Raw genomic sequence first — 71728 nt, forward strand, 5'->3', positions numbered from 1 at the left:
TTATGCGCATCAGGCCTTTTTTTCCAAGTGTTAAAAGATTAGGAGGTCATTTTAGGAGTTGTTGGAGAGGAGATGTGTTTTTTTTCATTCTTCCTAAAAAACAAAGATTTGAAAGGATTATCAGGTACTCTTGGAGATGCTCTAAGGCAACATATCAAACAATCCCCATATACGGGCGACGGTTAGTATCCATGTGCTTTCAGGTATATATTTACTATATATGCAGGCACATTCATTTTTGGTAAGACCATAATTCACAAGAAATGTTAGTATTAACTATTACTAAAGATATACCCGAAATACCATGATATAGTCAGTTTCCTTTTATAAGACGTATTAGGATTCCGGGGTATCTTTACAAGCACACTTCTACCCACCAGTTCACACGCATCAAATTGTTACTTTGAAATCAGTCTGTACTAAGATATACTCCTACGTGGAATGTGTAATCTATTGATATTACAATGATGTACTAATAACTATACATATGTATAATTCTAGTAATTATCGTTTAAAATTTACGGAGTTTGACCTTTCCAAATCATAATACGCTATGATTTTGAAAGAGATGGAGTATTAGGCATGTCTAGAAGTACGTAAGGCAACAGTTCAAACAATAACCCTCGAAATGGGAAGCCAATATCTTGAGCATATATCTCTCCAGACCATTTACAATTTTTTGCTGCCGGGTGATTTATTGCATCCCTTAATTATACCATTGGCGATCCTCGATCACGTACATCTTCTAGTATAAATTGCTAGTAGGAGCTCACATCTGGAACGCAGCACAAGAACCTAAACTCATCTTCTTTCGCCGTCCCCTCCTGCCTAGACTCCACGATTGTCCGTACTTGTTAGTGTTAATGTGTTCATCAAGAAGACGAGATGCGGGGTGCCATCCTCCTCGTTTCCGTTGTCCTCCTGCTCAACTCCCCGGTGGGTTTGTGCGGCTGTTTCAAGCGCATCTTCAGCTTTGGCGACTCCATCATTGACACGGGCAACTTCATCAGCACAGTCGCTTCGACCCCGATAAAGGAGCTCCCCATATGGCATGACCTACTTCAACCGCCCCACCGGCCGTGTCATAATCGACTTCTACGGTGAGTGTAATGCATCATATCCGTACGTCCATTACGCATGAACCTACACTGTTGCATTGGCTAGCTGCATGTGCATTGTTGATCTCAATCGTTGTGTTCATTGTGTACACAAATGTGCATGCATGTGTCGTCGTCTCAGCGCAACCGCTGGGTCTGCCACTGGTCCCGCCGAGCATACCGGAGGAGCACTACATCAGATTTGTACATCACTACCGACATCATCACTGTCGGATTTGTGAGAATCGACGGTGATGTACCTTCACTGTCGGTTATGAGCTTGAAAATAAAAAAATGATTGGGGCTAGGCTAAAACCGACAGTGAAGGACCACATCACTGCCGGTTTGTGGCTTGAACCGATAGTGTTTTGGCGGGCACTCATCACTGCCGGTTTAAGCTAAGAGCCGACAGTGATTGAGCTCTATCACTGTTGGTTCTAGCCAAGAACCGACGGTGATAAGCCTACAACACAAAAAGGCTGCAGCCATCCTCTCCTTCCTCATCTCTTCCATCCCGAGAACAGAGGCGCGCGTTTGGACCCTTCCCTCTATTGTTGCGGCTGCTCTTCACCATGAAGCTAGTGCTTGGATTTTGAAGAATGGCTTGATCTTTTTCTTTAAGGTTAGTAACAAACATTCACTCATTTGATTTTGTTGCTTAATTAGCTTCGTTTTGATGGCTACATTGCTTGATTCTCATTCTAGTTCTTTCTCCATTCTAGGGAGCACTTTTTCAATTGGACATTTGTGCAAGGCTCAAATTATGGTGAATCCATCATTCAAAAGGTTGGTGTCTATGAACATATTTAAATTCCTAGCTAATTATTCCATGGTGGTTAAGATCATCATTGTTAGTATGTGATGCTATAATTAGTTCTTAGAAGTATAGTAGAATAGTTATTCTTCAATATTGTGCAATAATTGTTTTTTACTACGATTTTTAATTTACAGGGCCAGGGCTAGCAATTTCAATTTTCTAATAATTAGTGTACAATAATGTTTTTCAAAAATGGTACTTTCGAGCTACAATTGTTGTTCATGAAGCTCGATTTCTTATTAATTCTTTGTAATTACTGTCTCAGTATTTTTTGTGCAGAGATGGATTGAGAGTGGATGCATCTGTCCCGAACGGACAAGCGATACATGCATGGCGTCAGCCAGTTTATCACCGATGCCAAAGCCCATGCTGAAAATAGGAACCCTGTGTTCTGTTCATGCAAAGATTGCAAGAATCAAAGGAACTTTCGTCAAATTGAGTCTATACGATCGCACTTGATTACCAGGGGGTTCATGCCATACTATACGATATGGACTATGCATGGCGAGGTTGGTGTGAATGTTCTGCAGGAAAACGATGATGAAGCCGACATGCCTGACGTAGTCATCCACGATGCTGACGAGGAACCCGGTGTCAACACGGAACCTATGGCCACAGTTAATAATGTGTTTAGGAACACGCTAGCTGACGACACCGAGGATAACGATGACATTTCTCAGCTGCTACGTAATGTTGAGACCGGATGTTTTAGTGAAAGACAGCTGAGAAAGCTAGAGAAAATGAGACAAGATGACAAAACACCATTGTATAGGAATTGTTCAATGAGCAATCTGGAAGCCGACATCATGCTGTTAGAATTCAAATCGACAAACGGATTGAGCGATAAAGGCTTCGATCAGTTGTTAGGTATAATAAGGAAAATGCTCCCAGAAAAAAAAACAAGTTGCCAGAAAAGACATACTTGGCCAAGCAAATGATCTGCCCCATCGGCCTCGAGGTTGAAAAAATCCATGCGTGTTTCAATAATTGTATATTGTACCGTGAAGAAAAATACAAAGACTTGGATAAGTACCCCAAGTGTGAAGCTCCACGGTACAAGGAAGGGCTATCAGATAAAGGTACCAAGACCAAAGGAGGTCCCGTAAAGGTCGTTTGGTATTTCCCTATAGCTCCCTTGGTGCATAGGTTGTTTACATGTGCAAAATCAGCCAAGCTGTTGCGCTAGCATGGCGAAGAGCGTAAGAAAGATACAATGATGAGGCACCCCGCCGATGAGCATAACTGGAGGACTGTCAATACTATGTTCTATAAGGACATCGGTGGAGAGGTAAGGCATCTTTGGTTTGCTTTGAGCATAGATGGGATGAATCCTTTCGACCAGGTTAGAAGCAATCATAGCACCTAGCCAGTGACGCTCTATATATACAACCTTCCACCTTGGGTCTGTATGAAGCGGTCGTACATCCAGATGCCACTACTGATCCAAGGGCCAAGACATCCTGGGAATGACATCGATGTGTTTCTAGAACCAGTGATCGATGAACTAGTGGAGATGTTTGAAAAGGGTGTGCCGGATGTTTGGGACGAGTACAAAAAGGAACATGTCACGATCAAGAGAGTACTTATCGCTAAAATCACCAACCTGCCAGGTCGAGGTTCATTGTCCGGAGAGAAGACAAAAGGCTATACTGGATGTGTCAAGTGCTTGGACGACATCGATGTGGTAAATCTGCCAAATAACTCAAAGATAGTTTATATGGGATACCGTAGGTTCCTACCTAAGGATCACCCTTACCGTAGGAACAGAAAAGATTTCAATAGTACTATTGAGAAACGCTTAGCTCCAAAATATCGAGACGGGCCTGAGATACTTCGATAACTAACAAACTAGAGGTTGTCCTTGGGAAGGGGCACAATGCAGTAGTAGCGCCTGATGGGAGCGTTTGGAAGAAAAAATTGGTTTTCTAGAAACTACCTTACTGGCCATTTCTGAGTGTACGCCACTGTCTTGATCCCATGCACATCACTAAAAATGTGTGCGCTAACACTCTTAACACCTTGATGGACACCGGGGGGACATCGAAGGATTTACTAGCCACACGCCTGGACATGCAACACTTGGGAATCAGGAAGGAGCTGCATCCCGTGGAGCTAGAGAATGGCCAGTTTGACCTTCTGGTTGCGTCATGGACATTGAAGAAGGAAGAAAAGCGTGCCCTTATTTCTTTCTTCAATAAACTCAAAGTCCTGACAGGCTACTGTGCGAACCCGAAGAGGCTAGTGAACATGAGAGAACTCAAGTTCAACTATGACCCTATGAAGGCCCATGACTGTTATGTCATTATGACTTAGCTGCTCCCTGTTGCCTTGCGTGGTATCCTCCCCCAAAGGTCCGCGCCCCAATCATAAAGCTTTGCTCGTTCTTCAACGTGATCTCAAAAAAGGTCATTGATATGTCCATGCTAGAGCAGCTGCAGTGGGACATAGTTCAAACTCTCGTTAGGCTTGAGTTGCATTTCCCGCCAACTTACTTTGATATCTCATTGCATCTGCTCATTCATCTTATTGACCAAATTAGAGCCCTTGGCCCAATGTACCTACATCAGATGTTCCCTTTTGAAAGATTGATAAAAGTTTTCAGGAGGTATGTTAGGAACAGATTCAGGCCAGAAGGGGGCATGGTTGAAGAATGGTCAACGGAGGAGGCCATTGAGTTCTGCACATATTATCTAGACATCAAAAGGGTCGGAGTTCTAGAATCACATCACGAGGGAAGACTACGTGGTAAAGGAACGATCGGGGAGAAATCTGTTACAGTAGATGACCCTGTTTATTTTAGACAGGCATAGTTCGCTGTTCTCCAGCAAGCCGAGGGTGTGATGCCATACATTGATGAGCACAGACAATCGCTACAAACTATGTATCCGAGCAGGTCATAGGCTTGGCTAGATAAAAAAAAGGAGGAATTTGTCAGCTGGTTGCGACGTCGCTTGCGCTTGGAATAAAGTTGGGTAATCAAATGGATGCCTTAGCCAAGGGGCCTTCGAGTACATATCTTAAGTACTAAGGGTATGAGATCAATGGATTCACATTTTATACAAAAAAGCAAGATGGAAAGAGCACATACCAAAATTGTGGTGTTCGTTTTAATGCTCACGAACGTGTACGCGACATACTATGGTTTCATAGAGGAGATATGAGAGCTAGCCTATGGTCCATTGAAGGCGGCTCTTTTTCACTACTAGTGGGTCCGGCTCGAGGAAATCAACACTGACAGCGAAGGGTTCACTACCGTTGATATCACTAAGACCGCATACAGAGACGACCCATTCGTCCTTGCAAGAGATGTTATGCAAGTCTTCTATGCAAGGGACAATAAGACAAAATGAAAGCTAAAAGTAGTCCTAGAAGGAAAAAGGAAGATTGTCGGTGTCGATGGAGTGACGGACGAAGAAGACTATAGGGGCTATCAGGAAATGCATCCATTTGGGATGAACGTACCCCTACCTATCCTTCAAGAGGGCGATGAACCTGCTTACGTACGAATTGATCACAATGAGGCCCTCATTGTTGATGCACCTAAAGATAGTTAGATTATTGTTAACTATGTAATCATTATGCAGACGTTGTATCAGTAATTCGCACTGAATATTTAATTTATATTATGTGCGCATCTCTATAATTTAATTATTAACTATGTAATTAAATATTAAGATGATGTTCACAAACACTATTATTTGATAATTATAGACCATTAATTAATTATCACAGAATTAAATAATCAAGACACAAATTTTTCTGTTATTTTAGAATATAAACTAACTACATTATTTCTATTAATAAATAAATAAATAAATAAATAAAAGCAAACTAACCAAATTCCCTATCCTAGCTCAACGGTTAAGGTCGCGCACTCTGTCCTCTGAGACTTGCGCTCGAATCCCAGGCGGGCCAAACTTTTTGATTTTGCATTTATTATTTAGTAGTTCATTACAATGGGATAAAAGAAAAATAAATAAAACCATTCTAACCGAACTCCCTATCCTAACTCAGCGGTCAAGGCCGCGCACTCTCGACCCCGCGACCCGCGCTCGAATGTCAGGCGGGCCAAACTTTTTTATATTTTTTTACTAAAAGATGGCAGCAGGGCCCTTCACTGCTAGTTTTGGTTTTAAAACCAGCAGTGATAGCTTCTATCACAGTCGGTTGCTCAAACCGATTCACTATCGGTTTTTAAACTAAAACCGACAATGATGTGTAGATGCTCCTCACATGCCAACAGTGCTCCCATGACCACAATAGTTGGAACACTGCTCCCACCTACCCTGACAACTTTAGTTCAGAAATAAAAATATACCACGACTGCTAGCCCCTATAAAATGGCCCTCGGCCAAGAGCTAGCCTCTCCATACATGTTGGTTTCAGCCAGGGCTTATCAGCCATGATATAATGTTTTTCTCTTACAACAAACTGGAAGTGATGTCCATGCCCCCTATAAAAAACAAACTACCGGCCATATACATCTATCCCACCCACCCACGAACTCTCTCAGTCTCATTTCTCATGTTTCACTCTCACTTCTCAAGACATCCACCCTCTCTCTCTATGTGATTTGGTCATGGCTCCTACATTTTTCAATGGTATTGATATGTTGTCTTCTCCAATATTCTATCTATATTCATTTGATCTATATTTATATTCAAGTTTCTTTGCATTCTACATTTATATATATTCTTATTCCTTGCATTCGATCTATATTTAATTATGTAGCCACATTTTACTTGGAAGAATTTTTTGTGCATGTATTTTATGTTCATATTTTTTTGCATTTTATCGATCAGGTGGTATGAACAACGGACCTCCCCCACCATAAGAACCAGGTTTCCACCCTAGCGATGAGCCATTCGCTCCTAATGTGGCCATTCCATGGTTCCTTGTTCCAGCTATTGTATGAAATATTTTCCAACATCTTTTGTTTTTTATGCTAACAAATAAGTGTAATTAGTTTAATATCATTGTTGCATGCATATATGTCACAGACTAAATTCCAATAGATTGGCTGCGAACAGCACTTAGCTGGTTCTTTATCTCGGACATCATCGAGAACATGGCATCTAATGCAAGTGGTCGGCTATGGACATGTGAACTCAGTTTTTCCATCCCTGTGAGGGGTTCAAATCATCGAAACCATATTCACGGGATGGGAATACAGAGCCCGGACGTGATAAGCGCCCAATTAAGTACCGTGTGCATCTGTTTAGAGGCACTTCGACATATTTGCTATAATGTGCCTGATTTCTCGCACTTCAAGGCACTTGCTTTGAATGCTGGTGATATCTCCATCCCGCAAGCAAGCAGATGGTTTGCGAGCTACAACCATGCGGATGTGGTAAAATGATCACTTATACCTGAGTCGTGGTTATTTGTTGTTTATTATTGTAATAACATTCTCTAATTTTTTTTTCTTTTTCTCTGCATGTAGATTGCGCTCCAGGACATTACCTATGCTGCATGTGGCTTGTGGGTTGTTCTAGACCAAGCTACGGAGCAACTCGGGTATGATTGGGACTTCTGCAATGGAAACCTCGGCCAGCTCACTATAGAAGGATGCCAGTACTGCATAAGGATTACTAACAGGGGCAGTGGTCGTTTAGTAGGTTACATCTATGGTAGACCATTCTTTCGGTATTGAGGCACGAGAGAGTGCACTCATACGGGCATTGGACTTCATCGATACAAGCGGATACATAATCCATGACATCAATTACCATATATGGCTACAGAGGCATGTTAGTGTGCGTGGCCCGATCGATCCCGGCAGTGATTTCGATAGTAATTAATGTTTATTTAGCTATGTTTTTAAGGTCGTAGTTTAATTGGTTTCTAATTTTAATATGTACGGCTTTGTGTGTTTAATTATTGTCATGCATGTAATTCGTGTAACATTTGTTGGGCAACTAAAAATATACATTCTGGTGTCGTATTGGTCTCAAAATTATTCTCAAGCTTGCACATGCCACGTGTGAAGGAAACACCAAGTTTGGGATTTTCCGGAGATGGTTTGCTACTTTCTGAGGTTTAATTGAATTTTCGCGCGATGACACCATTTAATTATAGGTTGAACTAAGTCTACCCACGAAAAAATCCGGAATGGTGCCAAACTTTTACACAGGCTCTAATGTTCCCTAGGGATAAGAATTTTGTGGAGGTGGATGAAAAAATCTATTGGGTCCAAGATGAAATTCACCCTAGTTTGTCTCATTCGGCATAGAGAAAAATATAATAAATAAAAAAAGATCAGAAAAACCTCAGATCCTGTGTGGGGTCTTAATTTGGTTGTACATGCTTGTCAAAAAAATTCAAGCCATTTCGACATAGGCGGAGTATACATGCTTCATAGAGGTACACGTGCCCTTTTATCGAACCATGACTATACACATAGGTTATCAAGGTTTCTGTGGTTCATAGGTATTCTGGTGTCATATTGGTCCCAAACTTTTTCTTTGGCTTGCACATGTCACCTGTGAAGGAAACATCAAGTTTGGGATTTTCCAGAGATGGTTTGCTACTTTCTGAGGTTTAATTGAATTTCCACGCGACGACACTAATTAATTATAGGTTGAACTGAGTCTACCCACAAAAAGATCCGGAATGGTGCCAAACTTTTACACAGTCTCTAATGTGCCCTAGGGATAAGAATTTTGTGGAGGTGGATGAAAAAATCTATTGGGTCCAAGATAAAATTCACCCTCTTTTGTCTCATTCAGCACACTAAAAAATATAATAAATAAAAAAACTAATCAGAAAAACCTAAGATCCTGTGTAGGGTCTTAATTTGGGTGTACATGTTTGCCAAAAAAATTTCAAGCCATTTCGACATAGGCGAAGTATACATGCTTCATAGAGGTACATGCGTCCTTTTATCGAACCATGACTATACACATAGGTTATCAAGGTTTCTATGGTTCATACGCATTCCGGTGTCGTATTGGTCTCAAACTTTTTCTTAGGCTTGCATGTGCCACGTGTGAAGGAAACACCTAGTTTGGGATTTTTCGAAGATGATTTGCTACTTTCTAAGGTTTAATTGAATTTCCGTGCGACGGCACCGATTAATTATAGGTTGAACTGAGTCTACCTACGAAAAGAACCGGAATGGTGCCAAACTTTTACACAGGCTCTAATGTACCCTAGGGATAAGAATTTTGTAGAGGTGGATGAAAAAATCTATTGGGTCCAAGATGAAATTCACCCCCTTTTGTCTCATTCAGCACATAGAAAAATATAATAAATAAAAAAACTTATCAGAAAAACCTAAGATCCTGTGTGGAGTCTTAATTTGGGTGTACAAACTTGCCAAAAAAAATTCAAGCCATTTTGACATAAGAATACATATGCTTCTATTTATTCAGTATATAAAAGATATTTTTTAATATATATAAACATCACTGTCGGTTTCAAAAAACCGACATTGATGAGAATAAACCAACAGTGATACTGGTTATCACTGTTGGTTTATTTTTGAAAACCAGTAGTGATATATAAAAAATTAAAAAAAATATGCTAGCCCTCGGGTTCGAGCGTGGGTCTCGGGCTGCAGAGTTCAGAGACTTAACCGCTGCGCTAGTATAGGATGTGTGCAAAGGGTTATTTACTTTTTTTCTTTTGACCTTTATGCCGCTTAAAAAATTATAAAATAGAACAAAAAAAAATTTGGCCACCTAGGACTCGTACACGGGTCTCGGGGGCTAAGTTGAGGGGTCTTAACCGTTGCGCTAGTAGGAGGAGTTCGAAAGAAAACAAAAACTTATCCTACTTAACATCTAAGTTAACACCTAACTGCTACACAACATCACTGCCGGTTAGGGGAATGACCCGGCAGTGATGTAACCATCATTGTTGGTTTGCAAGCAAAATCAGCAGTGATGAGCTATTTCCCGAAATAAATTAATAATTTATAAAATAGAACAAAAAAAATTGGGTTGCCTAGGACTCGAACACTGGTCTCGGGGGCTAAGTTGAGGGGTCTTAACCGTTGCGCCAGTAGGAGGAGTTCGAAATAAAATGGAAACTTATTCTACTTAACACCTAACTGCTACAACACATCACTACCAGTTTGGGGAGTGATCCGGCAGTGATGCACCCCATCACTATCGGTTTGCAAGCAAAACCAGCAGTGATGAACTACTGCTATAAAAGTGGCGCGGGTTGAAATTATCCTAATTCATTTCAACCCCACGCCAACCCCTCCCCCCGCACCGCCGGAGCACCGCCACACGTCATCCACAGGCCCACGCTGGAGCACCACCCCATGCTAGAGCACCGCCCCACGCCGTCCACCTCCCCAAGCCGAAGCACCACGCCGTCCATGCCAAGCTGGAGCACCGCGCTGTCCATCCCATCGCCGAGGCCTTCAGGAGCACGCGGACAGCTGCTTTCCCATCCCCACGGTGAGTGCGTGGCTCATTGCCCGCTACGTGTCTGATGAAATGTCCCACAGCTGCTTACTTGAATTAGTTTGATCATGCAGTGTGTGTTGTAGTTTGTTTTTGGAGTACTTGCATTTTCTCTGTGAAACAAACTTACATTTTCTCTGTGAAACCATCTTGTGCATCATTGGAGCTTGGCCGGATACATATGTGAAACCAATGGCTGGCCTCACCTCATAGCTTGCAATTGCAACTGCGCTCCCATTAGGTGGATACTCAATGTTTTTGGAACTATGCCACCGATGCTCAATGTTTTTGGATGTGAGGATGGAGTATATATACTTTAGACCTATAGAACTAATATATGTCCAAACTTGTCATGGAATTCTCCATGCTATCAGCATAAAGATGCATAATTATTAACTTATGCAAGATTACAAGTAATGCATAGTTATGTAGCATTGTGCATTAAACTAGGAATATTTTACAACAATCCTATCTTATTATGAGTTTTTGCATGTCACTTTCCTGGGATAGTATGAGATGCATATTTGCCCCTACCAACCATGTAAGTTTTTGATCAAAGTATCACTAATTTGGAAAGATGCTTACCTGCACTGATACTTGTGAAAGAACCTCGCGCCGATGGTTGGGGGATTTATAGTGAGACTGAAGACTCTGAGACATCTCTAGGAGTATATCCAAAAGTTTTAAACTGGCTCTCTAAATCATCATTTGGTTTTTAACAAATAAAAAATATTCTTTATATCTTTCCTTCATCTAACAACTATTACTAAGGCACGTGAATAGCTGTTTTCCAAACATTCCTATCTATGCAATGGTTGTGTATTATTCGTAAATATATTAAATTGTATAAGAATACATCATGTTTGAATGACAACTTAATTTACTTAAATGTATAGGCAACCATGGCATGGTATGCTGTGCATGTTGGTCACATGCCTGGGATTTATCGAACCTGGAAAGATTGCTATGCTCAAGTCAATCGCTACCCTGGTAATTTGCATAAAAAATACAACACAGAAGCTGAAGCTTTGAGGGCCTACTATAGTCATCTGGCCTACCTTGCAAACCATGGGCAACCGGCCTACTATGGTCCAATGAATGCAAACCATGGCCATCCACTGGTACTAGAGATCGAAGAGAAGCCACCCGTCGGAGATGTGAAGATTAGGAGAAATGCTCCTTGGTCTTGGAAAGATGTCATGCTTTTATTTATGGCTATGGTCATCGCTTTTCTTATTTGGAAGTTGATGTAGGCTTAGTTTCGTAGAACAGTAGGTGGACTTTGTTGTATATGGTCAATCAAACAATGAATTTGTTCTAGGTGAACATATGCTATTATTTGACTTTGGTGTATGTGGACTTATTATTAGACTTTGCATTAAACATATTATATATATATGAACATATACTATTAGTAGTTGTCCGTAGCCAAAACTAACCACGATCGTGTCATAGCCATGACTCATCGTCGCTTGTTACCCCGTCGCCGAAGAACAGATAGGCAACAAGAAGCGGCTAATATCGCTGAGACAGGAGAGCCGCATGATCCGACAAACGGTGACGGTGTCAATCAGGTTGGTGAGAACGAGCAGCCATGAACCCCGTCCAGCCTGCTCGATCTGGGTCAAAATGACCAAGATGGCCAGGTAACTTTGGTATCATGTGACTATGTAGCCACACACGCTAATCAATTGAGAGGGTGTCGGTGTGGGACCCACAGGATACCCCGCAAGGAAGGGAGAAGACCTAGTATAATTAGGATTCTTCTCCTGTAATCTTAGTAGCAGTATTACTCTATAATCCTACTAGGAACTCTCATCGTAAACCTACTAGGACTTTGGCCTCCTGACTATATAAAGGAGGGCAGGGCTCCTTGGATTGGGAGTTTAGACAACAATTGTACAACACAACACTTTACAATCAATCCAACGCAAAGGCTAAAAACGCTGACTGGACGTAGGGCTATTACTCGATCTACGATCGAGGGCCCGAACTAGGATAAATCGACTGTCTCTTGCGTTAACCGTCGAGTTCTGCATACGCTAAAGCCCGAACATACTGCCCTGGGTACCCCATGGTAGGCTATCAGTGGTCAAACATTGACAGCTGGCGCACCAGGTAGGGGCTTTCGACGACTTTGCATCCAAGAGCTTGATGGAACTCGACAACATGATCTTCTCAGAGGGATTGACCTTCATCTTTGGTTCATGGATCTACGAGGCAGGCGACGATGGCAAGCTCCAAGGCCGTCTCCTCAAAGATTCAGATCATCATCAGGACTTTTCCATTTCGGCGACAACGACAGATCAACTGACCGGAAGATTTGCACAGCTCGTAATGTCCAACCCAACTCAGATTCCACGACTTCACACATCCGATTCAAACTCAAGTTCTGCTTCCGAAACAAAGTCTTATTCGAGTTCTTTCGGAAAACCGAGTTCTTTCGGAAAACCGAGTTCTTTTTTGACAAAGGTCCGGAACATGACATCAACCTATCAAGAATACTACTCGGAGTTCACTGAAAGTACTTCAAAGAAGTCGGGTCCTCTTCCGTTCAGACTCCACAACGTGGCAACATCTTATTAGACATGGCACGAAGGATCCACTTATCCCATACTTAGAATGCCACTGAAGGGAGCCCAGGAAGGTCTTGTTTTAACCATAACATCTCAAGACTGCATCATTCACTGGCCAGGTACCATTCCTGAGGATGATGGCACCCAACTAGTCGATGATACGACAACAGCAACTCTACCCTACCAAGAAGGAGATTCCATCTATGACTTTGAAACCTCTACAGGAGTTATCAATAGCTCTGGCAGTACAGAAATCAACGACGATGATAGAACAACTCATGCTAGAGAAGTATTCATGATTCGCCGTCCTCAATCACCATTGATCCCCCTAGAAGAACTCAATGTAAGGTCTTCAGATGAATCCGAGTCCAACATATCACCATTTATCCAGGGGCACGATGGTGAGACTGAGAGTTAGAGGCAAGCAAGAGAAAGAAAGAACAAATTGAAACAAGGATGTCAACGCCGTGCTAAACAGCAAAAAGACACTTAGATCAAATATGAATCAGACCTAGCCGAGTACAATAGAAGAAAATTAGAACGAGAGGTCGAAGAAGAATGAGCAGCGAATACACCCTATGATAAGATCCGAGAAGCACTAGAAGAACTCAGGGCGACCTCATATCCTAATGAAAACCAAGAACAGCTCCGAGACTTTCTCCGATCAACAGCCTTTAGGACACACGATGGAAGAGCAACATCTCATGAACAGGAAGATCAAAATCAAAGGAAGTCCGCTTTCGAAAGGCTCGGACCAAGTGGGAGTCACAACGGAGAGAGCCAAAGAAATCATAGTCAAAACAACCGAATCGAACAACCGAGAAAGGCCAGAAGCAAAGCACCTACTCAGACAGCCACACAGAACTACTCTCACCAAGACAACAGTTGGTAAGAAGGGGGCGCAGAATCGGAATATACAGAAGCCAGAACGCATGATAGATTCCCCTGTTATGCAAACAGACTTGCTTCAATACGACTACCTCACAAGTTTAAACCGTCCAACCACTCCAAATATGATGGCAAGACTGAACCAAAGCAATGGCTCAGGATTTACTCATAATCGATTGAATTGGCCGGAGGAGACGATGACATCAAAACCTTGTTCTTTCCCATGGCGCTAGAAACCATGCCACTTCAATGGTTTGACAAATTGAATCCAGGATCAATCAGAAATTGGGAAGACTTGCAAAGAGCTTTCTGTGAAAATTTCACGGGAATTATTATACATCCAATCACCCACGTAGAATTAAAAGGACTCAAGCAGAAAGGAGGTGAAAGTCTCAGAAATTACTATCGACGATTTGGCGAACTACGAGCTCAAGTACATGACATCACACAATGAGAAGTAATCGAAGCTTTCTCTCACGGAATCATGGCTAGGTGGCAATTTCAAGACTTCTGCAAAGAAAACCCAAGAAACAATGAAGAATTCAGAAGAACAGTAGAAAAGATGATTACTCTAAAGAAAAAAAACAAGAGAAAGATTACCGGATAGAAACAACAGAGACAACCCGGATTGGCAAAATCCTTAAAACAACAGATATCAGGAGAGAAAGCGAGGTCCAGACAACACAGTAGCAATGGCTGACAAATCAAAGAAATTTACTAAGCCTAGAAGATATGATGACATTGAGAACATATGTTGCCCCTTGCACCCCAATGGAAAACACACCATCAGAAATTGCTACACCTTCAACGAAAGATACACTAGAAAAGATAGCAAGGGAAACGATAAAGAAGACAATCAGAAAAAAGGAGACAACCATGAAGACAAGGGATTCCAAAAATCCAGAGGGATAGTGGTAGTAATCTTTGCTGGGGTTCCAGATTCTAGAAGCAAACATCAAGAAAAACTAGCGTTACGAACCATCATGGCAGCAGAACCTGCTACACCAAGATATCTCAATTGGTCAGAGTATCCAATTCAATTTTCAAGAGAAGACCAATGGACCAGCGTAGGAAATGCAGGCCAGTATCCACTGGTTCTAGATCCAACCATTGCCGGTATGACTGTTACGAAAGTACTAATCGACGGAGGAGCCGGACTCAACATTATTTTTTTCAAAAACCCTAAGGAAGATGGGACTACAACTCGTCGGGATGATCACACCAACAAGCACACCTTTTTATGGCATAGTACCCGGCAAGGCAGCAATGCCACTTGGACAAATCACTCTACCGGTTACTTTTGGGACTCCCTCGAACTACCGCACAGAATTCATCAAGTTTGAAGTCGCGGACTTCGATTCATCATATCACGCAATCCTCGGGCGCCCAGCACTAGCAAAATTTATGGCAATACCGCATTATCCATACCTACTGCTTAAGATGCCAGGGCCTAACGGTGTCCTTTCTCTTCAAAGTGATTTAAAGCGTGCATTTGACTGTGATGTTCAGGCAATCCAAATTGTAGCAAAAGCACATGCAAACAATGGAAGAAAAGAAATAGCCACTATTGCCGCAGAAATAAACCAAGAAGAACTAGAGATACCGGCTAAAAGACCAAGCACCCTAGCACCACCAAAAGAAGCCGACATCAAGCAAATCGACCTAGGCACCGGTGATCCCTCAAAAACGGCAACCATCAGTGCCCACCTATCAGCAAAATAGGAACTCGCGCTCACCAACTTTCTTTGGGACAACAAGGATATCTTTGCTTGGAAGTCGGCCGACATGCCAGGGGTCCCAAGAGAGTTGACTAAGCACAAAATTGTTGTCAATGAAGGCTACAAGCCTGTGAAGCAACGACTACGATGATTCTCTCCCGACAAGAAGGCAGCAATTAAAAAAGAAATCACAAAGCTAATGGCAATCAGATTCATCAAAGAGATCCTTCATCCAAATTGGCTAGCAAACCTAGTTCTAGTACAGAAAAAGAATACGGACGAGTGGCGCATTTGTGTCGACTACACAGATCTCAACAAACACTGCCCAAAAGATCTGTTCGGTCTACCACGCATTGATTAGATAGTTGATTCAACAGCTGAATCTGCCCTATTATCCTTTCTTGATTGCTATTCTGGATATCACCAGATCGCATTAAAAGAACAGGACCAGAGCAAGACATCTTTCATCACCCCGTTCGGTGCCTACTGCTACAAGACAATGTCTTTTGGACTCAAGAATGCTGGAGCCACTTACCAAAGAGCTATCTAAACATGCCTTGGAGATCAGATCGGCGAAAATGTAGAAGCATACGTGGATGATGTGGTTGTAAAAACAAAGAACCCAGATACACTGATTGAAGACTTAAAACAAACCTTCGAGAACCTGAAAAGGTGGAGGTGGAAATTGAACCCAAACAAGTGTGTATTCGGAGTTCCTTTAGGACAACTACTCGGATTCTTGGTTAGTCATCGCGGAATCGAAGCAAGCGGCAAGCAAATTCGAGCCATAATAGAGATGGGCCCTCCTTGAAGCGTCAAAGATGTACAAAAACTAACATGCTGCATGGCGGCACTCAACCGTTTCATTTCAAGACTTGGCAAAAAAGGGCTATCTTTCTTTAAACTACTAAAGAAAATAGACAAGTTTGAGTGGACAGAAGAAGCCAATAAAGCTTTTAAGAAACTTAAGGCGTACCTCACCTCCTCACCAGTTCTCACACCTCCAAAGAAAGACGAAGACATGATGCTATACATTGCGGCAACTTCTACTGTAGTCAGCACGGCAATAGTAGTAGAAAGAGAAGAAGAAGGGCGCATGTATAAAGTACAGCGCCCGGTATACTACATCAGCGAAGTACTATCAGAATCAAAAATCTGGTACCCGCACGTGCAAAAACTAATTTACGCCCTACTGATCACTTCACGCAAGCTTCGCCACTCTTTTGAAAGCCACAAGATTACCGTGGTGACAGATTTCCCACTAGGAGACATCTTACACAACAAAGACGCAACACGACGCATATCCAAGTGGGCGGTTGAACTCGGTGCTCTCAACATCAATTTCACCCCACGGAAAGCAATTAAATCTCAAGCCCTTGCTGATTTTGTTGCCGAATGGACAGAAATTCAACAACCCGTGTCAAGCACCATCCTTGATCATTGGAAGATGTACTTTGATGGATCACTCAAGCTAGGCGGAGCCGGTGCAGGCTGTAACACCCCTGGTGTTAGGCTTGCATGATTGCACTTGCATTTCATGAACATGAGCATCATTCATCCATTCATGAGCTTATTTTACATGAAACATGTTATCGAAACATTGCAACATATTGTATATTTCATGAGTGTTGTTTTTGTTTAGGAAATGATTAGTGTGCAACACTCAAGTGCAACATGTGCAACTTACTTTAGTGGAACCTAGCTAGTTAGTACGATACAACAAGATCATGAAACATGAGAAACAGGACTATGAAACATAAGTAACATTTCAATTGTTTTCATCGTTTCAGTACATTCAGTGCTTGATTCTTGTGTGACCAATGTGTGGTATGACTAAATATAATTTTAAACACCTTAGCTATGCTTAGAAAATCATTAGGACCAATGTTCATGTTAACCACTTTGCCTAATTAAGTTTTCAAATAGTGGTTGACTTGTTTTGACTCCTAAACTTTTTGGTTTGACTGTTTAAAAAGTGCAACTTAGAGTCTATGCATGCTTGAACAATCTAAAGAAAAGTTTTAGCAAATTTAAAAAGGAACAAACTTTGTTTAGAAGTCAAGTCATGAAAATGTGCACAACATGTTCAAAAGGGACCCACAAGTCAGAAGTGAAAGCTGATTCAATGCTTAGCAAATTTTCTAAGTCCTAGCCGGGTTGGGGCAATGTGAGCTTCACCGTCGCCGGAGTGCTGCAACAACCTCGCCGCCGTCCGCTATTGCCGATGCCGTCGTAGCTAGGGTTTGGTAGCGATTGTGGGAAGGGCATAGATCGACGCAGTTCATCACGTAGAGCACGCCGGTGCCGCTGGTTTCGTCGGGGGAGCCACCGTCGCCGAGCTCGACCATCGCCGCACCGTCGCGTGCCGTCTCCCCTGTTCTGTGTCGATGACAGGCGGGCCCGACTGACACGCGGGTCCCGCATGTCAGTCGCCGAGCCAAAGGTGGGAGCCAGACCTAGGCTGCGCTGAGTTGTGGGCTGCCGTGACCTTCGGGCCGGCCCAGCCGTAGATTTAGGTTTTCCTTTTTTGTTTTGTTTATTTGTTTTTCACATATTTGTGCATAGATTCAAAAATGTGTAACTCCAGTTTCGTAGATCCAAATGTTATGGTTCTAATTTTGTTGAGTTCCTGGTAATGTCTAGTATTTAATAAAAATATTATATGAGCACATGTTTTAGAAAATTTGGATGAATTAAAGAGGACTTTGAAATGTGTTTATAGATGCATGCAAACTTGTTTGAATTTTATCTTAAGTTGCTGTGGTCCAAAAATTATGAAATTTTGTGGGTAATCTATTTTTGCTGAGTAGAAGCTCTGGTAAAAATTTGAGAGTCATTGCATGTATGGTTTTTGAGTTATAGATTTTCATTTTATCATTGAGTAATACTTGTGTTGACACAAAATGTGACACTGTGCCTCACACACAGCAAGCCGAAAAGCGTAGCTTCAATCGGGTTCCCGGGTGCTTCGTTATCCAGAAGCGTGCCAGTCAGTTTAACCTGAAAACTAACAAGGGACAAAATAATTAAATGTCAAACCGGAACATGTCGGGTAATACCGGACAGTTCCACATATACGGCCCTGAAGCCACTTACAACGACATACAGCTATAGAGAGCTGTCTGCCAATGAGTTCATAAACCATTTAGCTAATGATAAGATAAATGCACGTGGAGATCTGATTGCCGAATATACGTGCATGGGAAGACATGTTTGAACAAGTGAAATTGATTATGAGTTAATGCATAACCAAGCTCGGCAATCTAGCCGAGTTGGGGTCCATGAAGCAGGAACGTGCAAATAAATACATTCAAACTAATCTAAAACCTGCATCTGCCGCACGACACCTAGTTTCGTAAAAGCTTAAACGTAATTAAAATACACGAACCCAAGACATGTGACAATCTAGATCAAAATAACTCAGCCATTACGAGCGTATTATCTATTTGCGAAGGTAATACGAAAACAATGATCATTGAAGCGCGAATAAAACCATAAGGGAGGGCCGAACAATATTGATCTAGATCGGGCAGAAGTGTGTTACAAATATATAAAATATTTAAAACATGCAACACTGGATAACTTAATGAATCTATTTAGATTTGCCATATCTAATAGAGCCGATAACTATCTTGCTTTCACTAAGCGTATTGAACAAACGCCTGCCGCACGGTATTTACTCATAAGCAAAGCATAAGCAAAGACTTCTTGATTGTCAAGCAAAGATCCGCCGCACGATCATTGAAAAACAAACAAGACTACTTGCATCACGTCTAAATCCACCGCATGATACTAGACATGATAACAAGGTTGTCGGAACTTATGGAGGTCGACGGATCGATGACTCCTCTCGAAGAACTCGACGACACGACAAAAGGACTCGAAAGTTGGCACGGGGCCGGTTGTATTGATTTGGTTGTGAACCCTTATTACAATGGTTGAGGGTCAATATTTATACCCTAGACAAAATGTGAGTCCCAAAGGACTACGATTTACAAAGGAACTTCTAAACAAACTTGGAAACTTACGATTCCTTACCCTAAACTTATAGATTCCTTTATTAATACAACTCTCATCTTTCCGATCGGTCTTGCCTGCCATCTTCTGTTTTCCCGAATGGAGTTACCGCCTTCCAGAATAACCGACCGCACAAGCATTTAGCCGACCGCTTGTGTTGTTTGCCGAACACTCTTCTTCCCGCATGTGGGTCTACCTGTCATCTTCTAGAATTGACCAAAATCCAGTGTTAACACATGCCCCCTCAATTTCGGGATAAAAGTTGTTTTATTCTGAAATTGACCATAAGCTCTTTCTTCCTCCTAGGTCATCACCGTTCAAAACCGCAGCCGCTGCCCAAAAACTCAAGCTTTCAGCGCAACCTCGGACCTCCTTCAAATCTTCAATGGCGACCCAGGATGAAATCCCAGAGGTAAACTTTACTTATATTCGGCAACTTTCATCTTATTCTCCCGCTCCCTTTTTGATTTATTCCCCTCTGATTTCAATCATCTTCTAAAGGAATACAAGAGCCAGATTTTGATCCCCTATGCTGCCAATCCCGACTCCTATTTCCTCGGCCCAATGGGAAATCTTGACGCTTCTGAAATTATTGAGAAGGAAACCCAAAGAATTCCTTTCAAGTCTGGGATTACCTCATCAAACCGATGGCCAAACACGTTCAAGAATTGGCCATTTCCCCCAATCACCGGATGGCGTAACTGGTACAGGAGAATGCTGGAGAAAAGCAGCAGCCACTGGGAAAGTCAAGACATCAGTCATTGTCTGGAGTTATCTTTAGCAGAGACACCCAGGAACGATCCCCTTCTGATAGCAGCTTCTCATTTTTGGTCTGACGCTATCAATGCCTTTATCTTTGGTCATGGTATTATGACCATCACTCTAGCCGATGTATTCATGATGACTGGCTTGAATGTGTCATTGCCAGCATATCCTTACAAGTACAATAGCAAAAGTAATCAAAGAGCCGTCAGCTCTGGATGTGGATGGGTCAAACATATTCAGAACTACATGAATGCATCTGGCGCCGTCTCTGACAAAGAGTTGAAAGCTTTTATGAATATGTGGCTATGCAGATTCATCTTCTGTGGAAAATCCAATGAACCGACCCTGAATCATATGGTAATGGCTGAAGACTTAGCTGTAGGCACTCAGATTCCACTAGGCAAATATCTCCTAGGGTCTGCTTATCATCTGATGCATCAGATCACTCTCCAGATGCGCCAAGGTGGAGAAATCTCTTGTGTGAATGGTCCCTGGTGGCTAATTCAAATGTGGCTTCAGCTATATATGCATCAGATAACCTCTGTGAGCCTCTCCAGTCTAAGTTTTCCTTCAGTCAACTATGCTGAAGGCAACACAGCAAAGGTCAAGGCTTGTCAGACTTATGGGGAAGCAGCATCATCCATAAGCATTGACTTAGCCATCGGTCATTTCTTCAAGCTATTTTTCAAAGGATTCGGCAATGTGCTCTGGTTTCCTTACAGAGAAAATGAAGATCTGACTTTGCCCTGCAAGTTTAGCTATGAAACTGGTTATTCAGGCCAAGAATCCACAGAGATTTTCAACTCCTTTATCAAACCTTGCATTCTGCCAGCCGAATTTCATCATGGGAGGTTAGTGCAGTCCACCTATGAATTCTACTATCCAAATATGGTGGCCAGACAATTAGGATGCGGCCAACTGCCTCCAAGATTCCTCTTCTCAACAATCATAAAGTCAAGGGAAGTAATAACAGAAAGAATGGAAGCCAAGAAGATCTTTGAATTAGGATGGGAATTGCCAACATATGAACCATCTCCATTTGGGCTAATAGATGTTGCTCATCCCTTCTTCGTCTCTTGGTGGCAAGAATGGCATGCTCATATCTTCAATATGTCAGTTCATTCTTTATGCAAAAACTTGCAACCTGACTTTGCTTCTGATAGCGAGGTAATTTCATTATGCTCATCATCTCTTGCATCCTGAATCCACTTCTTATTTTAAAATCTAGTTATGTACAGGATCTTGAGCTTACCCCCCCAGCCAAAGCAATCCAGTACTATTCGGCTGGTCCCAAGCCTGCTCTGGGGTTTGATGCTCCAAACTTAAAGGAATTCATGAAAGCTCCCGTAACTTTGGATTCAGCACCGTTAAAGGCACTCATGAAAACTCCTACTACTTCAGCTGTTGCATCCTCAAGAGGAAAAAGCAAAAGGAAAACATTTGACAATTTTCTCTTACCCAAGAAACCAAGGACCAAGAAAGCCAGATTATCTCCTAAGGCATGAATCTTTTATTTTCTTATCAGGTTAACGACCTCATTTAGCAGTAAGCCTTACTATCTCTACATTCATTTCTTCCACTGCAGCCACAAGTCAAAATTCCCATACTGGGTAATACCTCAGCGCCTGTAGAACCAACCCCTAAAGTTTCTACTGAAGATGAAGAAATCCATGATAGCGAAACTTCAGAGACCCATGAAGCTGAAGGTTCAAAGGCTCATAAACCTGATGAGACTATAGGTAACATTGTTCAACCAATTCTCTTCTCCTTTCTCTTTAACAACATCTATCTCTTATGCTCATTATCATTTACTTTACTGAGAATAGATGAGATCTTAGATGAACTGGCAAGGGAAACTTCTCCTGATCAATCTCCAGATCCGTCTCCTCTGAATCTTCAATCAAGTCCTCCAGCAAGCCAGGGTATAACCCATCCTGATGACCAATCAGCCCAACAGGTAATGCCTTGTCTCATACTATATTTTAGCAAAATTACCCAATCGGCTAACACCTTCTTTCTTCCTCTTTGTCTAGAAGAACATCACTAAACCGACCACCAGTTACTCCTTCTCTATTGAGGACTACATTATTGAGAAAGGTGAAGAGATCACTTCTCATCAAACTTTGTCACTGGAGAATCAGGCCCGGCTAAAAGAAGTGATTATTCTGCTGAATAAGGATACCATTAGTCTGGTTCAGGATGTAGACCAGATAAAAGACCTCCTTGAACTCATTGATCAAGATATCCCTTCTGCTCTCAAGGCTCCCCTAGAATCTGCAGCCCATCTTGATGATCACTTTGCTATGGTGAGAAGGGCAACCAAGAACATATCTTCGAGGGCCGCTTTGCAGAAGGATAGATCTTTGAAAAAGCTGGAGATTAAAGATCTTCACTCTCATATCCAGACTACGAGAAATTCTTTGGCAACCTTGGAGCCTGAACTGAGATCCATGGAGGATGAAAAAATCAGACTAGAAGCTCAACTAGCCGAACTGAATGCCAAAATTCAGTCTCACAGGGCCCATATAGTCAATCTGCCGAAGAACATAGAAGCAACTTCACTAAAGATAGCTTCGACCATCAAAGAAGACCAGCAGATCAAAAATAAGTTGTCCAGCATCCAGAGTTCTGAAGATGAAGATCAAAAAGTGCTAGATAATGTTAGCCGAATCAGGACTGAGGCCATAGAAGCAATCAATCATCTTCTGAACCAGTAGACATTAGGCTTGTAATAACCTTTAAGTGTGATACCCTTTTTAATATTCAAAACAATCTTCCAAAATAGTTGGCCAAAAATAACCAGTTCTCCTAATTATCCACTTCATCCGATAAGCTGACTGATGTGCACCACACAACCCTTCGTGAACCTCATACATCACTTTCTTGGCCTCTTCCTGACTCAAGCATTTGAGCAATACTCCATCGATGGACTTGTAATATAACTGATCATCAAGAAACACAAACTTGAGAGCTTTGTACCTGAGTTTTCAGGAAACCCTTTGAGATGGACTTTTCAGATAATTGGTAACTTCGTATCTCCAATCACCATCTACTGGATCAGTATTTAAAACATCTTCCTCTATAGCAAAAACTTCCCGATTCTCTTGATATCCAGAAGCAGCTTGAGCTAACTTATTTGCTTCTTCATTGTACTCTCTAGGGATATGATGCAAGGTTACTATCAGAAAATTCTTCAAAAGTTCTCTACACTCCTCATAATATTCTCTTAACACATTATTCTTGCATCCATACTGACCATTCAGTTGATTAATCACCAACTCAGAATCCCCAAAGATTTCAACAGCAACGGCCTTTACTTCTATAAGAAGCTGAAGCCCTCTAAGCAATGCTTCATACTCTGCTTGATTGTTAGTAACATGAAATTCAATAGGGACTACATACTCAAAAGCTTTTCCTTGTGGGGAAATCAAAAGAATACCAGCACCACCACCTTTGTTGCAAGATGATCCATCGAAGAACAAGGCCCAAGGCACAATGTTTATCGCCTCAACAGAAAGATCCCGATGCTGGGTAATAAAATCAGCAATAATTTGACCCTTTACCGCCTTTGCCGATTCATACCTTAAATTAAATTCTGACAATGCTAAAATCCATTTGCCAATTCTTCCATTCAAAATCGGCATTGATAACATATGTTTGATTACATCAAAACTAGAAACCACCACGCATTCGGAATTCAACAAATAGTGTCGTGATTTGGTACAGGAGTAATATACACACAAGCAAAGTTTCTCTGTAGCCGAATACCTTGTTTCTGGATCTAACAGCTTTCGGCTAAAATAAGCTATGACTCTTTCTTTTCCTTCAAACTCTTGCATAAGGGCCGATCCTATCGTTAGGCTATCGGCCGCCACATACAACTTAAAAGGCTTTTCAAGTTGTGGAGGTACCAGCACAGGTGGTGCTTTCATATATTTTTTGATCTCATCAAAAGCCTTTTGTTGTATGTCACCCCATACAAATTTTTGATCTTTCTTGAGCTTCAATAAAGGGGAAAAGGGTAAAACTCTTTCTGATAAATTGGATATGAATCTTCTTACAAAGTTGATTTTGCCTAACAATGATTGCAATTCTGTGAGATTAGTTGGCGGCACAACTTTGTCTATTGCTTCCATGCTCTTTTTCCCAACTTCAATTCCTCCTTTATGAACTAAAAATCCCAAAAACTCACCAGCCGAAACTCCAAAGGCACATTTGTTTGGATTCATCTTCAAGCCATGCTTTCTTGTGCACTCCAGAGTCTTTCTTAAATCGGCTAAATGTCTTTCATGATTTCTAGACTTGACTACTACATCATCAATGTAGATTTCTACAATCTTGCCGATCAACTCGTGAAAAATATAATTCATAGCTCTTTGATAAGTTGCACCAGCATTCTTTAACCCAAACGTCATGACTATCCATTCGAACAAACCAATATGACCAGGACATCTGAAAGCTGTTTTCGAAATATCTTCTATCGCCATAAAAATTTGGTTATAGCCAGCATTACCATCCATAAAACTAATGACTTCATAACCTGCTGCTGCATCTACCAACAAATCGGCAACTGGCATTGGGTAACCATCCATGGGAGTAGCCTTATTAAGATTTCTGAAATCTATGCAAACTCTCATTTTTCCATTTTTCTTGTATACCGGTACTATATTTGAAATCCACTCTGCATACTTGCATGGCCGAATGAAGTTTGCTTCTATTAATCTTTCAACCTCCTTCTTCACATCGGCCAATACTTCTTCTTTGTATATCTTCCTTGGAGGTTGTTTATAAGGACGAAATCCAGGTTTAATGGGTAATCGATGCTCAACAATGGAACGATCCAATCCAGGCATTTCCGTGTAATCCCAAGCAAAACAATCTTTAAACTCTTTCAACAAATCTATCAATTTTGATTTATATTCTGAGTCTAACTTTGCACTAATATACATCGGCCTTGGCTTAGAACCATCACCAACATTGATTTCTTCCAACTTATCAGCCGACATAAAACCACGTCCCAACTTTCCTTTGTTGCCATCGACGGGATTTCCCATTAAAAATTGCTATGAGAGCCGACTGCTTGGATCGGCTGTTGATCCTTGCTGAAAACATTTACAGGACCTTCTTTCCACAGTTTTCTAGAGAAACAATCAACGCCTTCATATTCCCAGTAGGTAGATTCTGTGGCAGCAACACTTACCGAATCGTCAGCATGCACAACTTCAACATCATCTCCAATCCATTGAATGAGAATTTGATGCATTGTCGAAGGAATGCAGCAATTAGCATGGATCCAATCTCTGCCCAAGAGTAGACTATATGCCCCCTTGCCATCAATGACAAAAAAGGTAGTAATCAGAGTTTTAGACCCAATAGTCAGCTCGACATGAACAACACCTCGGGTATCAGAAGGATTGCCAGCAAAGTCCCTAAGCACCATGTCAGTTTTCAATAATTCTTCATTAGTCATCCCAAGTTTCCTGAAGGTAGTATAAGGCATGATATTGATAGCAGCCCCTCCATCGACAAACATCTTAGTTAAAGGCTTGCCATTGACATATCCCTTTAAATAGAGTGGCCTCAAGTGACGATTCTTGATTGGTTTATCAAAAACAGCCTGCTATGCTAATACAAGCTGAGCCATCAAATCCTGACATTCACTTTCATCAAAATCGGAGTACACCTCTTCTTGGACATCTTGGCTTTCGGGAGCTATAAACTCTGATGGGAGGAAGAAAGCCATGCAAGCATTAGCCGAAGGACCACATCCATCAGGCTTCTTTTTAGGACGCCAAATTTGCTTTGTTTCGGTAACTTCTTGTTCCAACTCCTTATTCCTCAATCGTTGTACTCTTCTTTTCTGGCTTTTCCTTAGGCCTGGAGGACACCACTGTCCTTTTTGCCATACATATTTACAAAAGTCAGCTTCTTCATCATGCACTCTATCATGAATCCAACCTTGACCTGCAAATCTTTTCCTTTGCTGATTCTCAAAGCCACCTATTTTTAAGCGCCGATCATCTTCAGGAACCTTCGTTCCAAGTCTTTCATAGACGGGACGGCGGTTGACTCGAGATTGCCTATACTCGGAGTACTGAGCACTACACTCCGGACAATTATTTCTTGCAGGCAACCTCAAACCTTCATTCCAACAATGCCTAAAGAACGAACAACCCCAATGAGACTGCTCTTGTTCTGTCATGTATTCTTCTTGCTCCCTTCGGTATACTTCTTCCTCATACCTCCGGCATTCTTCCATAAACCATTGTTTCTTACAGTATTCCTTCTCTTGTTCCCTCTGCCACTTGTTTAGCAAAATACGTGATGTAACTCTGGGTTTGGAAGTTTGACCTTTCTCGGTTCGGCTATCCTGAAACCGAACTCGATGCTGCAGCTCTCTACTGGTGATTTGCCGATCTGGGTCAACAGCACCACTCTCCTTTGCTCTATCGGAAGTCAACACTTTCACCTTGCCTTTACCTTTGAGATCATTGGCAGATACCATATTCACAGAGAAAGAAATCATATTTTGTGGAAAAGGCTGATCATCAATTTTCATCTTGCCATTGGATAGCTTTCTGGATTCGCATTCTGAACACTCGGCAATCATTGATAGAATGAGAATTAGTGTTATGAAAGCCACAATATTTTTTGTCTTTCACTCCTTCAGGACGTAACATAGGATGTCCTTCTGGTAGCTTGATGTGTCCTTCCTTTATCAACAATGCAAAAAGCCTGTCTGCCTTAGTAACATCAAAATCATAGGTTCCCTTTTGTTGTTTCAACCAGCGTTGACTAACTTGAGTGGGTTCCTTTGCCCAATTTAACTCAGCTGCAGCTATCTCATCTTCATCAATATACTCAGTCGCTTCATCCAGAAAGCCCTGATACACCTCATTAGTGGCATTGTTCTTCTGAAAGCGATTATCTCTCCTGAATCCTTGGGCTTGATTACTCATAGCTGCTAAATGCTGTGCAAGTTGACCAAGATCATCAAACTCTAAACCGAACAACTTCTCCCTGATATTCGGCAACATTCCTGCTATAGCAATTCCAGGTAGTTGATCATCTGGTAAATTTAGAGAATAACACATATTCTTGGTCTCCCTAAATCTGCGAAGATACTCTAATGGTGTTTCATTTGTTCTCATCCTCAGACTCATGAGATCAACCAATTTCTTCTCATTAGTACCCGTATAGAAATATGAATGAAACTTCTGCTCTAGTTCTGCCCATGTACCAATGGAATGAGCTGGTAGAGACGTGAACCATGTGAAAGCCGGTTCTGTAAGAGACAAAGGAAAATATCGAATCCTCCATGCTTCATCTGAAGCAGCTTCTCCAAGCTGCATTAAGTACCGACTGATGTGCTCTATGGTACTAGTATCATCTTGACCAGAAAACTTGGTCAAATCTGTTGGAGGCTTCACCCTTGGAGGCAATGCCACTCTGTTGTACCATTCTAGATAAGGAGATTTGTATGAATAGGATTGATTCTTTGGCTTCAAGCCGAACTGATTTTGCATCATATCAGCCATCCTGTGCATCAAAACATCAATGCCTGGATCCTGATTTCCTTGTACTTGCATTCCAGAAGGCAATCCTGAAACACTTCTATACCCTGGATTTGGCACAGCATTGATAGCACTGTAATCAGTAAATTCTTGATATCCATCTCCATACATATTCTTCTGCAATCTGTTTGATGCCGGAGAAACTCTATAAGCTGAAAGTGGCACTTCTCCTATGGTACCAAATGTCACCTGGCCATAGGTGGGATGTGATTGCTTTTCAGTGTGAGTCAATCCACCTATATTTGAAGGCGACGCTACTTCCTTTCCAACAGGCTTCTCTTGATGCTTTGGAACATTGAAAAGCGTCGGCCCACTGAGTGGTCCAACATTTTCCTCGAAATATTTATCAACCATTGGGCCAAAAGTACTGATCATGATTGCCCGAAAGGTATTCAGAAAAGCTGTGTGATGGTTTGTCATGGTTTCTCCCATAGCTTTATAAACCAGGGCTGCCATCTTCTGAGCATCCTCCTCTTCAGTGTAATCAGTTTGATGCGGAAGAAGAACTCTTGGCATTGACTGTTTTTGAAATACTTTATTGCTCTTGTTTTTGGAAAAAGACATCAAGCACTTCCGTTGGTATTGCTCACATGCTTGTAGCACTAAATTCTTGTAATTATCTGGCAATTCTGCCATGCTTACATCCAGAACATGATCATTGTTGATCTCAGATGCCATCTTGAACTAGCAGATGGTCCCACCGGGCGTGCCAAAAAGTGTGTTGACACAAAATGTGACACTGTGCCTCACACACAGCAAGCCGAAAAGCATAGCTTCAATCGGGTTCCCGGGTGCTTCGTTATCCGGAAGCGTGCCAGTCAGTTTGACCTAAAAACTAACAAGGGACAAAATAATTAAATGTCAAACCGGAACATGTCGGGTAATACCGGACAGTTCCACATATACGGCCCTGAAGCCACTTACAACGACATACAGCTATAGAGAGTTGTCTGCCAATGAGTTCATAAACCATTCAGCTAATGATAAGATAAATGCACGTGGAGATCTGATTGCCGAATATACGTGCATGGGAAGACATGTTTGAACAAGTGAAATTGATTATGAGTTAATGCATAACCAAGCTCGGCAATCTAGCCGAGTTGGGGTCCATGAAGCAGGAACGTGCAAATAAATACATTCAAACTAATCTAAAACCTGCATCTGCCGCACGACACCTAGTTTCGTAAAAGCTTAAACATAATTAAAATACATGAACCCAAGACATGTGACAATCTAGATCAAAATAACTCAGCCATTACGAGCATATTATCTATTTGCGAAGGTAATACGAAAACAATGATCATTGAAGCGCGAATAAAACCATAAGGGAGGGCCGAACAATATTGATCTAGATCGGGCAGAAGTGTGTTACAAATATATAAAATATTTAAAACATGCAACACTGGATAACTTAATGAATCTATTTAGATTTGCCATATCTAATAGAGCCGATAACTATCTTGCTTTCACTAAGCGTATTGAACAAACGCCTGCCGCACGGTATTTACTCATAAGCAAAGCATAAGCAAAGACTTCTTGATTGTCAAGCAAAGATCCGCCGCACGATCATTGAAAAACAAACAAGACTACTTGCATCACGTCTAAATCCACCGCATGATACTAGACATGATAACAAGGTTGTCGGAACTTACGGAGGTCGACGGATCGATGACTCCTCTCGAAGAACTCGACGACACGACAAAAGGACTCGAAAGTTGGCACGGGGCCGGTTGTATTGATTTGGTTGTGAACCCTTATTACAATGGTCGAGGGTCAATATTTATACCCTAGACAAAATGTGAGTCCCAAAGGACTACGATTTACAAAGGAACTTCTAAACAAACTTGGAAACTTACGATTCCTTACCCTAAACTTATAGATTCCTTTATTAATACAACTCTCATCTTTCCGATCGGTCTTGCCTGCCATCTTCTGTTTTCCCGAATGGAGTTACCGCCTTCCAGAATAACCGACCGCACAAGCATTTAGCCGACCGCTTGCGTTGTTTGCCGAACACTCTTCTTCCCGCATGTGGGTCTACCTGTCATCTTCCAGAATTGACCAAAATCCAGTGTTAACAACTTGTGTGAATTTTCATAATTTTTCTATAGATCCAGTAAAGGTAAAATTTGGTGAGTGCTATTCTTATGCTATAATGATACTAAAAAAATATGAAATCTGTTGCTTGACACTTTTAACTAAGGTTTCCTATTTATGCCTTTTTAAGCAATTATGCCTTGTCATTTTTGTGTAGGCTATTTTACTTATCTAAATGCCATGAAAATTTTATGGTAGTCTACTTAGAGTAGGACTATGCTACTGTAATTTTCTCAGATTTTTATGAGCACTAGAAATACATGTTGCTATGTAGCCCTAGTTAAAATGAAATAAAATAATCTTCTTTAATGCGAGTTTAGTTGATAATGTTCGCTTTGGTGTATCCTTGAAGCATCTTAATTTGCTGTGGTGATTTGGCATGTTAGTACAGTGGTTGTCATAGTAGATAATAGTACATGTTCTTGGATGATGTTGACTACCTTGTAGAAGAGCTTTGCTACGACCTATACATGCTCCTCTACATTTCATGCATCATAATCATTACATGTCATCTCTCTGATGCACCTCTGCATTAGCACTTATGCATCTGCATCATACAAGATCACAGGAGGAATTACAAGTAGCAGTTTAGGAAGAGCAGACCGGGACCGATCCACAAGAAGTTCAGGCACCAGAGGTGCCAGAGGAAGAGGAGCAAGGAGAGGACTTGCCGGAGTGCGTGGATCACCAACCTAGTTCATTCGAACGAGGCAAGCCCCGGAGCATTCTAAGTCTCCTACTTTACGAAAGCAATTCTTTCTATATATATATATATGAGTTTATAGATTGTTGCATTAAGTTGTAGGAGTTGATTGAAACTGTTGATGCATTCCTTACTATCCTTGCCCGCCTTATTACCTTTTCCCTGTTATGTCAGGATCGAATAACTGCTTAGCCTTGCTTAGACCGGTAGCGATCGGTGATACCCAATCACCTACATTATAGGTGGTTACTAGAGGAAATTGGCTATGGAAAGAATGATATCCTGGAATTAACCATATGTGATGGAAAACTGGAGACTGGACGGAAAAAGTTGGAGGCAACCAGACAGGGTTCTGGGGTGCTGTTAGTTTCCGTCTGTGTCAATTAAGGACCGATCGTTGCTCGTCCCTCTTGTCATGTTGAACACATGCCTCACATTTAGCTGGCCGAATAAAGTACCTTTCGACCGCGAAGCTAGTGGCACATTTCGGGCCAGGATCTACACGAGTACGCATATTGGTGCTGATGGGGGTATGATAGGGGTGCGAAGAGTGAGCCCAAGGGCAGGTGCGACCTGATTCCTGGCAGTCGAGCGGTCCCTGGGTACTGCGGCTCCAGATTGTCCCGCGGCTACCTGGAAAGTGTCATTGGTGATCTGTAGCTCACTTGATCGGTGGGTGTGGTTTGTGTGAGGAATAAATCACCAGCTGGTTAGGAATCGATTCGAATCGCCATCGCTCCTAGATAGTGAGCACTTGACTCGAGCTACGGCATCGTAGTAATTATTATGGAACAATGATGGTTATCTAGATGGTATGGACAGGCTAAAGCTAATTTGGTAACTGGATGTTAATGGTTAGTTAGGTGATTGCTATAGTACAGGTGCTTACCTAGATGAATAGGTTATAATAAAGAGGATGCAAAGTATTTAAAATGATGTTTTCAGGATAGTTTATGCTTTTCACAAATAGGTCAGCTAGCCCACTAAAGAGAGCCTTGCATAATCCTTGGTGTCGCTTTATTTTGGTTTAAGACGGGTAAGTCTAGCTGAGTACCTTCTCATACTCAGGGTGTTGTTCCCATTGTTGTTGCAGATGGTCAAATGTACTACGGCTATTGCATTAACTGCCTATACCCGGCGATGGGTGACAACTAGGACCAAGGGCAAATGGTCACTCCGTATCTCTCGTCTGATGCTTTTGTTGGAGATGACTACCTACTGGCACTGTATCTGAACTAAAAGTGTGTGTGTGGCTTAAAAACTATTTACTTCCGCTATTTCAGTTGAACTCGGTTTGTAATAACTTTATGTTCTAAACTCTGATGTATCCACTGTCGTTGTGAACTTTATGTAACGTGTGACGGTATTTGCTAAACTTGTACGATCTTGGTTTGTATGTCGATTGGTTTGAAATCCTTCGTGGTTTCACGGACTACCGGGTTATACGGGTTTAAGTTTGCTAAATTATCTGCTTCGGTGGAAAATTTTCTTACTTAATCTCGTATAATTGGTCGGTTCTGTTACAGCTGGTATCAGAGCAAGGTTTAGCAGGTTACTGTTCATGCGTGTATTTAAAACAAAAGGGTTTTGTGTTACAAAACTAATTACGAACTTATAATATATAGGTGTTTCAACCTTTAATTTAAAACTTAAGAGTGTGCCAGTGGTCATATCCTTTATGCCCAGTTAAGGACTCTAGGTGGCTTATTTAAGTACTAACTTGGGGGTCTTTGCATCATATTTCTATTTCGTCGCTCATACGGCGTGCTATTGTATGAGTGCCATTCACTTGAATGGTAATGAATGGATCCATTGCCTCTATGCCTCGGTAAGTGAGAGTTGTGAGAGCATGGTCGGACACACTGCCGATCTAGGGAAGTGCTTATATGATGCTGGATTATTTACATGCCATACGCATGTTTGTATGAAGGTATCCAATGTGTGGGAATTCCGTCCTGTAGTGACGATGCCATCGATAGGACGATGTTTCGGGTAGTTGCTACCGTTGTACGTGTATCTGGGAATACGTGTAAAACGAGTAGATTACTTTACTGCTTCCATGCATAAATTTCATAATGTCGGGGTTTGGGCTGAAGTGGATCTTTTATAGGTACATAACAGCGCTATCGTGTAGTACGTCTTAGCTACGTTATGAGAGATCGTTGTATGCCACCGTCTATGCCGCTAGCCATTTTTATTTTCCTAAGTTTGTGAGAACGTACGGAACGTGCATGCATCTTGTTGTTACATATCATTCATGGCATTGTTCCTCCCCTTATAAGTTGATTATCTCATTTTGATAAAAATGACAACTTAACCTTGTTCTCACATGGGTAATAAAACAAAATTTTGCTACAGATGGCCCGCACGAAGCAGACTGCCCGTAAGTCCACCGGAGGAAGAGCACCTCGACGTCAGTTGGCCCTGAGGGAGCACCGCACCACGGACACCTTCTTGAGCGAGTTTGGCATGCCGACCTTTCTTTGGAGAGTGCTCCATGATGTGGGGTATCCAGAGGGTCAATTGCCGGTGTACTCTTGGAATGAGAGCCAGTTAGCAGAGGATGGACTCGTAGTGGTAGAGATCACCGTTCCTGCTCTTGGTGATGCTCCAGAGTGGGATGGTTGGCACTTGGAGTTTGAGGGTCGCACTCCTATTGAGGGTGCAGAGGGAGCAGCTTTCCGTGTCATCAGGGACATCATGAGCAGATTTCCCAGAGAGCTGGCAGCAGCTCTAGCTGGCACTTTTCCTAGGGATGATCCTCGTGATGCTATTTGGGTTTAGCCTCATGGAAGTGCTTTGATCAGAGGTCTAGCTGAGGGACAGGCTAGCGACAACCATGCTATGAGTGCGATGTTTGCCGCTATCAGAGCATACTAGGGTCTTGAGTGTACCTACTGGACTTTGACTGGTTTGCGTGGTGACGATAAGCTCAAGGCAAGAAAGCAACAGAAGCAGCAAGCACGTGCTATAGATAGTTTGCAAGAGCAGTTAGCTGATATGAGCTTACAGCGGGACTAGGCAGTAGAGAGAGGTGATAGAGCTATGCAGCAGGTGCATATGTTGACTCAGGCCAACAACAATGCAGACCGCATGATTGGACAGCTAGTTCAGGAAAGGAATGAAGCCTGTAACGCAAGGAACCTTCTATGACAGAGGGTCGATGAGCTAGAGGAGTACAACGTCAACCTGCACGAGGAATTTCACGCGCTCTACAATGGGGTTGGCCCATATGCTCCTCCAGACGCCGCTGGTATGGACATCAATGAGGACGAGCCTGTAGTTTCACCTAGGGGCGATGGTGATGTCTCCGACCCCGACGACGGCCCCGAGGAGTAGTCTAGTGGCCTTGCGCTAGTGTGTAGGTCCTGTCGCAGTGACTTTTCTTTTGTCGCTTGTAACCTGATGTATCTTGTTTCGAACTTATGAGACTTGGCATGAGATTGGAACTTGGTTCGCAATGCGATATCTGAACGCATAAAAGTCCAGTGTATGTATGCTGGCAATTTGGTTGTAATGGACGCGATGTGTGCGCTTAAGTAATTTAATTAGTGATGTGGTGTTATTTGGAATGACTTATTGTGCCCCTATTTTATTTTATGAATTTATTCTCTCCAGTGAATTCAGTACGGCATAATTTTTCAGTCACTTGCAATTTCTACAACATCGCCTAATGATTACTGTTGCTGAAATATGCAGATGCCAAACACTCGCCGCACCGTGTATGATGCTACTGAGGCAGGTGGTAGTGCTGCTAGAAATGAGAACCATGAACCGCCACCACCTCCTCCACCACCATACACTGCGGAACAATTCTTCGCACAGTTCCTTGGAAGTCAACGCAACATGGAGGGCATGCAGCAGAACATGGAGGCTGCATTGCGCCATATTGCCGACAACACCCGCCGTGGGTTAAACCTAGGTGGACATGAAGCGAATCAGCATAGCAGTTTCAAGGACTTTATGGACACTAGACCACCAATTTTTAAAGAAGCTGCAGAGCCGTTGGATGCAGAAGAGTGGATAAACACCATGGAAGATAAGTTTCGTGTTCTCAGAATGACCGAAGTATTGAAAACTGAGTATGCAGCTCATCAGCTGCAAGGCCCTGCGGGAATGTGGTGGAAGCACCACCGCACCACTTTTCCCCCAAATGCCCACATTACTTGGAGGGAATTCACTGAAGCTTTTCGTGGAACATACATTCCCCCTGGGTTGACAGAAATGAAGTTTGGAGAGTTTCTCGCACTGACTCAAGGTACCAAGACTGTGACCCAGTACCTACATGCATTCAACAATCTGAGTCACTATGCCTCTGACATGGTGAATACCGATGCCAAAAAGATTGCTAGTTTCAAAAGAGGTCTGAATCCCAAGATGATGAAGCACGTGGGTACTAACACAAGGATGGGTTTCAATGACTTTGTTAGTGACTGCTTAAAGCAAGAGAAGAACAACAATGTGTATGCTACTTCCAAGACTCGCAAGAGAGCTTTTGAGTCAGGTCCGTCCCAACTAAGGGCCCCGATAGCAAACCGTTCTGCGTATCGTTCGCCTGCCCCTGGTGCGAGGTTCAGGCCACCCCAACGTAGGAATCTGAATGCCCAGCAACCTCAGAGGAATCAGAAGCCATTCAAGATGGTGGTGCCACAAGCCAAGACTGGACAAGGCAGTTCTTCTAGAGCTGCTACTCAAGTAAGAGGACCGTGTTTCAACTGTAATCAATCTGGGCACTTTGCGAAGTTTTGCCCATATCCCAAGAAGCAGCAGAATTAGTACCAAGCTCATGTGCACCACACCACCATTGATGACATCCCGGAAGGAGAACCCATGACAGCCGGTATGTTTTCTATCAACAATCATCCTGCAGTCATTTTGTTTGATTCTGGATCATCTCATTCATTCATAAGTCAAGCATTTGCAAGAAAGTATGAGCAAAAGATAGTTGAATTGGAATATGCTTATTGGATCAGTTCAGCTAGGGCTGATCTGTTAACTAATCAGATAATCCGGGGAGTAACCCTGTGTGTAGCAAACAGGCAGTATAAGCTTAACTTGGTAGTTATGCCAGGGCTAGTTCTAGATGTGATTATAGGAATGAACTGGATGAATAAGATGGGAGTAGTAATTGATGTTGGAGGAAGGAACATTTCTCTCAAGGAACCTGTTGGAGAAGGTACATTTCAAGTAACTTTACCTCGGAGAATAGAGCTGGCCAGTACAACTTGTGCAGTCCAAACTACACTTATAGCTAAGATCCCAGTAGTATGCGAGTTTCTGGATGTGTTTCCAGATGAGTTACCTGGTCTTCCACCAGACCGAGATGTTGAGTTCGCCATTGAGTTAATCCCTGGAACACCACCAATCTCAAGAAGGCCGTATCGGATGCCTCCAAATGAATTAGCCAAGTTGAAGAAGCAACTCAATGATCTGTTCGCTAAGGGTTTCATTCGTCCTAGTTCCTTGGAATGGGGATGCCCCGCACTATTTGTGAAGAAAAAGAAGGATAACTCCTTACGGATGTGCGAGGACTACCGGCCACTGAATGCGGTGACAATTAAAAACAAGTATCCTTTACCTCGGATTGATATCTTGTTTGATCAATTGTCAAAAGCCAAAGTGTTCTCCAAGATAGATTTGAGATCAGGGTACCATCAGATCAAGATTAGACCACAAGATATCCCCAAAACAGCGTTCTCCACCAGATATGGTTTGTACGAGTATCTTGTCATGTCATTTGGTTTGACAAATGCTCCTGCATACTTTATGTATCTGATGAATTCGGTCTTTATGCCGGAGTTGGATCAGTTCGTGATTATGTTCATTGATGACATTTTGATATACTCTATGAATGAACAAGATCATACCGAGCACCTAAGAATTGTCTTGACTAGACTCAGAGATCACCAGTTGTATGCTAAGTTTAGTAAATGTGAGTTCTGGCTGAAGACAGTTCCTTTTCTTGGTCATGTGTTATCTGAGAATGGAATCTTAGTGGACCCTAGTAAAATACAAGAGGTTATGGACTGGAAGGCACCCAGCATAGTTCATGAGGTTCGAAGTTTTCTCGGATTAGCCGGATACTATCGCCGATTTATCCCGGATTTCTCAAAGATTGCCAAGCCGATGATAAGTTTGCTACAAAAGGACCATAAGTTTGCTTGGACAGAGGAGTGTGAGGTAGCTTTCTGCACCTTGCAGAAATTGCTAACCACTGCTCCTGTTCTGGCGCAACCAGACATAGAGAAGTCGTTTGATGTGTTTTGCGATGCATCAAAGAATGGTTTAGGATGTGTCCTGATGCAAGATGGAAGAGTTATTGCGTATGCCTCACGTCAGTTGAAGAAGCATGAGGTTAACTATCCTACACATGATTTAGAGCTTGCAGCTGTTGTGCATGCTCTAAAGATTTGGAGACACTACTTGCTTGGGAATGTGTGCAACATCTTTACAGATCATAAGAGTCTCAAGTACATATTTACTCAGTCTGAGTTGAATATGCAACAAAGAAGATGGTTAGAGTTGATAAAGGATTATAATCTGAATGTGCACTATCATCTGGGAAAGGCAAATGTAGTAGCAGATGCCTTAAGTAGGAAGTCACATTCTCTTGCTGTGCAACCATTGGTTGAGGATGGGTTCAATTTGTTACATCCTGCTGTATTGCATAATATCCAGGTCAGCTGTACCTTAGAGAGCAAGATCATTGAGGGTCAGAAAATAGATAAGGGAATATTCTATATCAAGGAGAAAATAAAGAAAGAATCAACTAAGCACTTTAGAGTGGATGAACAAGGAGTGTTATGGTTTAAGGACCGTTTGGTTGTACCAAAGGATCGAGAGCTCAAGAACAAATTGATGGATGAAGCTCATCACTCTAAGTTATCTATCCATCCTAGAAGTAACAAAATGTACCAAGAATTGAGACCTCATTATTGGTGGACAAAAATGAAGAAGGAGATTGCAGCTTATGTTGCTCGTTGCGACATGTGCTGTAGAGTGAAAGCTCTTCACATGAGACCCGCAGGAATGTTGCAACCTTTATCAATACCAGATTGGAAATGGGATGATATAGGTATGGATTTTATCACCGGATTCCCTACCACAACAAAGGGGAATGATTCGATTTGGGTAATCATAGATCGCCTTACCAAATCAGCTCACTTTTTACTAGTCAAAACAACATTTCGACCACCTCAGTATGCTGAGAAGTACATTGCAGAAATTGTCCGCTTACATGGTATACCAAAGACTATCGTGTCTGACCGTGGGTCACAATTTACCGCTCATTTTTGGGAGCATCTTCATAAAGGTTTGGGTACTAGCTTGATTCGTAGTACAGCTTACCACCCACAAACAGATGGGCAGACAGAGCGAGTTAATGCTGTTCTTGAAGATATGCTTAGAGCTTGTGTGTTGTCGTCTAAGGGTTCATGGGAATCGTGGTTACCTTTGGCAGAGTTCGCTTACAACAATAGCTACCAAGAGAGTATAAAGATGGCTCCATTTGAAGCATTGTATGGCAGGAAATGTAGGACACCATTGAATTGGGTCGAGCCGGGAGAAAGAAGGTTTTACGGAGTCGATTTTGTTGACGATGCTGAGAAAAAGGTCCAAATTATCCAACAAAACATGAAGGCAGCACAGTCACGCCAGAAGAGCTATGCCGATAAGAGAAGGAGACCGCTAGAATTTCAAGTTGGTGACTATGTTTATCTGAAGGTCACTCCAATGAAGAAAGTGCAAAGGTTTGGAGTAAAGAGAAAACTTGCTCCTAGGTTTGTAGGACCGTACCAGATCATAGAAAAGAAGGGTCCCGTGGCTTATAAGTTGCAGTTACCAGAAGCAATGGGTTCGACCTTTCCAGTCTTCCATGTATCACAGTTGAAGAAGTGCTTGCGTATTCCAGAAGAGAGAATAGAACCTCAGAGCATTCTGCTCAAATTAGACTTGGAATACCATGAGCAACCGGTTCGAGTTTTGGACACTAAGGATAGAGTCACTCGGAATAAAGTGGTAAGAACATATAAGATACAGTGGAGTCATCACGATGATGGTGATGCGACGTGGGAAATAGGAGAATATCTACAAAACGCTTATAAGGATTTTTATAACAAATGGTTCATAACTCTAAATCTCGGGACGAGATTCTTATAAGGGGGAGGGCTATAACACCCCTGGTGTTAGGCTTGCATGATTGCACTTGCATTTCATGAACATGAGCATCATTCATCCATTCATGAGCTTATTTTACATGAAACATGTTATCAAAACATTGCAACATATTGTATATTTCATGAGTGTTGTTTTTGTTTAGGAAATGATTAGTGTGCAACACTCAAGTGCAACATGTGCAACTTACTTTAGTGGAACCTAGCTAGTTAGTACGATACAACAAGATCATGAAACATGAGAAACAGGACTATGAAACATAAGTAACATTTCAATTGTTTTCATCATTTCAGTACATTCAGTGATTGATTCTTGTGTGACCAATGTGTGGTATGACTAAATATAATTTGAAACACCTTAGCTATGCTTAGAAAATCATTAGGAACAATGTTCATGTTAACCACTTTGCCTAATTAAGTTTTCAAATAGTGGTTGACTTGTTTTGACTCCTGAACTTTTTGGTTTGACTGTTTAAAAAGTGCAACTTAGAGTCTATGCATGCTTGAACAATCTAAAGCAAAGTTTTAGCAAATTTAATAAGGAACAAACTTTGTTTAGAAGTCAAGTCATGAAAATGTGCACAACATGTTCAAAAGGGACCCACAAGTCAGAAGTGAAACTGATTCAATACTTAGCAAATTTTCTAAGTCCTAGCTACATTTTTCAGTTGGATCAAGCCCACTTTGGCTTTATATAACTGGTGATCCATGGCGAATTTGATGCTGGTCCTTGAAAAGAAGTTGTAGATGGATGGTAGGTCAACATTTTTCATGAACATAGTTTGTGCAAAGGAGCCATGGTTTAGCCGTGTTGACACGTCGAAATGTCGCTGACAGTCTCGGTCATCGAGTTCTGAATCGTAACGTTTCTGAAAATGTTTAGGGTCGCCGTGGCCGACCGGCTCAGAAGCTTGATGCTGCGTGTTTGCCACCCATCGCCGGCCTTCTACTCATGCTGGCCATGCACCATGGGCTTCCTGACACTGCTGGCCGAGTCTTGAGCACCCCGCACGCCTGCCCGACCGAGTCGCCTGCTTCATTTGCATTTCTTCGCCTCCCACCGCACACAGCAACAGAGCCGCTGCAGCTCCGCCGTTGCCGGCCAACCTTCGCCCTCGCCTATCTCCCGCGTCTCTGCAAAAACGTGTTGCCCAGTTCACCCAGAGCCTCGCCGTGATCCCCTCTACCACCTCCACCGTTCAATCGAGTCAGTTGAGTCGGGGTAAGCATGTATTCGTCGTTTCTTCGCCGCCGCCTCCATGGCCGCGCCTCGCCAGAGCGGAGCTCACCACGGCCAACCACCACCTATCCCTTCTTGTCATCCATTCTCTACTTGGTTAGCACCGTAGTAGCCTAGTGAAGCTCGTACCGAGCTGGGTTGGGGCAATGCGAGCTTCACCGTCGCCGAAGTGCTGCAACAACCTCGCCGCCGTCCGCTATTGTCGACGCCATCATAGCTAGGGTTTGGTAGCGATTGTGGGAAGGGCATAGATCGACGCAGTTCATCACGTAGAGCACGCCGGTGCCGCTGGTTTCGTCGGGGGAGCCACCGTCGGCGAGCTCGACCATCGCCGCACCGTCGCGTGCCGTCTCCTCTGTTCTGTGTCGATGACAGGCGGGCCCGACTGACACGCGGGTCCCGCATGTCAGTCGCCGAGCCGAAGGTGGGAGCCAGACCTGGGCTGCGCTGAGTTGTGGGCTACCGTGACCTTCGGGCCGGTCCAGCCGTAGATTTAGGTTTTCCTTTTTTGTTTTGTTTATTTGTTTTTCACAGATTTGTGCATAGATTCAAAAATGTGTAACTCCAGTTTGGTAGATCCAAATGTTATGGTTCCAATTTTGTTGAGTTCCTGGTAATGTCTAGTATTTAATAAAAATATTATATGAGCACATGTTTTAGAAAATTTGGATGAATTAAATAGGACTTTGAAATGTGTTTATAGATGCATGCAAACTTGTTTGAATTTTATCTTGAGTTGCTGTGGTCCAAAAATTATGAAATTTTGTGGGTAATCTATTTTTGCTGAGTAGAAGCTCTAGTAAAAATTTGAGAGTCATTGCATGTATGGTTTTTGAGTTATAGACTTTCCTTTTATCATTGAGTAATACCTGTGTGAATTTTCATAATTTTTCTATAGATCCAGTAAAGGTAAAATTTGGTGAGTGCTATTCTTACGCTATAATGATACTAAAAAAATGTGAAATCTGTTGGTTGACACTTTTAACTAAGGTTTCCTATTTATGCCTTTTTAAGCAATTATGCCTTGTCATTTTTGTGTAGGCTATTTTACTTATCTAAATGCCATGAAAATTTTATGGTAGTCTACTTAGAGTAGGACTATGCTACTATAATTTTCTCAGATTTTTATGAGCACTAGAAATACATGTTGCTATGTAGCCCTAGTTAAAATGAAATAAAATAATCTTCTTTAATGCGAGTTTAGTTGATAATGTTCGCTTTGGTGTATCCTTGAAGCATCTTAATTTGCTGTGGTGATTTGGCATGTTAGTACAGTGGTTGTCATAGTAGATAATAGTACATGTTCTTGGATGATGTTGACTACCTTGTAGAAGAGCTTTGCTACGACCTATACATGCTCCTCTACATTTCATGCATCATAATCATTACATGTCATCTCTCCGATGCACCTCTGCATTAGCACTTATGCATCTGCATCATACAGGATCACAGGAGGAATTACAAGTAGCAGTTCAGGAAGAGCAGACCAGGACCGATCCACAAGAAGTTCAGGCACCGGAGGTGCCAGAGGAAGAGGAGCAAGGAGAGGACTTGCCGGAGTGCGTGGATCACCAACCTAGTTCGTTCGAACGATGCAAGCCCCAGAGCATTCTAAGTCTCCTACTTTACGAAAGCAATTCTTTCTATATATATATATGATTTTATAGATTGTTGCATTAAGTTGTAGGAGTTGATTGAAACCGTTGATGCATTCCTTACTATCCTTGCCCACCTTATTACCTTTTCCCTGTTATGTCAGGATCGAATAACTGCTTAGCCTTGCTTAGACCGGTAGCGATCGGTGATACCCAATCACCTACATTATAGGTGGTTACTGGAGGAAATTGGCTATGGAAAGAATGATATCCTGGAATTAACCATATGTGATGGAAAACTGGAGACTGGACGGAAAAAGTTGGAGGCAACCAGACAGGGTTCTGGGGTGCTGTTAGTTTCCGTCTGTGTTAATTAAGGACCGATCGTTGCTCGTCCCTCTTGTCATGTTGAACACATGCCTCACATTTAGCTGGCCGAATAAAGTACCTTTCGACCGCGAAGCTAGTGGCACATTTCGGGCCGGGATCTACACGAGTGTGCGTATTGGTGCTGATGGGGGTATGATAGGGGCGCGAAGAGTGAGCCCAAGGGCAGGTGTGACCTAATTCCTAGCAGTCGGGCGGTCCTTGGGTACTGCGGCTCCAGATTGTCCCGCGGCTACCTGGAAAGTGTCATTGGTGATCTGTAGCTCACTTGATCGGTGGGTGTGGTTTGTGTGAGGAATAAATCACCAGCTGGTTAGGAATCGATTCGAATCGCCATCGCTCCTGGATAGTGAGCACTTGACTCGAGCTACGGCATCGTAGTAATTATTATGGAACAATGATGGTTATCTAGATGGTATGGACAGGCTAAAGCTAATTTGGTAACTGGATGTTAATGGTTAGTCAGGTGATTGCTATAGTACAGGTGCTTACCTAGATGAATAGGTTATAATAAAGAGGATGCAAAGTATTTAAAATGATGTTTTCAGGATAGCTTATGCTTTTCACAAATAGGTCAGCTAGCCCACTAAAGAGAGCCTTGCATAATCCTTGGTGTCGCTTTATTTTGGTTTAAGACGGGTAAGTCTAGCTGAGTATCTTCTCGTACTCAGGGTGTTGTTCCCATTGTTGTTGCAGATGGTCAAATGTACTATGGCTATTGCATTAACTGCCTGTACCCGACGATGGGTGACAACTAGGACCAAGGGCAAATGGTCACTCCGTATCTCTCATCTGATGCTTTTGTTGGAGATGACTACCTACTAGCACTGTATCTAAACTAAAAGTGTGTGTGTGGCTTAAAAACTATTTACTTCCGCTATTTTAGTTGAACTTGGTTTGTAATAACTTTATGTTCTAAACTCTGATGTATCCACTATCGTTGTGAACTTTATGTAACGTGTGACGGTATTTGCTAAACTTGTACGATCTTGGTTTGTATGTCGATTGGTTTGAAATCCTTCGTGGTTTCACGGACTATCGGGTTATACGGGTTTAAGTTTGCTAAATTATCTGCTTCGGTGGAAGATTTTCTTACTTAATCTCGTATAATTGGTCAGTTCTGTTACACAGGCGTCCTCCTAATTTCTCCGGACGAAAAATAACTCAAGTATGTCCTTCAGATATTATGGCAAGCTACCAACAATGAAGCAGAATACGAAGCTCTCATCCACGGGCTAAGAGTGGCTATTACCCTCGGAATCAAGCGACTACTCGTATACGGCGATTCAACAGTAGTCATCAACCAAGTCAACAAAGATTGGGATTGCACCAAAGAAAACATGGGTGCTTACTGTGCTGAAATCCAAAAACTCGAAAAATATTTCCAAGGATTAGAAATTCTACATGTCCTGCGGGATTCCAACATTGCAGCAAATGTCCTTGCCAAGCTTGGATCGGACAGGGCAAAGGTCCCACCCGGTGTATTCATAGAAGAGTTATCAGCTCCTATCAAACAACCCGGTGAGACAACCATAGAACTCACAGCCAAAGGCAACCAGATTCTGGTGATCAACACTTCATGGACATAGGTTTTTATTGATTACATCAAACAGAATAAATTGCCAGCGGAAAAACAGGAAGCCACAAGAGTTGTTCGCAGAAGCAAAAACTACGTCCTAGTGGGAGACAAGCTATATAGAAGAGCCGCATCATTAGGAGTACTCCTAAAATGCGTCTCATTTGTAGAAGGCAAAGAAATCCTAGGCGAAATACACTTAGGTTGCTGCAGAAATCATGCTGCTTCAAGAACACTAGTAGGCAAGGCATTTCGCACCGGATTCTACTGACCAACCGCTTTGAAAGACACAGAAGAACTTGTTAGAAAATGCAAAGGTTGTCAAATGTTCGCAAGACAAGCTCATGTGCCAGCTCACAATCTTATCTGCATCCCACTCGCTTGGCCTTTCTCCTGCTGGGGGCTAGATCAAGTAGGACCCCTCAAGAAAGCAAAGGGCGGTTTTGAGTACATCTTCATAGCAATTGACAAGTTCACCAAGTGGATCGAATACAAACCACTCGCAAAATACAGCGCAGCCAAAGCAGTCGAGTTCATCCAAGACATTATGCACCGCTTCAGCATGCCTAATCGAATCATCACAGATTTGGGTTCTCCCTTCACAGCTATAGAATTCAAAAGTTGGGCACAGGATTGTGGCTTCAGCATAGATTACACATCAGTCACACATCCAGAAGCCAACGGACAGGTAGAAAGGGCTAATGGACTCATACTAGCCGGATTGAAACCAAGACTGTATGAAGAACTAGTAGACTACGGATCAAAATGGATTGAAGAATTATCCAAGGTTGTATGGGGGCTACAGACTCAAATAAGTAGAGCCACCAGATACTCACCTTTCTTCCTGGTGTACGGATCAAAAGCCGTACTACCCGCAGACTTGATCTGAATGTCACCAAGGATAGAGCAATACGATGAAGGAGAAGCAGAACACACCCAAAGATTAGAACTCGACAGTACAGAAGAAGTCAGAGTAAACGCTATCCTATAATCAGCAAGATACCTCTAAGGACTAAGGAGCCACTACAACAAGAATACCCAGTCTTGATCATTACAAGTCGGAGACCTAGTACTAAGAAGAATACAAAAAACTGATGGACGCCACAAACTACTCAGTCCATGGGAAGGTCCTTTTATCGTCACAAAAGTCATCGAACCAAGCACATACAAGCTCATAACTAAAGATGGAAAAGAAGTCAACAATACATGGCACATCAGTCAGCTACGAAGATTCTATGCATGAAAACAACTCAAGGGAAAATATGTATACAAGACACGAGAGATCAACGTTCATGATCAAAGAAGATAGCGCCCACCAAAAACATATGTATCATTATGACATATCAATATTAATGATCAATAAAGATGTTTCTCTCTCGACAAACATATGTCTCATGGCTCTCTCTGAGTTGTTTCTTATATGCAAAATGGCTGAAAAGACGCCTGAGCATCCCGGCCAAGAGCAAAATAGCTGAAAAGACGCTTGAGCCCGTCGATGAGGGTAGCTAACAAGCTAAAACCCAAAATAAAAAGCAAAATGGCTGAAAAGACGCCTGAGCATCCCAGCCAAGAGCAAAATAGCTGAAAAGATGCTTGAGCCCGCCGATGAGGGTAGCTAACAAGCTAACACCTGAAATAAAAAGCAAAATGGTTGAAAAGACGCCTGAGCATCCCGGCCGAGAGCAAAATAGCTGAAAAGACGCTTGAGCCTGCCGATGAGGGTAGCTAACAAGCTAACACCCGAAATAAAAAGCAAAATGGCTGAAAAGACGCCTGAGCATCCCGGCCGAGAGCAAAATAGCTGAAAAGACGCTTGAGCCCGCCGATGAGGGTAGCTAACAAGCTAACACCCGAAATAAAAAGCAAAATGGCTGAAAATACGCCTGAGCATCCCGGCCGAGAGCAAAATAGCAGAAAAGACGCTTGAGCCTGCCGATGAGGGTAGCTAACAAGCTAAACACCTGAAATAAAATGCAAAATGGCTGAAAATATGCCTGAGCATCCTAGACGAGAGCAAAATAGCTGAAAAGATGCTTGAGCCCGCCGATGAGGGTAGCTAACGAGCTAACACCCGAAACAAAAAGCAAAACGACTGAAACTAAGCCTGGGCATGTACTAGAGCAATTTCAAGACAAGACCCTCCAGCTACTTGTTCCAAATAGCAAGAGGCTCAGGGGCTACACTAGAGATACCCAAGAACACAAAGACCTACATATAACGAGTTGTTTACATGGCACAAAAGAAGGCCAGACATCAAGAAAGGTTGTTAACACAAAGATCTATATATATAACGAGTTGTTTACATGGGACAGAAAAGTACTCGACAAATCAGACAAGCACTCGATAGATCAAGAAAGGTTGTCAACACAATATATAACGAGTTGTTCTCATGGGACAGAAAAGTACTCGACAAATCAAGAAAGTTTGTCAAGATAGCGCGCAGAGTTGTTTACAAGGCAAAGATGAAAGCAAGACAAAGTACTCGGCAAGTCAAGTAATTCTGACCAATTGGACAAATCATCCAAGGAATAAACAAGGCATCCAGGCAAAGAAGACATCAACAAAAAATCTTCATTCAAAAGAAGCATAATGTCATATTACAAGGCACGGGAATAAAGGTCAAATACATCAAGCCTCATCATCAGGAGGAGAGATAACAATATTAAGATTATCTACAATTCTACCAGCTAAGTCTTCAACCTCAGGCTCCATCCTCTCAACGGCATCAATGTACTCTTGACTATCAGCTTCCTCTGCTATCTTGGACAAAGGAGCCGCTGCAGCAAGAACCCGGACCTGAGCTAGGACATTCTTGGTACACAGTTGGGCGTACCTCTTCACGAACTTTTAAAAATGAGTTGGAATTTGAGGAATTAACCGAGCCCAAGATTGCCCATCATCCGCTGGAGTTTGAAGAACGTCAGCTACTGAACGAAAAGATTTTCACAAAGCCTTCCAGTTTTCAGTAGCCATCGCTAACTTGCCAGACAAGTCTTCAATAGTTTTTTGGGCCTACACAAGATCTCTATCAGCTCCATGCCTAATCAACTTAACAAGCGCAAGTTCTTCCTCAGCATGAGTAATTACCTCCTCAGCCTTGTTGTGACTAGAACAAACAAGAGTCTTCATTTCATCAATGCCCTCTGAGAGTTTCTGCTTTTCGACTTAGAGAGCTGAACAAGGCACCAAACAACAAGTCAGCAGAAAAGAAAGTTTGAATACAGAAAGAAACAAAAGAACTCACAATACCATTGCACTCTTTCTTTGCAACCTCCAAGTTCTTCATGACCTCCGAATTCTTTGAAGCCTCCTGGATGGCAGCATCCCTCTACTTCTCGGCCTCAACAACCCGGGCACAAAGACCTTCTTCCTCCTTCTGATGCGTTTGACGTTCAGCCTCCATCTTGGCATGGTAGAGATCCAGCTCTGCCTTTAGGGCGCTCAGCTCAGAAGACAACTTCTTCTTGTTTTCAGACGAGAAGAAGAAGCTGGTATGGTCCCGAGAGAAGGACTGAACAAAAAGAAAGAGAGAAAAAAGGCATAAGAACAGGAGAAAGACGAACACCCAAAGAAAGAACTTCAGAAAACTTACTTGGAGTTTTTCTCCAAAAGAAGTTGCAAAGGTTGCGAAGTCTCCCCAAGAAGCGGTCAACTCTGACAACCGATGAGTGGCATCAAATTGATGAACCACATCTTCAGTATAAAGAGGAGCGGAGGGAGAAGACGGCCGATGCGGAGAAGACAAGGCCAAGGACACATCATGGGAAGTCCCAGCTGCCTCCCTAGATGAGTCCACCATAATGGCCACAGTCACCTCCGGGGCAACCAAGACAGCAGCAGCATCGTCACCAGAAGGCCTTGTCGCCCCCACAACCAATTCACTAACAGTGCGCTGCGAGTCCTGAAGCTCAGTACTCGGTGGCACGACAGAAGGCTAAGAAGAAGTCGACGGGGAGACGAGAGAAGACGAAGGCCTAAAAGTTGATAAAAGAACTCACCAATGAGAACAAGAGAAAAGGAGAACAGAAGCAAAGAGACGAAACTAGAACCCACTCACCCGGCTATCTTCTTCGTAAAACAAAAAGAAGACCTCGCAGGAGGAACCACGGCAGCAAAAACGTCCGCACCACTAGGTAGCAAGAGCGGTATAGCCGGTACCGGAGCCCCGAAAGAACTCGGTACCAGAGCTATGGAAGAACCCGGCTCTGGAGCCGTGGAAGAACCCGGAGCAGGTGCCTCAGAAGAACTCTCACCCGATGACCATTTACTACAAAAAGATAAAGACCAAAGTCAGACTAAAAAGAAGGTTTCAAGTGCAGGGAAATAAGAAAACAACTCACCGCCGCATAAGGGGAACACCATCATCCTCTTCTTCCTCAGTCTCAACCAAGGCCACCAAGGCACCAGCTAAAAAAAGAACAAAAGTACTCGGTTCAAGATAAAAACAAGAAGACAAAGGGACAGAGTGTATTAATATGCTCACCTAAGAGCATGCTAGCTACAACTGGTGTACCTAGACGAGTACTTGGCTGGCGAGACTTCTTCAAAGTGGGTAAACCAGATGAAGAACCATCCACTCGCCCCCTCTTCGAGACACTACTAGGACCTCGAGGGACTAGACGAGGAACATATTCTTCATATACATCAACAAATCCAGAAGAAACTACAGAAAACACTGTGGAGATTGGGAACTTACTGGTTACAGAAGCCCCAGCAAGGTTCTCCCTAGTATTCGCCATGGCAGGGAGGACATCAAGAGGGATCGGGTCAACAAAGTTGCGCCCAAATTCCTACAAAAAAAGAATAAAACAACAAGACAAGGAAAAGTTAAACAAAAATGGATACAGCAAAAATACAGAAAGTACCCGAACGAAGAGAAAACGACTTACAGCTGGAGGCGGGTTGTTGGTAGAGAACTCAGAGATAGTAAGCGGGACAACGCTTGCTCCTTTTAGCATCTTTTGGAGACGCTCGAGTACCTCCTCGTCGATCAACTCAAGGGCTGGGACCATGCGTGAAGGATCCTCAGCCCTAGAATACTCGAAGCTAAGGTGCTCTCGCTCCTTCAGAGGCTGAACTCGGCGACAAAGAAAGCTCAAGACAATACCGAAACCGGTCAAACCCTGATGTTTCAGAATACTTATCCTATCAAGAAATGGCTGGATTTCCTGAACCTCAGCAATCGTCACAGGGTTCTTATCCCATCGGTCATTAACCAAGGGACCAGATCCAGAGTGAACAGCAAGAGAAGGAATCAGATTGGCGGCATAAAACTAGTCGGCATGCCAATCCCTCATAGAATCAACTAGGTCATAGTCAAAGAACTTGCTCTTAAGACCCTGGCGAAATTGAATCCCGCAGCCACCAAGAACACTGGTGTCTTCACGGCGGGGTTAGGGTTTCAGACAAAAGAAGTAGCGAAAGAGAGAAAGAGAAGGGGGAATTCCAAGGAAAGCTTCACAAAGATGAACAAAGACAGAAAGGTGAAGGACTGCATTAGGAGCGAGATGATTTAGGCAAATCCCAAAAAAGTTGAGAAACTAATGAAGAAAGGCAGAGGCAGGAAGGCAAAGTCCAGCACGAATGATGGAGACGAAAAGAACAATCTCACCAGGACCTGGAGCAGGGACCCGATGCTCGCCTAGAACTCTCTATTCAGCAAAGGCCTTGCTCTAGATCAAACCATCACCGATAAGTTCCCGAAGCTGATCTTCGGTCGTCATCAGAGCCGGGCAAGCCTTCTGGGTAGCCCTTATGGCCACAAACTATTGGTTCTCAATCATGGAAAGTGATGATTCCTTGTCCATGATGTTTGACTGGGACTTGCTCGCAGCCTTCTTCTTACCCATGTACTAATGGAGGCAAAAAAAAGCAACTAGGGGAAGAGAAAGCTTGGACGGCGGCGCTAAGACGGCGGCGGCAATGGCGACAGCGGATTTCTAAGAGCTAGGGTTTCAAGGCAAAAGATGGGCAGTAAAGAAAAAGAAGATGAAGGGTCTTTAAATAGATTTTACAGCGATGAAAACGGCCCACCGGGCCCGTTAAAGCACCGTGTGAGAACACAACGGTCCATTTAACGACACAGCTAAAATGAAGGAGGGCACAAATCCACACAACGGTACAATTCAACGGGAAGATTTCAGACTTATCCATCCAGCACTATGGTGGAGTTATTAGATTACTGCAAAAAACAACCCGTCAACCATGAAGAAAAGAAGGGCTACCTCACAAGGAACATAAGAACTCGGTTATTACGGAAAGAACTCGGGAATCTCATGAACAATAGGGGCTACAACAAAAAAATTAATGACAACTCAGAAGACAAGATTCGTTCCATTACAAGCGACTTCAAAAATAGAAGATTACAAATCTTACAAGACCCAATGAACTCGGTACCACGAAAAGCAAAGTAGCAAAGAGAAACACGGACATGGCTAGGCTCTGGAACAACTATGTGTCCCAAATCACTACTCGATAGGACGAACCGCATTCGGCTACACTATTTTCTTTAAAGGACGGATGCAGTGCACCCAAGGTGGAAATCAGCAGAATGGCGGGACAACATGGAGCAGAGAAGGCCGGCAGGCATCTATCTACCCAAGTCCGATGTGATGCTGGATATGGTGTTGATCTGCACAGGACAGTCTTAAGACAAGCAGTGAGGATCAACCCAGAACTGCCAGATGAAGGAACGAAGCCCACATCACAAGACTTCCTCCAACTACTACCACGTACATCCTGGTACATTGCTGCTGTGGGATTAGCCTACCTCTAATCCCTATCACAAGACTTTCTCCATCCATGACAAGACACATAGGAACTACAAAACACGCCCGGGGGCTGCTCTACCTCACAAACTACCATATTCATGACTATAGAGACTTCAGAACAAGCAACAAAACGCTCAACGAATCAAGACAACACTCCAGGAGGGTATTTATAGACCAAAGGAGTGGTGCACATGGACTAGGAGCACCAATGAAATAAGCCTAACAAAGGACACAGTGAAAAGACAGAATTCAATAAAAGAGGACTCAGGCGTGAAGGAACAGTACTCAACAACAAGCATATTTGGGAGAATATACCAACACAGTACAACCCGTGAATAAAAGGCATTTACACTCAACCACCACCATACATCTGACAATAGTAGACTATCAGAGAATATGCCAAGACCTTGCGTCCTAGTTCTTCCTGAACAAAAAGAACCCGGACATAGCTAAATCCGAGCTCTTTTCAACAAAGAAAACGGGTATATGCTCGGGAACCTTTCGACGAAGACTCAAGAAGATTTCAAGAAAAGACCCTCAAAGCTCCTTATGCCAAATAGCAAGAGGCTCAGGGGCTACATCCAAATGGGAGTACTTTTTTCTTCAAAAAGGTACACACCACGCAAAGATCTCACGAAGCGCTACACGGTTTCACTCAAGAAAGCACTCAGACGACGCTTGTTCCTGCTCGACGAAACTTGAAGGAACAAGACAAGGCTTCCAGAACTCAACCATGAAGTGCTCAGGGGCTTGTCGGTGCGGGACCAATAGGATACCCCGCAAGGAAGGGAGAAGACCTAGTATAATTAGGATTCTTCTCCTGTAATCTTAGTAGCAGTATTACTCTGTAATCCTACTAGGAACTCTCATCGTAAACCGACTAGGACTCTGGCCTCCTGACTATATAAAGAGGGCAGGGCTCCTTGGATCAGGAGTTCAGACAACAATTGTACAACACAACACTTTATAATCAATCCAACACAAAGGCTAAAAACACCGACTGGACGTAGGGCTATTACTCAATCTACGATCGAGGGCCCGAACCAGGATAAATCGACTATCTCTTGCGTTAACCGTCGAGTTCTGCATACACTAAAGCCCGAACATACTGCCCTGGGTACCCCCGTGGTAGGCTATCGGTGGTCAAACATCGACAAAGGGTCATAGCTTACTTGGTGTCTCTAGCAGGAGCCTCCGCCGGCCGAGGAGCTAGAGGGTTTGGGTAGCAGGAAGGCCAGATTGAAGCGAGGCGTGTCAAAGATTCCTATTGGTAGGAATGCACACTGGCACATTACTGAGTTCGATGAATTCGGGGATCCACTCTCACTGCCTATAGCTTTGACCAAATACAAGACTATCCTCGGGTAACTTGTTAGGGACTTCATCCCGATTAGGTATAGGAAGTGGATTGGGAAAGATGATGACCTGTTGAGGGTTCCCTAAAGTGAGAAGGATTACATATGGGATGTCAGGATCCTAGAGTATTTCACTTTCCCAACCGAGTATGACAGGGAGTTAGTCAAGAAAAAAGCAAAAGAAATCATGGGGACATGCTTCAAGAATTTCAAGGGGACATTGTACAAGAATTTTGTCCTCCAAAATAAAGAGCCAGATTTCGATGGTGGATAGTTTAACAAGTAGAAGGACTTCTATCAGGATTTCAAGGAATATAAGTTATCCGAGGAGTACTTAGCACTGAGCAAGAAGATTAAGGAGAACTCACAGAAAGCAATGAATCCTCATCATCTCGGCTCTCATTGCTACACCAAAAAGATGCCAGAATTTAAAGCAGAACTTCAAAAGATGGATCGCCTTGCTGAGAAAGGCGTTCAGGTTGAGACAGCCGATTGGGAGCCTAGATCAGTATTATACTATATGGGGAGGAATGTATGGCACACCGAGGATGGGAGCTTTAGCTCCACAAATGAACCCATGAGCGAACTCATCCAGAGGATCTCTCAGGTAACTGAGGAGGTGAGGCAAGGGACTCGCACTTCTAATAGGGAGAAAGACGTGCTCACCCAAGCACTCAGAACCAAGGAGCACCTTGGTCGCACTAGAGGAACTAGTGTTGTTCCTTGGAAACTAGCATTCCCCCAAGAATCTAACACTTACCGGAGCCGCTCGAGGGGTAGAGCGAAATAGGCGGCAGAGTATTTGAGGCGACTAAAAGAGATGGAAGACAGAATGGAAGCATGGATTGAGGCGACTGTTGAAGCGCAAGTCGAGCAAATTTTGCTATCCAAGGGGTCAGGAGTACCACAAAACCCTACTCCTACTGCCTTTAGCCCATAGTTTAGGGGTCGCGGCAGCTGTGGATCGACCCCGCTCGATGAAGAAGAGGCGAATGTGCCTCATCCAGTGGACGACATCACTGAACCTGTCAATATCAAGTTGTACATCCGTCAGGAATGGACAAAGGACAAGGTGGCGCTTGGCCAGGCCTGGCCTGCGGGAGACAGGACAATTAATGGCTGCCCAATTCCACAGGGGTACGCTCACATCACCATTAACAGAATACTTAATAAGAAGTTTAACAAGATACCCATTGAGTACCCCGTAGCAGAAGATAGGCGAAAACTTAGTCAACACAAGGGCTCTCAAGTGGCCTGGCGCAAGCGCTTCATTAAGCTTGACCATCAATTGTCCTCTGATGATGAGGACTACTGCGAGTCTTCGCCCACCCGCGATGATCACTCACCATCTCCCAACAGAGATCACTCCCCTCCTCATCCGGAGCCATCACCTTCGAAAAGACAGAGGTCTCCTTCTATTCCTTCTCGTCCGACTCCATCTTCATTAGCCCCAAGAAAAGAGACTCCTCCTCTTCCTCCTCCATCTTCATCAGCGCCGGGAAAACAAAACTCTCGTCGTCATCCACCTCCTCCTCCACCTCAGCCCAAAACAAGATCAAGGACATCCTCGCAGTCACAGAAAAGGTCCTTGGATTCGGTCACTAATGCTCCCAAAGTGGACCAACAGAAAAGAAAAAGGTCGTTCAGTGGCAGCGTTACCACCTTGATGAAAGAAAAATTTACAGCACACATCTCGAAGGAAGATTGTGTTAGTTTCTTCAATATTTGTGCCTCACTGCCTTCATATTTGTTGAAGTCTGAATTCAAAAGGCAAACACAGAATAAATACGCTACCACAAGAGACGAAGAAATAGACAATAAAGATTTAAGGAACATACAGAAGTACGTCGAAGACAACCCAGGATTAACCATGAAAGAGGCCGCGAACATCTATTATGATGTACAAGGGACGAGAACACCGGCAATGAAGTATGAAAGGGGCAATCGTTTGGTTCCCGATGACGAGTATAAAAATTTGACAACATATATGCACCAGTTGCATGAATATTACATGGCTCAAGCAACAGAGACGGACGACTTTGGTTTTGAGGTTATTATCAGTTTGCCATATGTTTTTCATTATCCTAAAGAAGAGAAGTTCGATGTCGAGTGGGAGTGCTTGTTTCAGCTATACCAGAAACGCTCTCTCGATATTCAAATGTTGACGCTGTGGACTATGTAAGTACCCTACACGCACGATATTACAATTAACTACTCTCTCGAGACAAATTGTTAACTTTTGAGCACTTCCCATGATTTTATGTAGGTGTATAGCAAAATTTTGCATTCTAACAAACAAATGGGATTACATAGGCTTCTTGGACCCCTTGCAAGTCAATAAGAGGACATGTCTAGGTCTCTATGGATGTGATGTGGAAGACATGAAACAGAGATTGATTGTTGTTTTCGACGAATTCACGATGAAGAAGAAAATCCACATACTTCTAGCCTACAACTACGAGTATGTGTTCTCGGCTTTTAATTTTATGCTTCTTTTTTCGTTAAGATTATTCGATAATTAGGATTCTGTGATTTTAGCAACCATTTTGTCTTCATTTGTGTCAATCTTGCCAAAAATCTGATCGAGGTGTGGGACTCGAAGAAAAAACAATTTCATCATCTGAATGCACTGGTGGTAGTGCTGAATTAGTAAGCGATCCTAATAACATATTATTTTTTAATAACACATACCGCTTTCTAATGTTTCTCCCTTTAATGTTGCTCAGTATCCGAAGAAGACATATCGGTGGGACGTCGGTCCCATTCAAGGTTGTAGAAATGGAGGGGAAGTATCTGTCACAGCCGACGGGAAACAATGAATGCGGGTTTTATGTAATATGGGCAATGCTTCGCTACATCGGCGGGAAATCGGAAGAAGCCGATAAGTTGGTGTGTATAATCCCCATTTCATTTATGTCTGTTAATAATTCAACAAAATGATTTAATGTTCCTCTTTGGATATCATCTTTTTTGAACGACGGCGCAAGAAATATAACCACCAAAGGCTGTTAGACATGGAGATCGTCGCACTGCAATCGGAGATCACAAAATTCATCTTAGCCGAGGTATTGAAAAAAGATGGAGTATTTTCCATTGCACAATCCGTGAGGTACAAGGACCAGTATGGCCCAGAGCGGTTCGCTAGATTATTGTAAGAAGTCTGAGAAACATTGCACAATCTATGAAGTCCGAGAACATTTCTTTTTTATTTTGAGTGATCGAGATCTGGATAAGAACATTTAAACTGTAACCGTAACATTTGTAATGTTTAATATTGATGGACCTATCGTCCACGTAGCGTATATAAAGCGAAACCTGATTCCACGAAAAAATATAAATTAAAATCAATTATAAAACAATAAAATACGAATGGGCTATCACTGCCGGTTAGCAACGAACCGACAGTGGTCTTGCAAAACACTACCGGTTATCAACAAATCGACAGTTTGTGATCGCTTCCTATTTCACTATTCAGCTATTCCCGTGCACTTGCAAAATATGTTGCAAGTTAACTCTTGTTAGTAGTAATATACACTTTAATTGTCATATTAAAGACTTGTTTGGCATGACTCCTCTTTAGTGCTCCTCCGGAGGAGTCAAGGTACTTGAGGATGAGCTATAAATTGCAGCTGCTCCTCTAACCCAAAAAACAACTCAAACTTCTCTACTATCACCACAAAACGGATCCTCCTCCTAAAGTGGTTGGTACAATGTCTTTGGCTCCTCTGCAGAAACTGATGCCAGAGCTAGAGCTAGAGCTAGAGCCATGCCAAACAGGCACTAAAAGATTAGATTGCTAGGTCCTCGCCGCTTGCTTGTCCAAGGACCCATGAAATTGTTGAGACGGCCTGCATTTCCTCCCACGGCGATCTAGGCAGGAACTAGCTCATTTCTTTTTACATGATTAAATTTGTATTAAAAATTTTCAAGATCTGGAAGTTCCCAGGATGACAAGTGGATTTGCAAAATGCTAGTGGATAAAAACATATTTGAACTATGTTGTGCGGTGGATTATGAGATTCTTGTAAAGGAAACAGGAAGGGTTCACTGCTACAAAAATGATTTGTAGCAACGCTTTGCTTTTTTTGTAGGGGCGGCTCTATATTGAGCTGCTCCTACAAATGGTTGCTAAATGAGCCGTCCTTACAAATGGATTTGTAGGGGCGGCCGGTGTTATCAGCCGCCCCTACAAATAGCCCGATTTATAGGGGCGGCTCTATATCCAGCCGCCCCTACAAATCGGATTTGTAGGGGCGGCTCAATATTGAAGTGCCTCTACAAATAGACGTCGAGTATTAAAAATTAAGCACTAAAATTCAAATTTTGTAAACGACCTCGGATGGAGAAACAATCAAAATAAAAGTTGTAGATCTCGAAAAGTTATGAAACTTTGTAGTTCACAACTTTTTCAGTTGAGATCATTTACTACTTGAAAATACTATTTGAAATTAAAATTTAAAATTATTGAAGAACTCTGATTTCTCTTTTTAATCTCTGGCTAAAACTTGTAACTAGTCTTTCTCCCTCATACTAACTTCAAATTTGATGATTTTTTTTCTAAAATTTTCTAAAATCATGCCCTATCAATTTATTGTGTTCTTAACACTATTATTTTATCCATCTTTTTATGTGACCGTGTTTTATCTATTTGAATTTTGAATTTCAAAAAATAACAACTTCAAACGTTATTTTGGAATACTATTTGATTTCAGATGAAAAATCATGAACATAGAAGTTGCAGAACTTATCAAGATCTACAAGTTTTATTTTGGTCATTTCTTCATCTGATAAAGTGGTAATAACATTGTTCACAAAATTTACATATCTCTCTTATAGTTTCATAAACAATAAGAGGGATATGTAACATTTGTGAATAATGTTACTACCACTATATCGGATGAATAAATAATCAAAATAGAAGTTGTAGATCTCGGAAAGTTATGAAACTCTATAGTTGACAACTTTTTAATTTGAAATCATCTTGTCAAGTAAAATTACGTTTGAATTTCTAAAATTTGAAATTTAAATTTTGTAAACGACCTCGGATGGAGAAACAACCAAAATAAAAGTTGTAGATCTCGATAAGTTATGAAACTTTGTAGTTGACAACTTTTTCATTTGAAATCATCTTGTCAAGAAAAACTACGTTTAAATTTCAAAAAATTTAAAATTTGAATTTTTTAAACGACCTCGGATGGACAAACAGTAAAAATGAAAGTTGTAGATCTTGAAAAGTTATGAAACTTTGTACTTGATAACTTTCTCATTTGAAACCATGTTGTCATGGAAAACTACGTTCGAATTTCTATTATTTGAAATTCAAATTTTATAAGTGACCTCGGATGGAGAAACTACCAAAATGAAAGTTGTAGATCCCGAAAAGTTATAAAACTTTGTAGTTGACAACTTTTTCATTTGAATTAGTTTAGGGCCTCAAACAATCAATTTATGCTCAGTTTTGTATAATACATGGGGAATCAAAATGGATTGTGGACACAAGTGAATGTGAGGTGTAGTGGTAGAGGAGATGGCGTGTGAGAGAGAGGTCGCCGGTTCGAATCCCGACCGACGTAAAGTGTGCAAAAATCATGAAAAAATGCTGCAACCATAGAGTGAGGGTGTGTGTGGCTGCCGGTGGGGACCTCCTCGGTTAAAAAAAAATTACTATTTTTACCCCTTTTTCGTGGTTTCTGGAAATTGATTTGTAGGGGCGGCTCAATATCCAGCCTCTCCTACAAATCAATTTGTAGGGGCGCCCCTACAAATCAGTGATTTTTAGCCACCCTTTCATAGGGGCGGCTGGCAAAACCGCCCCTACTGAGGGTTACCAGCCGCCCCTAAAAACCTTTTTCTATATAGTGGACTTGAGCCAAGAACCGACACTCTTGAAGCAACCATCACTGTCGGTTGGGACTACAAACCTACAGTGTCGTTCAACTAGACACTGTCGGATGGAACCAGAAACCGACACTGTTTTCTACAGATCAGTGTCGGTTTTTAAGAACCGACAGTGATGTCAACCCCCATCACTGTCGATATGCCGCTGTCGGTTCAAAATCCGACAGTGAAAGAGTTTTTTGAACCGACAGTGATGTCCAGATCTGGGGTAGTGGAGGGAACTTCCCCGTTCCCCACCGGCGCCAACTTCGCCGTGCTCGCGGCCACAGGTCTGTCGCCGGACTACTACAGCACCAACTACAACTTCACCATGCCGTCGCCGTCCCACCTGGACCTGCAGCTCCAGTCCTTCAAGAAGGTGCTCGCTCGGATCGCACCGGGAGTCGGTAATTAAGCACAAACACATGCATGTACACCTCGTCCATTCTCTTCTACGTATCAAATTAACTTAGCTTGGTGCCACATCGATCGATCATTTGCATGCAGACGCCACGAAGAGCGTCCTCGGCGAGTCCCTGGTGGTAGTGGGCGAGATCGGCGGGAACGACTACAACTTCTGGTTCTTCGCGCGCAACTCCCGTGACACGCCGAGCCAGTACATGCCGGAGGTGGTCGGCCACATCGGCACCGCCGTCCAGGAGGTGATCAACCTCGGCGCCACGACGGTGCTCGTCCCGGGGAATTTCCCCATCGGCTGCGTGCCGCAGTACCTGGCCACGTTCCAGAGCACGACCAGCTCGGACTACGACCAGTACGGCTGCCTCGTCTGGTTCAACGACTTCTCCAAGAGGCACAACCAGCTGCTGCAGCAGGAGGTCGCCCGGCTCCGGTCGCAGAACCCCGGCGTTCAGATCATCTTCGCGGACAACTTCGGCGCCGCCTTGCAGTTCGTCCAGAACTCCAAGAACTACGGTAATTAAGTCATCGATGATATGATTCTTTACTAGTAATAATCATGTCCTGCGCTACAGAGAGCTAATCATCAGTTGTGTGAATCTGCTTTTCTCTTTTTGTCTTCGATCTGCATGGGGGCGTGATGACAGGTATCGATGATCCTCTGGTCGCGTGCTGCGGCGGCGACGGCCGGTACCACACGGAGAAAGGGTGCGACAAGGATGCGAAGGTCTGGGGCAACCCGGGCACGTTCGCGAGCTGGGACGGCGTCCACATGACGGAGAAGGCGTACAGCATCATCGCCGATGGGGTGCTAAATGGCCCGTTCGCGGACACACCGTTGCTCAAGATCACCTGCTAAGCTATTTAGCATTCTTATAGCTCACGATAGGATCGGTTAGGATCTTTTCGGAATGAACTACGTCCTCCGATATATCTTTGTCCTATGTATGGTCCTATACATCTTGTCAATAAAATGGTTCCAGTCACGACCCTTTCACATTTTGTTATTATTATTACTATTAACCAACGAGGTGGCCAGCAAATAAAGATAATTAATTTCTATAGACCCCATTCACCATGTGTCTAAAACATTCAACAATTCATATACTCCCTCCGTTCTAGAAAGATGTGTATCGTATACATGAAAAAAAATCTTTATAAACTTTGACCAACAATTTTTTTAACTATATACAATTTATAACATAAAACATGAATCGATCAATTAATTTGCATTCAAAGTGTCTCTGGGATGATATTGATATTTTAGCAAATGGTAGCATATTATAAGAGAAATTAAGAGTTGAAATCTAGTTTGTATGAAATTTCTCTGATCAAAATATATGGAGGCCGGGACTACACTATAAGTAGCAATGTACGTAGCATATGTGGTCACATGGTGTAATTTTCTAGACTTAAACCTATAGCATTTGGTTTGTCAGTTGTTCCTAGCGCAATTGTGCAAGACAAGCTGTGTATTATAGTAGGATTGTCACATCATGGATTATTCCTGCTGGAACGAGTCAAGTGATGATTGAGGAACAACTCATCGAATTCATCTTTGAACAAGTTATCTATATATGAAAATTGTGAGTTCCACAACTGTTGGAGCAAACCGATTGTGAATTCATCTTTGAACAAGTTATCTATACATGATTGAGGAACAACTGCCCTTTTGTGATAATCAGCTTATGAGAATTTTTTTTGTTATTGTAGCAAAATACAAGAAATTCACACTATAAATAATAATACATTGCTCACGTCTCGCAAGAGTAGTGCACCATGCCAAATCTTGTGACTCGGATGATTGTAGATATGAAATAAGATGCTATGTGCATATATGGAGTAGCTATACAAGAGACATATGAATGTTATGTGTATGTGTGTGTATATACGAGGTTCCGGGGTAAGATTTTTTTGGATTTCAATGGTGGCCTATAATTTGGATTTAATTTGAGAGGTCCATTAAAATGTGGTTTTGATGTAACCTAGTTTTAGAATTATCTCCACCTAGTTGTTGGCACAAACCATACATTTTGACTAAAACATTATGTCATATCAATATTACTAGTTTATCTTAAACACTATATGTTTTACAAAACAATGCTACTACACATACAATTTGTGACATAATAAATTCAACATGTTGAGTGCCTCGGTGCAAGTTGAAACGGCTATTTATGTCATTGTAAGAACAATTTTGACCTATAATATTTTTAATAATAATAATATTTTTTTAAAAATACAATAAACACTAGAGTTTTAACTTAACATGTGGATAAAATTTGCAATAACTAGATTAAAAGTTGAAAATTAAATTATAGCTTCATGATATCATAGAAAGGCAACAAGAAGCTTATATTTCAACTAAGTTCATAACTAGTGGTCCCTACTGGAGCCTCTATGCTAATTCTCATGAGGACCATTAGAAAACAAATAAATCCTAGAAAGTCTCACAAAAATTTAAAAATAATTTGGCCATCAATTCTTTAGACTCCAATCACCATTAATAATAATAACCATTTGATCTATTACATTTTTTAAATAATTACCTACCTTTGTGATTGTGTAAATCAGCATAAGATGACCCATGACTTTATATATATCAAACTATCCACATATACCATTAAGAAACCACTGGTAGAGAACCGAGCTTTACTCCCGGTGGGGAACCCCCTCTAGTCCCGGTTCCCCACCCGGGAGCAAGCATCCGGGACTAAAGGGGGTCCTTTAGTCCCGGGTCAGGAACCGGGACTAAAGGAGGACCTTTAGTCCCGGTAGGTAACACCAACCGGGACTAAAGGTGCCTCCTGACATGCCACGATGGCTGACACCTTTAGTCCCGGTTGGTAATACGAACCGGGACTAAAGGTTTTTTTTTCTTTTCTTTTCATTTTTTTCTTTTTGAAGTCGTATTGTATGCTGCTAATTATACATTTATACGCGCGTATAGTATGTTTCGGTTCAAGCACAATGAACATATTAAATCACACAATTCAAGCATAGAAAAAAAATATATATATGCATGCATGCATCATATATATATTTACATGCATGCATGCATATGTGTATTTTACATTATATTATTTCATGTGCATATATTACAAAAAGATTGCATTACAGTTGTTGTGATATAACAAGTTTCCTCTCATCCTCTAGCTTGGCTTCCATGGCAGTGTTGGGTCGAAGTAGAACTCGCCCTTGGAATCGATGACCTGCTCATTAAAAAATCCGGCTATAGACTCTTGAATTGCTTTGATTTGGTCTTGCCGTATGACCTTTTCCTCCAACCATCGAGTTTACAGGTTTGAATTAAAGCAAAATAAATTAATATATGTACATATATATATATATATATATATATATATATATATATATAAAGACATAGTAACACAATCAATAATAATAATTAAATGAATATATAGTGTATTTTTAACGTACTTTGAGTCTCTCTGTAGGAGTTTTTTGGGAGACCACCTTGATAAACTTGCAAATATAGTAACCACAGTAGTTGTTCCCCTGTTCCTGCCTCAGACACCACTTTACGAGAAAAAGATTTGTCATCCAATCTGGTGATCCGGTGAAAGCTATATGTTTAATTAATAAAGATGATGCGATTCAGGGGACTTACTTTCAGAGGAATTACATTCAGTGGCGCTTTGCATTTTTCCATGTGTTGCTTCTCAATAAAGGTTTTCCAAACACTATCCAATAAAAAATTTGCCACGTCATCAGATATAGTTAATCATCATGTTTGTGTGTGTATATATAGTTGCTAGAGATCCCAAAATTACCTCTGGATAATATCTATCATATCTTGGTAGTCTTGTTGTGGTTTTCTCATCGAGTCATAGATTATCAAGTGACTTTTCACCAGATCGATGTCCATCAATATCCAGTGATTGCTGCATGTGTTTATAGGATATAACGCATAACACTCATTAATTAACTAGAATCAACATATGAGCCATTAAGGATGATCGACATTATTAACACTCACTTGAAGTTATAGGGAAAGAGTATATCCTTCTTGTGGCGTTGGTTCACTAAGAAGTTCATGAGGTTACTCTCTGACTCAGACTTCCAATTAGTCTTTGGAGTAATTGGGTCTTTGAATATTATATGGGGATCAACAAAACCAATTTCATTGCAGCCTTTCTTTCTGAGCTCTGTCATTGTAAATCTACATATATATAGTACTTGTTAGGATAATTTATATGCATATACACACATATGATGAGTTTAATAATAGATTGAAAGAATTATTACTTACAGGCAATAGCAGCTAATGATAACTTTGTCCAGAGAGGTCAGGTGGCATAGTTGATGAAATTCTGCAAAGTCAACATACATAACATCATCGCCACGGAACCAATGTTCGTCTCTAATTCTGACACCAATGCAGAAGTCTCCACCGGTAGACACCTGTATGTACCACTTGTTTAGCAGGTATATTTGCGTCCCCAGATCAGATAAGGCTTAAGGGTTGTATAGACTCTGGCCTAGTACAAATTTTTTCTTCCAAATATCAACCTCCGCCGTACTCTCAATGTTTCCATCACCAAACATCTGGTAAAGGTCGAGACCAGTCTCATCAATAAATTCACCAAGGTGATCCAAATCGACATCCGGAGGTATGTTTGCCTGATGCATTAATCCTAAATTCGAACCATATTCATTACCAACAACTAGCGGGGGGACTGATTGGTGTGCTTGTTGTCCAAGTTGGGCAACTCCTTTCCCTGCCCGCTTCTTTTTCTGTGCCGCCTCAATTGACTTGGTGAGAGTGCGGTCATAGTCCGATAACGTTGATTTGGATGGCTTACGAGATTCCCGCTGTTGTTGCTGGTAAGAAGCCACCCTTTTTCTTAGAATATCTGGAGCTACGAAGAAGTACGGTTTCTCCGGGTTTCTCCTTGCTTCTTGATTCTTTTTAAGTTTGTCATAGAATCTAGACATATCTTTTTTATATGCATCAGTTCCTTCTTCCTTCTCTTTAGATATTATTTTGGGAATAGCCCTTGGTTTCACGGTGGCTTTCTTTGCAGGCGGGGACTGGTTCTTCGTTTGAGGGGCTGGCCTCTTGCTAGGCTTCTTGGTAGGCGGGGGCGGGGGAGGCGTTGGAGACCTCCTTGGAGGTGTTGGCAGCGGCGTTGGAGACCTCCTTGGAGGTGGCGGTTGCGGCGTTGGAGACCTCCTTGGAGATGGTGTTGATGCAGCCTCGCCTTCCAATACAATGTCATCGTACAGAGCACTATGATGATCTGGCGATTGAACAATTGGATTTAGGTTGGGGGAGGATCTGCTACAAAAAAAAGGAATGACATATTATTATGAGCAGATTGTTAATTATTTAAGCCAATACAAATTAATGATGTAGTATTTTTCATCCGCACGTACCTATGGTGAGGTAGTTCAGGAGGAGGTGGAGCCGACATCTCTGGAATGATAATGTAGCGCTTGCGCCATAGAATGAATGTCTTCTCCGCTTCTCCTAGAGTCTTCTCGCCATCACCTCCAGGAATGTCAAGAGGCAAATCACTAAAACCTTTTTCAGCTTTATCTACCAAGATGGTAGCATATCCTTCTTGGATTATATTCCCATGAATCCTTGGTGTCTTGGTTCGGTCGATAGGATTAACAAGACCGATAGCCACCTTGATTGTGGAATTCCCCTTTGGAATGTGTAGCTCACACGTTGTATAAGGTTCAGTGACGTCATCCATAGGGAAGCGCAGTCCTGTGTCCCCTTGATTTGGTATCTCCGTGGAAGCGCAGCTGCTTTTCAACTAAACAGATTGGCTAATGTTGATTCCTAGCTCTGATGCCTGCTTGCTTGCACTCACTGCTATTTGCACTTGCCTTCTGATTTCCTCCTGCATTCTCGCTTCAAGGTTTTTTTCCCGCTCCTATGCTTCACGCACCGCTTCCTCCAACCTCTGGAGCCGCTGTGCCTCTTCTTCCTTCTTTCTCTGGCGGCTTCTATAGGAAGGTCTGTCCTAAGGGAATCCATGCTCCCACAAGACACTTCCTTTGCCTCTAGTTCGGCCACCATGTTCAATAGTCCTGATGGTGTATGTCAGCTCATCCTTCTCTCTGTTGGGCCTGAACGCACCACTAGCAGTAGCTCTCTGAGCATAAAACAATCTTTCTGCTGCTTCTTGCAGTCTTGCGCCATAAACGCACTTCCCTGTCTCCTGGTCTAGTGTTCCCCCATGAGCGAAAAACCAATTCTTTGCACGTTCTCCCCACTCGAGTGATTCTGGTCTGATACCCTTGGCAAGAAGGTTTGCTTCCATTTTGTTCTACTTCTTAATGGCAGTCGTGTAGCCACCTGATCCCAAGTTATGGTGGTATGTCTTCTGTTGGGCATTACGTTGGTTCTTTATCACCCGACTCACACCCTCTTCCGAAGTCTTGTACTGTACAAACTCATCCCAATAGGGCCTCTGCTTTGAGATCGGGCCTGGGACAGTAAAATCTAGTGCTATGTTCTTCTTGACATACGTCGTGTATAGGTGTTTCTTCCAAGTCTGAAACTGGGTGGCCATCTTCTTCATTGCCCAATCCCTAACTCGCTCCTTCAATTCATCACCATCAATTATATCATCATAACCATCTGTTTGGAGCGTGAAATGTACCAAGACATCTTTCCAAATTAACGTCTTGTCACGATCGGAGACAAAACTGATATGAGGAGCATTGGTCTTCTTCTTCCATTCACGGGTACTAATCGGGAGCCGGTCCCATACAAGGTAACCACAGTGGTGCACAAATTTCATTTTATTCGGCCCCCCGGTTCTCCTGTATCCACATTGAACTCCGAGATGATGAAGCGGCCCTCCAATGGCTTTTTGGGACCTCGAACATTTTTACTCTTCGTTGTAGTTGTTGATGTCGATCCAGAGGGCTACAAAACATAAACATTATTTTTAATGTCATGAGCACACATAAGACATATGATAATATATATAGCTAATAATAAAAAATATATACTTGGCCAATATGTTGTTGCTCATTTTGTTCAAGAGCTAAGTACTGACTCCCGTCATCTGCATCCTCTTGCACGTTATTTTTAGCACCATCATCGCCGGCAACTTGAGTGCCAGTGTTGATCAAATTCATCATCAACTCCACCTCATCCATGTTTCTTGGGTCGGCCATCTAGCTTCAAAAAACAAAACCAATATATAGTACGTCAAATCTTTGCTTACATGCGTAAAATCTACGAACAATATGCATTATTAAATCTTGCCCCTCGGTCATGGATGCAATTCGTCACACTAGGGCGAACTGTGTCGGTACTAGGGCGAATTAGGGCTATACATAAATGGCCGAGGGCGAATTGCGTCGGTGACTAGGGCGAACCACGTCGGTGACATCAACAGCGCGGTTCGCCCTGGTGTGATTGTTTAGCATTAATGATAACGATAATACGAATGTTGATTGACTAGGCCGCGAGAGAGGGCGGTGTGACAAGAGTGGCGGTGCTCCACTCCGCCGTATATATGTCTGTACACATGGGTGAACGAGGGCGGCGGTGCTCCGCTGTATACATAGAAACGCATGGGCGAACGAGGGCGGCGGTGCTCCGCGACGTATATATACATGCATATGAATACAAATGATGTATATATACGTGTCGGCGCGGTGGCCGGTGTGCTGACGACGATGACGTGAGGCCGGTGGCCGGTATACATAGAAACGCATGGGTGAAAATTCTATGCTAATAATGTAAGTATAAGTCATTATGAAATGTAAGTATATGTGTCTTATTGCTAATATAATCATTACTATTTCCGAAATGATAAGAATTTATCTTCTTTTTGGACTTTTCTTTCTTGTGGCCCAAATTGTCATTAGCCATGCATGCAAGTCCAATCAAAACTGCTTACATCATCACATATGATATTTTTTATAAACTAAAAAACGCTTAGTTTACAAACTGGGTATCCAAATTGAGTTCCTATTTGACCATTATATATCCTACAACAAATTCTTCAAAAAAAGACCCTACATGAATATATTTGGATAAAATTTCGTTAACAAACATTGATCTATGAAGATAGAAAAAATTCTTGTATTGAGCAAAGGCAATGTTCTAGATTCGTGAAACAATGTTCTACTTTCAAAAGAGAAATGTTTTCAGTTTAGGAGAACAAATTTCTACATTTCAGATCTATTCGGTATCACAGCAAGAATGTACATTTTAAAATTGAATTTGAAAAACTAAAAAATTTAAAGCATAATTTTGGGGCCATATACTACTTTAATTGAAAATATCATCAAGTAAAGGTTGTACATGTCTTCTAGCTCAACAACTTCAATAGAAAGTTCTTAATCTAACTTGAAAGGGTTATGAACTTCATTGCGTTGTATTTCTTTTTGAGACCGGTCACATTATTACCAACTATGTCTACAAATCAATTTTAGGGTGATATACCAACCGTCTTTATAAATCGATTTATGGTGGTAACTTGAAACATCAATCGTAATATCTGTAACTATTTTTAAAGATAAATGGTGACTAGCCACTGTATCGTCGTACGCTTAATTTGCCATTTTCGTTGGTGTCGCTGGATGACATGCGTCGGTTACGTGCGCTAATGACGAAGACTACGCTTGTCGTCGTCGTTAAGGAATGGCCTGGTGGCCGACAACAGCTGCTTGTGCACACTCGCGGACGACGAACTTAACATTTTTACAACACAGTACACATCCAAGCAGCGAGTTCGTATCAGCAGCAGCAGAGCAGCGAGGTCGTCGGTGCGCGGTACACATTTTTACAACACCAAGCAGCGGCTGGCGAGGTCGTCGGCGCTAATGACGAAACACATTCAAGATCGCATCAGCAGCGAGGTCGTCGGCGCTAATGATGAAACACATTCAAGATCGCATCAGCAGCGAGGTCGTCGGCGCGCGGTACACATTTTTACAACACCAAGCAGCGGCTGGCGAGGTCGTCGGCGCTAATGACGAAACACATTCAAGATCGCATCAGCAGCGAGGTCATCGGCGCTAATGACGAAACACATTCAAGATCGCATCAGCAGCAAGGTCGTCGACGCTAATGACGAAATTAACTTACCAAGCAGCGGCTGGCGCGCGTTGGGCTAGGGCGGGCAGCAGCAGCGAGGTCGTCGGCGCGCGGGGTGGCGTGGGGACCGCGGACGCGCGCGAGGCGGTGGTGACGACCGGCGTCGGGTGGGGTGGCGGCGGCGTCCTCGGTGTGGCGTGGGCGTAGGGGAGAGGAATCGGCGAAGAACGCAAGGAAGAAGATGGCCCTGGTATATATAGGCCATACCCCTTTACTCCCGGTGCCATCCCCCCACCGGGAGTAAAGGTTCTTTACCCCCGGTGTGTATTACCAACCGGGAGTAAAGGTACCTTTACTCCCGATGCGTCTTACCAACCGAGAGTAAAGGTATACCTTTACTCCCAGTTGGTAACACGCACCGGGAGTAAAGGGTTTTTTTTGGCGGGCCACGAAACTGCAGCCCACCTTTACTCTCGGGTGGGCTTCCCACCCGGGAGTAAAGGTGGCCTGCAGTTTCGTTTCCCGCCTGTTTTAAGCAATAGTCTTGTTAAATACAATAGAAATGCAATAGTTTTTGTTAAATACATAGTAAATTAAATAAAAGCCATAAAATTATTTTGTTAAACATATGGATTTTCTTTTTCTTTATTGCACATAGGAAAAATCTATAACCTAACTTTTTATTTTTTGTTACAATTATAAAACATAATGTAACTAATATTTATTATTTCGTTAATGCAAAAATGTAGTGTTTAATTAAAATTATTAAAACTATTGGTTTTGGACAGGAAATTTGTTTTCACATCATTTTAACGTTAATATTTTAATTTTTCATCACTCAATATCCTAATTTACCTTTTTGAGAGAGAAATCCCACCAAATCAAACATTGATTTAATTTGAAACATGACATAATAAACATCTGAATTCACAATTATTATATAATATCTCCAACACACACTACATTAAATCACTATATCATCAAGTGGGCACAGCAGTGAACTTCTTCTTTACGTATGTCCCTTGGTTATGATCGTGTCGTAACCATGGAGTGTCCTCATCATTTACCAAGATGCTAGGGTCTTTGTTCACTTTAAATGGCGGAATTCGGTCATCCTTTTCATAATCTTCTGACATGTCCGACTTGTCCTCAATTCCCACGATGACTCTTTTCCCTGAAAGAACTATGTGGCACTTTGGCTCTTTGGTTGAGTCATTATCGTTTTTTCCTCTTTTTGGTTTGGTAGACATATCATTGACATAGAACACCTGATTCACATCCTTGGCAAGGACGAATGGTTCGTCTTTGTACCCAATATTACTAAGGTCTACTGTTGTCATTCCATACTCATTGTCTACTATTACCCCGCCTCCGGTCACCTTGACCCATTGGCACTTGAACAATGGGATCTTCAAAGTAGGTGCATATTCTAGTTCCCATATTTCATCTATGCGTCCATAATATGTCTGCTTATTCCCATTCGGGTCTGTGGCATCTATGCGGATACCACTGTTTTGGTTGGTACTCCTTTTATCTTGGGCTACTATGTAGAATATGTTCCCATTTATCTCGTACCCTTTGTATGTGATGATATGCCATGATGGTTGCATAGCCAATAAATATAGTTGCTCATGGATGCTCTCATCACCTTGACATTTTTTCGCAACCAACCGCCAAAAGTTTCCATGTGCTTACGTGTAATCCAAGCTTTAGTCTTCCCTGGAAACTCGGATCATAAGAGATCCTTGTGTGTCTCAATATACGGATCTACCAAATAGGAGTTCTGTAGAACTGTGTAGTGCGCTTTATTGAAATAATCATCATCCGTACCAATATATGTTTTCCTCCCTAGTGTCCCCTTTCCGCTTAGTCTCCCTTTATGTCTTGATTTAGGAACACCAATCGAGTCAAGGTTGGGAATAAAGTCAACACAGAACTCAATGACCTCTTCTGTTCCATAGCCCTTGGCGATGCTTCCTTCTGGGTGAGCACGGTTGTGAACATATTTCTTTAGGACTCCCATGAATCTCTCTAAGGGGAACATGTTGTGTAGGAACACAGGACCGAAAGTGAAAATCTCCTTGACTAGGTGAACTAGGAGGTGTGTCATAATATCAAAGAAGGAAGGAGGGAACACCAACTCAAAGCTGACGAGACATTGAACCACATCATTCTGTAGTTTAGCTAGATCAGTTGGATCAATTGCCTTCTGAGAAATTGCATTGAGGAGTGCACATAGCTTCACGGTGGCTAGACGTACATTTGGAGGTAGAATTCCTCTTAATGCAACTGGAAGTAATTGCGTCATGAGAACGTGATAGTCATGGGACTTTAAGTTACAGAATTTCTTCTCTGGCACATTTATAATACCCTTTATATTCGAGGAGAATCCAGATGGTACCTTGATGTTGTTTAAGCATTCAAACATGATTTCCTTCTCCTCTTTGCTTAGAGTGTAGCTAGCAGGACGTAAGTAATGGCGTCCATCATCTGTCTTCTCTGGATGCAGGTTGTCTCTTTCTCTCAAACAACGCAGGTCCTGTTGTGCTTCAAATGTGTCCTTAGGCTTTCCATACACACCCATAAAGCCTAGCAGGTTCACACAAAGATTCTTCATCAGGTGCATCACGTCGATCGAGCTGCGAACCTCTAGGACTTGCCAATAGGGTAGGTCCCAAAATATGGACTTCTTCTTCCACATGGGTGCGTGACCGTTAGCGTCGTTTGGAACAGGTTGGCTTCCATGTCCTTTTCCAAAGACGACTTTCACATCATTGACCATATCGAGTACATCCTCACCGGTTCGGTTGCGAGGCTTGGTCAGGTGGTCTGCCTTCCCTTTAAAATGCTTGCCTTTCTTACGGGGTGATTTGGAGGAAGAAATCGACGATGGCCAAGGTACACGACCTTTCGACATTTTTTCAAGAATACACCTCTAATATCACCGAAGCAGTGTGTGCATGCATTATATCCCTTATTTGACTGTCATGAAAGATTACTTAGAGCAGGCCAATCATTGATTGTTATGAACAACAATGCTCGCAGATCAAAGTGTTCCTGTTTGTACTCATCCCACACACGTACACCTTCTTTATTCCACAAAATAAGAAGTTCGTCAATAAGTGGTCTCAGGTACACATCAATGTCATTGCTAGGTTGCTTCGGGCCTTGGATGAGCACAGGCATCATAATAAACTTCCGCTTCATGCATAACCAAGGAGGAATGTTGTAGATACTTAGAGTAACAGGCCAAGTGCTATGACTATTGTTCTGCTCTCCAAAAGGATTGATACCATCTGTACTTAAAGCAAACCTTAAGTTTCTTGCGTCATTTGCAAACTCCGGGAATTCTCTGTCGATTGCTCTCCACTGGGACCCATCAGCAGGGTGTCTCAACATATTGTCTACCTTACGGTCTTCTTTGTGCCATCACAACAATTTTGCATGTTCTTTGTTTCTGAACAGACATTTCAAGCGTGGTATTATAGGAGCATACCACATAACCTTGGCAGGGATTTTCTTCCGCGGACGTTCGCCCTCAACATCACCAGGGTCATCTCGCCTGATCTTATACCGCGATGCATGGCATACCGGGCATGCATCCAATTTCTCATACTCTTTGCCATGGTATAGGATGCAGTCATTAGGACATGCATGTATCTTCTCTATTTCTAGCCCCATGGGACAGACAACTTGTTTTGCTTCGTAGGTAGTGGCGGGCAATTCATTGTCCTTCGGAAGCATCTTCTTTTGGATTTTTAGTAACTCTCCAAATCCCTTGTCAGATACACCATTCTTTGCCTTCCATTGCAGCAATTCTAGTGTGGTTCCCAACTTTTTTTGCCCTGCATCACAAGTTGGGTACAACAATTTCTTGTGATCTTCTAGCATCCACTCGAACTTGATCTTCTCCTTTTCACTTTCACATTCTCTTTGTGCGTCACGAATGACCTGAGAAAGATCATCAGCCAGCTCATCTTCTGCGGCTACCTCTTCTTCAGCTTCTCCCATTGCAGTATCATTAAAGCATGCACCATCGGGAATAATATCATTGTCGTCCCATTGTTCTTCTTCACCTTCTTCCATTACAACACCGGTTTCTCTGTGCTTTGTCCAACAAATATAGTTTGGCATGAAACCCGACTTGAACAAGTGTGAATGAAGAGTTCTTGAGCAAGGATATTCCACCGTATTCTTACATATGGCACATGGGCAGCACATGAAACCGTCGCGTTTGTTTGCCTCGGCCGCACGTAACAAAGAATGCACGCCGTCAATGAACTCTTGGGAGCGGCGATCAGCATTATACATCCAATGATGGCTCATCTGCATTACATGACATAAATACCATATTAAAACCTAGATCATAATTAATTATTTATACAACATGCGTGCCACCACAAAAGATACAAATTTATGAAAGCATCGCTACAATGTAGACAATCCCAACTACCACTAAAAGAACTAAAGCTAAAATACATTTCAGTAGCACTAGGATTTCACGACCAATCTCAACTAAAACAGACAGATCCCCCGATTGTGCAACATCTTTGGGCTTCTTCGGCTGGATCACTGCTACATTAGCCGCCGTATCTGCCTGTTGTGCAAGATATTTTTGCATGAGTTCAACATACTCT

The 71728-nt window shown here is 42.4% G+C and overlaps 1 pseudogene; it reads left to right on the forward strand.

The window, feature by feature from the left end:
• The first annotated feature begins 885 nt into the window (after window positions 1–885).
• Window positions 886–58916, forward strand: LOC136454932 (GDSL esterase/lipase At1g28600-like; annotated as a pseudogene).
• Window positions 58917–71728: the final 12812 nt, after the last annotated feature.

The sequence above is a fragment of the Miscanthus floridulus genome, chromosome 5 (genome assembly GCF_019320115.1).
Source record: "Miscanthus floridulus cultivar M001 chromosome 5, ASM1932011v1, whole genome shotgun sequence".
Lineage (NCBI taxonomy): Eukaryota > Viridiplantae > Streptophyta > Magnoliopsida > Poales > Poaceae > Miscanthus > Miscanthus floridulus.